Genomic DNA, 72,089 nt, shown 5'->3' on the forward strand with positions numbered 1-72,089 from the left:
TTATTACCATTTGGGAAAAGTTTTTTCCTCTATTTTTCAAATTTAATACAATATAAATATACTGTATTGTGAAATGTTATTCTTGGCACCTGGAAAAGAGGTTACAAAAGAGGAAAGAATAAGAAAGTATAGGGTACAATTGGCACTTGGTTTACATTAAACTACAATTTTTCCAGTGTTCTAGAGAACATCAAAAGATGTCATAAGTGAAATTTAAAGGATACATTTAACATACTATAAACTACAAACAATTGATTACTTAATCAGTATTTTGTCTGATTAGTTACCACCATTGTAATATTCAGTGTATTACTGGTTCATTAAAAATCAACTGACTACAACATGAGAGGAAACTATATTAATGAATTATTCTAAACTAAACTAACCTGATGGTGAATTCACGTTTTGAGCTGTCTTTGTATTTTTTAATTGTGTCTCAGATAACCACCATAATGGGAGTCACTGATTTGTGGCAAATTTTGGAGCCTGTTAAGCAACACACCCCCTTGCATAGTCTTGGTGGAAAGACCATTGCAGTTGACCTGAGTCTCTGGGTATGTGAAGCACAGACCGTCAAAAAAATGATGGGAATAGTCGTGAAACCCCACCTCAGGTACAGTATAAGTTTTTAAATAGAATAGAAATGTATGGTTGGATAGTCAGCTCAGGGTTGGTTTTCTTTCCCCTTCATTTTTGTTTTTTACATTTTGAGATATTTATATTAACATGTACAAAATTGCTATTTTTATATTGGCTAACAAATGTGTATCGCTTACCCTTTGAACTGCAGACTTATAGCTGCCCACATAAAGTATCCATTAAGATGCTCTGTGACTAAAGGACAGAAATTGGAGGACCGTTCTCTCACTGGCTTAACTGTCCAGATACCTATTCATAAAAAATTCTGCCAGCAACCACCAGTATACATTTTATGTTTGTAAGCTTTTCTCAAACTCCAGAGGCACTTCCCCACTATATGCCAAATCACCTTTCATCTGTACTACTGAAGTCAGATTGTTCACTATTTTACCTCCCTCTATTCTTGTCCTCCTCTAAATCATTTTCATAAAATAATTAAAACAATCTTATATCAAGACAGAAAAATTAGTAATTTGGTAAAATTAGTAAAATTGGTTAAGACACTTGCCTTGGAAACAGCAGACCCCATTTCAGTCCCTGTCACCACTGAAGGTTCCCATTATTAGTTCTCCATGTGTTGCCCCCCCAACAACAAATAACTACAAATTAAAAATAATCCTAAAACGTCTTACTTTATAATAGTCATTGGTATTTTTAGCCACTCAGATAGTCTTCATTAATAAATTGTTATTTCCATATGACATCTTTGATACATGGTATTATGTCATAGGTTATGTTGACTTGCTATCAATATATAATTTATTTGAAATTTTATATTCAGGAATTTATTTTTTCGTATCTCATATTTAACACTTATGGATGTGAAACTGATGTTTGTTGTGGAAGGGGAACCCCCAAAATTGAAGGCTGATGTTATAAACAAGAGGAATCAGGCTCGTTATGGATCTTCAGGAAACCCATGGACTCAGAAAACAGGGAGATCGCACTTTAAATCAGTCTTAAAAGAGGTAAAACATTCAGTTCTGATTCACTCATTTTGATTTGAGTTAAAAATACTTTGCATTCTGATATAGGATCATTTAGCCATGTTTAATACTTAAGTTACTTTAAATTAAAGGACAATATGAATAGATAAGATGCTTTATTTGCTTCTATTTTCTAATGGCACACATACTAGTGCTTGGGCTACCTTGTCAGATTCTTGGGGATCATTCCTCAGTACTGCTCAGGCACCAAACTTAGGCCTCTCCTGCATGCTCAGATAGTTTCTTCTGAGCTATTTCCCTGGCATTATCTGAATATTTTGGAATGAGACTGATAAGTTCAAACTCTGCCTCTACCATCATTCAGAGATACTGCACAAGATTTATAGCTTATATTTGCCTGATTTTCTTGTTTGTGAAATGCAGATAATACTTTGCTAGAGGTGTGACCAAAATAAAAATCTTTATAGCAATTTTCATGTTACTTTTTATATTTTTAGCTATTCTGGAATTCCAAAATTATGTTATTAAATTATTCATTCATAATTATAATAGTTCATTATAGATTACATTCTTGGTTTCCCTATGACTTTGAAAATTTTTAATTAATAAATTTTGGGGGGCCACACCCAGCAGCACACAGGGGTTACTCCTGGTTCTGCACTCAGAAGTTACTCCTGGCTGGCTTGGGGGATCATATGGGACCAACTGGAAAAGGGGATATAACCTCTAAAAATCAAACCTAGGTCAGTTGCATGCAAGGCAAATGCCCTACCCGTGTGCTATCACGCTGGCCCCTAATTAATAATTGTTTTTAATTGAGTTATCTTGAGATACACAGTTAAAAGTTGTTGGTTAAGTTTTAATCATATAATGTATGACTGAAATTTTTTAGTATTTCCAAGTACTTATATATTACTTATACAATTTTATATTTTAATAATAAAATAAGATAATAGTTTATTTTCAAATAAATGTGCATATATTTTGAAAATTGCTATGATCATAAATAAGTAATTTTCACTTAACGTGTTATATAGTCCCTTGATACTACATTCTATTCAAAATCATGTATATTTTTTCTCTATTACATAGGAAATTATAGAATGCCTTTTCTTTTTTCTTTTTTTTTGTTTTTTTTTGGTTTTTGGGTCACACCCGGCGGTGCTCAGGGGTTACTCCTGGCTGTCTGCTCAGAAATAGCTCCTGGCAGGCACGGGGGACCATATGGGACACCGGGATTCGAACCAACCACCTTTGGTCCTGGATCAGCAGCTTGCAAGGCAAATGCCGCTGTGCTATCTCTCCGGGCCCAGAATGCCTTTTCTGTATAAAGCATTCTCTTGGGATTTGGGAAACAAGAGGTGGGTGGGGTATACCTGGCAGTTGTCAGAAATTCCTCTAACTTTGTGCTCTGACGGTCTCTTTTGGCAGTCCTTGAGGAGCCATAGGTGGTCCTGATCTTAGAACCCAAGTCTAATCTATGTACTCTTTCTCGTCCAGTGACTTGGAATTTTAAGATCAAAGGCATCCAAATTGGAAACCACAAAGATTTCAATGAAATAACACACGCTTTAAGCCTCGGTTTGATCCTGGGCACCCACATTGTTCCCTGTCTACTGCTAGAGTAACCTTTGAAAAAAGAACTGGAAATAATCTCTAACCACTATGAACTGTGTTTCCAAAGTGAAGCAAAAGAAAACACTACTGAAAGTGGGATAGATAGAATAAATTTAGAAATTAGTTTACAGCTTTTTACAATTACTTTTTGTCAGTATAGAGATGGAAAAAGCAATTTTAGTGACCCTTAAGAACCTTGAATAATAAGAAATTTGTACTGTTTAGTAGCAAAAATTAGCATATAGTAGGGAGGGGAGAATTCAAGTTTTATAGCACATGACTAGGCAATACCCTAAATTTTATCCCAGAAATCTCATGCCCCTACCCAACTTCAGTTTCTTAGCATTATTGAGTGTCACCCATATAAAAATATGCCTTCGTTTATATAATATTTATAAATATATAGTATAATATACACATTAAAAGGATAATCTTTTAATGATGAAATTAAACATTTAGTTACTCCATAGATACTGATATAGTAATTTGTCTCACTTATTTATTTTTTTCACATTTTAATTTTTTCTTTTAGGTTCTTTATGTATTAAAGATATTATTAAAATAACAAAATATGGGCCCGGAGAGATAGCACAGCGGCATTTGCCTTGCAAACAGCTGATCCAGGACCAAAGGTGGTTGGTTCAAATCCCGGTGTCCCATATGGTCCCCCGTGCCTGCCAGGAGCTATTTCTGAGCAGACAGCCAGGAGTAACCCCTGAGCACTGCCGGGTGTGGCCCAAAAACCAAAAAAAAAACAAAAAACAAAATAATTATTTTGGGTGGGTTTGGATCACACCCAGTTGTGCATAGGGGTTACTCCTGGCTCTGCATTCAGAAATCACACTTTGCAATCTCGGGGGACCATATAGGATGCCGAGAATCTAACTGAGGTTCATCATGGGTTGGCCACATGCAAGGCAAATGCCCTGCCACTGTGCTATTGCTCCAGCCCTCAATGCTATTTTTTTCTTTTATATCCCTGTTTTACAAATTTTGGCATTTGTATTTTGCTTTAAAAGGCTGGCCATTTGGTGGAAATAAAAAATGATCAGACTTGAACACAAAATCCAAAGTCAGTGACAACAGAAATGATACCCAGTCTACATCAAGCTGTACAAAGGAGGAACAATTGCACTACCATTACGGGGCGGGGGGTAAAGGAGGGGTAAGAGGGATGCATGTTGGAACAGGAGTGGAGGGAGGACAACACTGGTGGTTGGGAATGTCCCTCACTCATTACTACTTTGTGCCTTAAATATTACTGTGAAATATTTGTAATTCACTTTGCCCACAATAAAAGATAAAAATAAATTTAAAAAGACATTTTATGAATAATCCTGTTTTCTCAAGAATTCTATTTTTTGGGCCCGGAGAGAGAGCACAGCGGCGTTTGCCTTGCAAGCAGCCGATCCAGGACCAAAGGTGGTTGGTTCGAATCCCGGTGTCCCATATGGTCCCCCGTGCCTGCCAGGAGCTATTTCTGAGCAGGCAGCCAGGAGTAACCCCTGAGCACCGCCGGGTGCGACCCAAAAAAAAAAAAAAAAGAATTCTATTTTTTGTTAAAATATGATTTTTTAAAATTAATTTTCCAGGACCAAAGGGGATAATTTGAAAGGTGTTTGCATGTGTCCTTCATACCAGAGGTCATTGGCACTGCAAAAATCTCGAGCATGGCTAAGAAGAGACCCTCCCATCAGTGTGCAACTGGAGTAAATACTGAACTCTGAGTGTAGTCTAAAAGCTGAAGAAAATATTTAGGGTCAGAGATTAGTGCAGAGATTTAGCTGCATTGCTGACTCCAGTTTGATCTCTGACACCACATATGTGGATATGGTGTCATCACTAGATTTGACCCAGAACCCTAAGATATTATTCTCTTTTCTATCTTGACCCTGCCCTCTCCCCACTTTTAATATTTTATTACCTTGCTTAAAATATATAACTCTGAAGAAACATAATTACGATATGATTTCTATTGTCATATTTAAAACTTTAACAATGGATTATACCCAACAGTGGTCAGGGCTTGTCTAGGCTCTGCTCAAGGAGCAATCCTGGTTTCAGTGCTTAGTGAACCAGGTAAAGTTCTAATGATTGAATCTGGGTGGGCTGGGTACAAGGCAAGTGCCCTATCTCCTCTACTATTTTACTGGCCCTACAGTCATTCTTTAATGTTCAAGTTCCTAAATGTTTCTTAATATAATTTTATATAAAATACCTAGGGAACAACTGTTAATATTTGAAGTTAAGCAATTTTCAATATTGACATGAGATTGTTCTTCTAATTTTTGTACTTACCTTTTCTTTCAGTGTTGTCAAATGCTGGAATGCTTAGGAATTCCCTGGGTACAAGCAAATGGAGAAGCTGAGGCCATGTGCGCTTTTCTTAATTCCAGTGGCCATGTAGATGGCTGCCTCACCAACGATGGAGATGCTTTCCTTTACGGGGCCCAGACTGTCTATAGAAACTTCACTATAAATATCAAGGTATTTTTCCCTTTGTTTTTATCCCAACGTTTGCTTCACAGGCTATCTTATTTAATTAAATATTTACTGTTATAAAAAAATGTTGCCACACAGTTTATTCTCTTTAAAAGACATATTTCTCTTCTTAAAAACTTGATTGATCAGGGGTAGAATGATAGCCTGGCAGGCTCGGGAGACCATATGAGATGCCGGAATTTGAACCACTGACCTTCTGCATGCAAGGCAAAGTCTTTATCTTCATGCTATCTCTCCAGCCCCAAAGTTTATTATTTTGATGTGCAATTATTGCAACTCACTCACACCGAAGTACCCATTGACTCTTTACCAAATATCTTTGTTTCTTCTAGTCTGCCTCATTTTCCAGATACTCCTGCTTCCCCAAGGCATGCTTCCCGCCCATTCCTTGTTTTTTTTAATTTTATATTTATTAAAGCATCATTATTTGCAAAATTATTTATAATACAGTTGTTTCAAGCATACAATCCTTCCACAGGTGTGAACTTTCCTCCATCAATGCCCCAGTTTTCATTCTCCACCTCCCCTAGGCTGCCCTCCTTGCAGATACAAATTCATATTACTGCTGCGAGAAAACTTAGAGAAATGACAAATGCAGTTATCAGAAATGAATTACCGATAATAAAAGTTAATTTGTGATGATTGATTGCTATATGATATTAACCTATATAAATAAATTACATTTAATACAATATAATATAATGTTAAGTTTTCAACTCTTGTGTCTAAAATATATTACATTAACTTTTATTTTGTATGTATGTCTCATTATGTTAATAATTCTGTCTTCCCTGTCATTAATAAAACATTTAAAAACTTCACTAATATATTTTAGAGTTTACATGAAGTAAGTAAAGCCTACAACTGTAAATTTTAGTAAGACTGAAGAGAAATAAGAAATATGAAGGGGAAAACTGAATGGGCCTATTAAAAGTACAGTGTTTTATAAGTCATAGCACATTCAATATAATATAAATGATATATTAATTTATTATTGAAAATGTATAAAATTCCTTAGCACACTAAATAAATATACCTTCCTTAATCTAGTAAAGGGCAACCTAAAACACAATGAGTGAATACCATACTCAGCGCACCTGCAGAGAAGTTTGTCTTGTCTTTTTGTTTGTTTGTTTTGTTGTTTTTGTCTTGTCTTTTAAAGAAGCTTTAATTCTTTTATACTTCTTGTAAAACTGATTTCAAGGCTATGAATTTCCTAAGTTGTTTGAAACTTTTTTTTTTGGGGGGGGGGGCCACACCCATCGGTGCTCAGGGGTTACTCCTGGCTGTCTGCTCACAAATTGCTCCTGGCAGGCACGGGGGACCATATGGGACACCTGGATTCGAACCAACCACATTTGGTTCTGGATCAGCTGCTTGCAAATAAACAAACTTTTTTTTGGGGGGGTCACACCCGGCGGTGCTCAGGGATTACTCCTGGCTGTCTGCTCAGAAATAGCTCCTGGCAGGCACGGGGGACCATATGGGACACCAGGATTCGAACCAACCACCTTTGGTCTTGGATCGGCTGCTTGCAAGGCAAACGCCACTGTGCTATCTCTCCGGGCCCTGAATTTCCTAAGTTGTTACCTGTTCCTTCAAATCAGAAAGACAGTTTAGCAGAATAATGATGATAGGGTGTTTGTTTCATTGAATTTTTGTAATATATCCCTCCATTCCTCTGGCTCATAGATTCTCATTTGGTAGATAATCGTTTAAGATTTTCTTTATATGAAAATTTTTTTTACTGATCTTGCTGTTTTCAATATTTTTTCTTTATCTTTAGAAAAAAATTTTTTATTTTACAATAAATGTATCTTGAGTTTATTTAGCTGGGTCTATTTCCTCTGGGACCCTTTGTATCTCTTGATCTCAGTGCCTGTAAAACTCCAGTCTGATAATTGTTTCTTTAAATGCTCTTTTTCATTATGCTGTTTAATACATAAATGATTGCTTTTTTATCATTTTTATTGTGACCAAAGTGAATTTTGAATCTTTCACAGTAATATTTAAGGTACATAGTGACAATGAATCAGGGCCATTCCTACCACCAGTGTTGTCCTCCCAGCATAGAAGACATATCTCCTCCCTCTGCCCCTGGACTGCTAGTGTAACTGGTCCCCTCTGTGTATAGCTTGTTGTAGATCGGTATCGATTCTGTTAACATTGATTTGGGTTTGGTGTTTAAGTCTGATCATTTTTTTATTTCCATAAATGACTGCTTTTTTGTTTTGTTTTGGGGATCCTATCCAACAGTACAAAAGGCCTACTCATGTTGTATCCCAGGGATTACTTCTGGCAATGCCAGGGATTCAAGTCAAGTCTCCCACATAAAAAATTGTACTCCAGCCCTATGAGCCAACTCATAGCCTACCAATGGTGACTTTATATATGTATTTATTTTTATTTTGAGGCAACCCCAGCTGTGATCAGGATTTACTCCTGACTCTGTACTCAGGAATCACTTTTGATAGCTCAGGAGATCATAGGTGGTGCCGGGGACTGAAATTTCGTCAGCATGCAAGTCTTATCTGTTGTATTCTCTCCAGCACTATAAAATGGCCATTTTGGATCTTTGTGTGGGTTGGGGGGAGGATGAGAGGACCTCTTAACTGCTCAGATCCTACTTATATCTCTGTGCTTAAGGATCGCTTCTGGTAGTTCTCAGAGGACTATATGTGGCACTCATGATTTGAATCTAGGCCATCTAAGTGCCTTATTCTTTGTACTTGCTAGCCAGTCCTAAACTCAATCTCCACTTTCTTCTAGGATCCACATGTTGATTGTTATACAATATCATCCATCAAGAGTAAACTAGGTTTGGATAGAGATACTCTAGTTGGATTTGCAATACTGCTTGGATGTGATTATCTTCCGAAGGTAACCAAAATTGTTGTAGTTATATATTTATTGTATCTTATGAAATTTTGCATGTTGTATAATATAGCTACTACTATATGTTTATTTGATTAATGATCTAATTTTGTACCACAAAGATCAATATATTAAACCTGGTTCAATGGTTCAATTCCTGACACCATATGTCCCACCACTCCCTCACCCCCTTGGCTTTATTAGAGAAGCACTGTAACTTTACAGGGATCTGAGATGAGAATGCCTTACAAACATAGGTTTCACATGAGAAGCTCCAATTAGCCAATGGTAAACCCAGAGCATATAGAAAATGAGAGATAGGGTGTGTTATACCCAGCGGTGTTCAGTGATAATTCCTGGCTCTGCATTCAAGAATCCCTTGTGGTGATGATCAGAGGACGATATGGAACATGGGGGAATCAAACCTGGTCAGCCATGTACAAGGCAGATGCCCTACCTGCTGTCTGCCCCCCAAATGTTAGAATTTCTGCATAGCTAACAGCACAGCTGACCACAGTAGCCTGAAGACAAGTGAACAAAACTATAGAGTAGGATCAGAGAATTGCAATGGCAGCTCCAGCCCTTCTTTTATAGTTCTTGTTTGAAACTTGATTGAAGCTCTGGAGAGGAACAAAGCAGCAAGTGATTTCCATTTCTTAAGCAGGTGGCACATCCAGTTACCTGATAAAGCACACTTCTGTGCCGTTTTTTGGCATCAGCATAAAGGTCACAGGAGGAAGGTAGGTGTGCACTTGCACACAGTGGCCCAGTGGGAATCAGGCCTCCTTGAACTAGGAAGTGGGAGCACTTTCTAACACAAGTGCATGTTTGCTGATGACCACCCACAAACCAGGCGCAATATGCATATGCTTATAACCTCAGCAATGGTCAGATTATTCTTGGCTTATCAGTTGCCCAGAACTGAGAAAGAGCCCAGGTTCTTGTTCTACATGGACACATTCCTGATTAATTAATTAATAGGGCAACAAGACGTGAAAAGGGAGCTGAGATCATGCTTCAAGGGAAACACACTCTTTGGACAGTCAGCTGACAGAATTGCAGATAAATCACAGGCTTGTGAATAGAACTATAACAGCCATGGGATATAGTGAGCTTCTAAAGGACTTCTTAAGAGAGGGACTCAGGCACTTTGGGGCAACTCTGATCTAAAGACTAGATTCTGATCTAATTCATACCCTGATTTCACTGGCTACAACTAGGCAGCTCATTTAGAGCTGGTGAAGGAGCATCATTGGCTGTTAGAAATCAACAGTCATAAGCCAGCCTGATCTTGTGAACTGGATTACCAGATCACTGCTGATGACAGCTCATCGTTAGTTCTCATGCATCACTGGAATAAGCAACAACAACAAAAATGACAACAATTCAACCACACCAGTGCATCATGACAAAAGTCCAAGAAAATTCTCAATCACTTCATATCTTGCTAAGCTGCCAGAAGAAGGCTTTAGAAAAGCAAACCTTTCACGGTTAAATGTGAAAGACTCACTCAGAGATTCAGACTGAAGAGATTCTGATAGGAAAAAATAAAACAGTGCTTTCAAGTAGAAATGAAGGTACTAAAGATATAGTAGCAAGAATGAATGAAGCTGAAATTGAATCATTGATCTTGAAGACAAAGTATACAACTCTACCATAAAGATATAATAGAAAAGAAATTGATTTTTTGGTTGTTTTTTTAATGAGATTTGGAATTGGACAGCCAGTAGGGCATTTGCCTTGCACATAGCCAACCTTAGGTTTGCCCTAAACAACCTATAAGGTCCCATAACATTTGGCACAAAAGCAAAAACATAAAATGAAGAGATATTTTTGATATCAGGAGAAATAACCTTGGAATGATAGAATTTCCAAAAGAAGAGGAAAGAGGGATAAAAGGGGCCAAATAGCTGGTTCTAATCTAAATAATAGATTAGAAAGAACACCCCCAGTTTGAAGAGAGTCTGGTACACTGGCCCAGTAAACTGATAAGGACAGTGCCGTGCCTCATAGCATGGTTTGTTTTGTTTATGAAAACTTTTAGTTTATATCAGAAGATAAACAGTTTGTTATATTGTAACAAATAGGTGAAAGATGAATTATGAATCATAAAGATAAGCAATTTTCCTAAATATGTTTAGAAATATAAAATGACTTGTAGTTTTTTCCATGTAGCCACATCGTTCTGTTCCTAATGATCCTCTCTTTATCTTCACAGAATCTCTTATACTTAATGTCTCTGTGTATGTGTGTGCATGTGCGCATGAGTGCAAGCAACACCAGACAGTGCTCAAATCTTACTCCTGGCTCAGCATTCAGGGATCACTCCTAGAAGGCATGGAGTGGTGGGGATCAAACTCAGGTTGATTGTGTGCAAGGCATGCACTCTACCCATTATGTTATTTCTTCAGTCCCCCATATTCTTCCTATGTTTTCTATATTTCCTATGCTCCAGAAAATTAAAAAATCTGACATGGTTTTGTTTCACATGAGTATAGGATCGATGAAATTAACAGGACAAAAATTATTAACTAATTTATAATTTGTTACTGGCAGCCAACTAGATCAATTTTTTGTTTCATTTTTGTTTGAGGCCATATCTACCAGTGCAGGGGGAAAGGTGCTTTTTCTATATGCAGATGACCCCAATTCGGTCCCCAGGCCCCTGAAAGTCACTAGGACTCACACACAATACAGACCCAACAAGAGCTCCTGAGCATTGCCCAAGCACTTCCAAATCAATTTTTTTTTACTAGTAAGAAAAGAAAGCAATAGGAAAAAAACTCTATGTATAACAGAATGTAATTATATTTTACTTATTCTTAAGTAGAAGGTCTCCATTTTCCATATATAGTTATATCATAATTGAAGTCCAAAAATAGCCCATTGTTTAATTTAAGGGAAATTGCCGTTTTGAAGTTACAGAAATACAGGTTTACGTGTATTACTTTATACATTTGCCCTGACTTTTTTGCATCTTTGTTACCAGAAACACTGTTATTTGTGTTGTTCTATTTAAATATTTTAAGGCTATTGCTAACTTGATATACCTTCAAAGAAATTAAGATTTTGTGCAATGCTTATAAACAAAAGGAATAAAAATCAACCAACGAATACAGGCTGTAGAGATATGGGCTTCTGATGTGCTCAGTTATGCTGTGTGCTAGCTTTTTAATCATTTTCTTTTCTGTTCAGTATATCTTGCACTTCCTAGTTCTACATTGATTATTTATTTCTTAAAGGGCAGGGATATGAGCCACTGCCTGTGGTGGTGTGATGGGTAATAGAGTACTTCTATGCTTGAAGAGCTGCTCCTGTGCTCTTTCTTTGAGTGAAATAATATAATCCTGAATGATCTTTTAATCATTAACAAATGAATAATTTAATTTATTTATTCCCTAGTGATTAACATCGGAATTTCTATTCTTATTTTTGGAAAGGGAGTCCCTGGAGTTGGAAAAGAACAAGCATTAAAACTTACACGCAATTTGAAAGGGCAAAGTTTGCTTCAGAGGTAACTACAGTTTACTTTTGCTTGTGACATAACATTTCTATTCTTGTTTAATTTAATAGTGAATTTTACTCAAATATTATGCCTTTAAAAAGGAGGGCTTTTACTTTATACTAGTGTAAATAACATATTTAGGCTGAAGTTTTACAAAGAAAGTATATGCCCCAAGCTAAACTGTGTTGTTTCCATATAATTAGTGCATCACAAACACAAACAATAAAATGTCAGATGAGTTTATTTGTAATTATGGGCATTTACCATAGGCTTTTAGATTATTTACCAAGTAAAGATAAACATAAATTTATAAAATAAATTAACACTATATTTTTATAGATAAAATGCAAATATTTAATAGATAATACTTGCTAAAAATTTTATTTTGTTATCCTTTATTCTATGGACACATGCTTAGTAATGCATTGATTCTAAAGGACAATATACCATTTAAGAATTTAAGACAAGATAAAAAATATATAGATATTTACAAATACTTTTTCCCATTGTCAAAGTGTGAATTATATTTATTTGATGAAAGCAATTTTTTATAAAACCTAACTTAAATAATTATAAGGTATAGAGTAAATAAGAAGACTATAAAGTAGAAGATTGGAAGAAGAAATAATTTTCCTTCAATAGTTTGAGATGGTGACTATATAAAAGGAAACCGTGAGTGGTAGAATCCTCAAAAGGATTTTCAGGGGCTGGAGTGATATTTCAATGGGTAAGGTGGTCAACGTAGGTTCTATTTCCGGCATCTAATATGCTCCCCAGAACATTGCCAGATGTGGCCCTCTCTCCCTCACCCCACCACAACAAAAAAGAAAAAAACAGAATTTTTGAGTGGGAAAGAGATAATACAGGAGGTAAAGTGTTTGCCTTGCATGAGGTAGATCTACTCCGGTATGATTTCTGGCACTCATATGGTCCCTGATCATTCTGGATATAGTCTCTTCTGAGCCCCCAAAACAAGGATTTTTAATTACTATGTTCTTTCCTGTAATGCTTCTCTTTCAATTATAAAATTACTAGGTCTAAGAATTCAATAAATCTTTTATTACAGCTGGATATATAGTACAGGAAGTAAGGCACTTTTCCTATTTGGGGCAGTATTTTTAATGCTTGCCTAAACATAAAAATAATGAAATGGCATTTTTATTAATTATCTAACATAATTTTTATTACTGTATTTTCCGGCGTATAAGACGACCCCTTAATTTTGCAGTTCAAACAAAGGTTTAGGCCTATATTCACTGTATCAGACAGAATGTTCCTGTGCTGCAACTGTATGTACCACAGTGAGCCAATCACAACAAGCAAAGGTTCAAAGGTTATACTGTAATAGACTTCCTCTCTGACTCTGGCCAGGATTTTTACAGTGTAGATTCGGTACAGAACATTGTCTAATTTGCATGCATAAAAAGCCTGCTTGGATTGGCTGAGTTAGAGGGGCAGTCCAAGCAGCCTTGCAGTGATTGCTGCAGGATCGAGTTGGAAAGTTCATTTTGTGGCAATATTCAGACAATTTTCGTTTAGCGGCATATTGAAACATTTTTCGGATATATTCGGTGTATAAGACGACCCCCGATTTTCGGTTGACTTTTTTTTTGTTTCAAAAGTCGTCTTATACGCCGGAAAATATGGTAATTTAGATTGATTTCCCTGTGTTTATCCTTTGTTTTGTTTTTTAGGAGGGCCACACCTACAGATGCTCAGGAATTATTTCTGACTCTGTACTCAGAAATTACTCCTGGTGGTGCTCAGGAAGCTATATGGGATGCTTAGGGATTAAATCTGGGTTGGCCAAGTGCCAGGCAAGTATCTTGCTCTATTACTGCTCTGGCCCCAATATCATCCTGTGTTATTTTAATATTTTTAACTGCTATTTATTTAGCAGCAATTAATGTCTTTAGTAAATGAGTTAAAAATTCTGGCCGGAGCAATAGCACAGCTAGTAGGGTGTTTGCCTTTCATGCAAACAACCTGAGTTTGATTTCTGGCATTCCATATGGTCCCCAGTAGCAATTTCTGATTGAAGAGGCAGAAGTAACCCCTGAGCATCAGGTATGGCCCAACCCCCTCCAAAAAAAAAAATTTAGGAAGCTAAGTATTACATCAATACTAGATATTATACAATGAACTGAAGATTAATTTAGTATTTTATTAAACTAACTTCAAAAAGTAGAGGAACTTAATTCATAATAGTTGTGTTTTATGATGAATATTTAACTGTCACTTTGATGGTTTTATTACCAAGAACTTTATTAAAAAATGAAAACTAGAGAGACACATAGGGTTGAGCCCATGCTTTGCATATGGGAGGCCCAGGGTTAGTCCCTAGCCCGACATAGTCCCACCAAGCACCACTGGAGTTTAATAAGTACACTGAGTATTACCAGGTGTGGCTGAAAAAAACAAAATGAGAGCAAGAGAGAAAGGAAATTAACTTTTAGTAGAACTCTTTAGAAGTAACAGACACTTGTGTGTGAGAGAGACTTTGCATTTTATATATAATTTATTTCTAGTTCTTTTTACTTAGAATAATTTATTATATAGCTGATGTTTTGTTGTTTGCATAAAAGAGAAGAAAATAATCATTTCAAGTGATAAAGATTTTTATAAGTTTTTATCCAGAAGATTAATATTATTTTAGTTTTATATTTTATTCTTCATCCTTTGTAATACAGAAAGTATTTATTCACAAGAACTTGTTTATTGTGTATATAAAAAAGAGATAAAAGACATGGACATTATTCTCCCCACATATTGCTGCATAATATAAGGTAGTTTTTTCATTTTTAAAGATTAAATGAATACACACACAAGCACAGATACTTAATCTTTTTCTCTCATCCCCACACCCCAGTTATAATACTGCTGTCTTAGGGACACATTTTAAATTTGTAGCATATAAGTTGGGAATTTTCTGAAGCTGAGCCAGCAACCTTGTTTACACCAAAGAGAAAAATAAGTGGGCAGTTAGAAGGGAACAGAATTGCCTGACATTTGGGAACATGGCATTTTGGTGACCTTGTGCCATTTTTTCTTCTAAAAATTATTTTCTTTTAAGGTTTGATCAGTGGAATGAAAAATCTTGTGATTCTGATCCACAACCACTAATTACTAAAAAATTGCCTCATTGTTCTGTGTGTGCTCATCCAGGTAAGCTGATGCAGGAAATGTACAATTAACAATATTGGTATCTGCTGCTCATAATTTTATTCCTATCTTTATGGAACATTTTATTTATTTAGCTTTCTCAGTAAATTAGGGTTCCTCGGTTGTAAATGCTAATAGTATGAGAACATACATATAATTCTAAGTGTATATGATGTAATAATATGAATTTTCTTATATTGGAGCTGATTTGGAGGTTGGGGCCATACCTGGCAGGGCTTAGGAGTGTCATATGTAGAATCAGAGATTAGCCTGACATCAACCACATGTGAGACAAGTGCCTTAACCCCTATATCTCTCCAGCCTGAATATGAGATAAATTTAGTTCCAAACTATCATGATAAATTACTTAGATCTTAAAATTGTATTTTCAGATTTCTGGGGGGGTGTTGTTTTGTTTATTTGGAATTTGCACTCAGCAGTTCTCCCTGAAGTTCTAGGGAGTTAGAGGTGCTGAGAATGGGGATTGATCCTAGGATTGCTGCCTATAAAACACATTCTTTAGCCCTTTGAGCACTCTCCCTAGCCCAAAAACTAAGTTTTAATTTGTAAGCCCATTTTAGGAAAAATATATACTGATAAATCTTTATAAGAAAATGGAATTGAAACCATTTTCTTTTAACAGTGTTTTACATTTATATGTTTTATATATATAAATGATACTTGTCTTACAATGTGATTTAAATGACAGTAACAAATAAGCAATCTTAAAATTAATTTCTAGTACATATTCATTGTTATTGAAATAGTGTGGATCTTATTAAAATGGAGTGAATCTTCATCATCTTGGTCTTTAAAAAAGTCACTAATATGTCTGGATCAGAAACAATAGATCAGAAATCATATTGCCTGATCTTGGGTTAGTTTTTCATTTTTTGGTTTTGGGGTTTTTTTGGTGTGTGGGTATTTGGGGGGAGGGTATTTGTTTTTGTTTGTTTGGAGACCACACCTGGTGATATACCGGGGTTACTCCTGACTCTGCATTCAGGAATCTCTTCTGGCAGGTTCCAGGGATCTTATGGGATGTCTGGAATCCAACCTGAGTTGGTTGCGTGCAAGTCAAATATCTTACCCACTGTATTATTTCTCTGGCCCTCTTTTATTCATCTTTTTAAAAACATTCTTGGACCAGAGCAATAGTTCAGCCAATAGGACATCAGCTTTGCATATGACCAATCCAGCTTCAATTCCTTTTACCTTGTATGATCCCCTGAGCCCCTCCAGTAATGATCCTTGCACTCAGAAGTAAACCTGAGCATCACTGGGCAGTGCTCAGGAGTTAGTCCTGAAAGGCTCCTGGATCGAACCCAGGTCAAACATGTTAGGCAAATGTCCTACCTATCACTCTAGTCCCTGCTCTTCATACTCTTTTTTTTTTTTTTTTGGTTTTTGGGTCACACCCGGCAGCGCTCAGGAGTTACTCCTGGTTCTACGCTCAGAAATTGCTCCTAGTAGGCTCAGGGGACCATATGGGATGTCGGGATTCAAACCACCATCCTTCTGCATGCAAGGCAAATGCTTTGCCTCCATGTTATCTCTCCGGCCTGTTCTTTATATTCTTAAACCAGTGTTGAATAGTAAGCTTTCCTTTTAAGACCCACATCCAGGCTATAATCATAATTTGTTCATATTCCATGCCTATTTTAAAAATTGCAGTATTCACTGTCACTATATGCCCAAAGAACATTCTGTGAAGAATTTGTAATTCACAATGATCTCAATAAAAAAATTGAAAAATAGTAATAATAAAATAATTATTTTATTTGCAAAAAATAGCACCAATTACTACCAGAAATAATTAGCAGATATAATCTTCTAATATTTTTATTAATGAAACCATTTCATGAATTATTTTATTAAATAATTTTATTCATATTACATCTTATATTTATATCCACTATCACATAAGCCAGTTTGTTCATATTGATTATTATAAAAGTATAATTCGAGTTGTAAATAGTTTTACATAGAAGAGTCAATATAAAGCCCAAAATACTGGGGCCAGAGAGATAGCACAGCGGTAAGGCGTTTGCCTTGCAAGCGAAAGGCTGCTAGTTCGAATCCCGGCATCCCATATGGTCCCCCGAGCCTGCAGGGGGCGATTTCTGAGCATAGAGCCAGGAATAACCCCTGAGCATTGCTGGGTGTGACGGAAAAAAAAAAATGGGGGCAGGCGAGGTGGCGCTAGAGGCAAGGTGTCTGCCTTGCAAGCGCTAGCCAAGGAAAGGACCACGGTTCGATCCCCCGGCGTCCCATATGGTACCCCCAAGCCAGGGGCAATTTCTGAGTGAGCAGCCAGAAGTAACCCCTGAGCATCTAACGGGTGTGGCCTGAAATACCAAAAAAAAAAAAAAAAGCCCAAAATACTACAGTCATATGATACTAAGAACTGAAGGTTTACTTTGCTCTATCAATTACTATAGTAGTTATTATTGTATTCAACTTTAAAAAATACTCAAACCAGTCAGTCTCAATAGTACAAGAAGTCAGGTACATTCCTTGTATGTAGTTTACCCCAGTTTGATCTCTGGCACTGCATTAATTTCCCCCAAACACCAACAGGAGAGAGTACACATCCAGAAGTAAGACCCATTCACTACCAGAACACAAATAAATAAAGAATAAAAATACTGAAAACATACTTCTTTGTGTCTTCATAAAGGCTCACCTAAGGATCATGAACGTAATGGATGCAAATTTTGCGAGAGTGACCGATATTGTGAACCACATGATTATGATTACTGCTGTCCCTGTGAATGGCACCGTTCAGAACATGACAGGCAGCTACAGGCATTAGAGACTGGTATTAAGAAGTAAGATGTTGTTGGGGGGAGTAAGATGTTTTAAGCTGTCCATTTTTTCTTAACATTTTGGCATAACCTATTTATATACCTGTGACTGAACTGTTTTCACATAACTTTTCCCCCATGTTTATATTAGCATGTTTATATTATATTTTCTTGATTCTATTTTAAAAATATTGATGATCTCAAAAGATTATATTTAAGATCTCAAAAGATGATATATAAAAGTTTAATTTTTTTAATTTTTTATTTTTTTGGTTTTTGGGCCACACTCGTCAGTGCTCAGGGGTTACTCCTGGCTATCTGCTCAGAAATAGCTCCTGGCAGGCATGGGGAACCAAATGGGATGCCGGGATTCTAACCAACCACCTTAGATCCTGGATCGGCTGCTTGCAAGGCAAATGCCGCTGTGCTATCTCTCCGGCCCCAAAAGTTTAATATTTATAGAAAACTGAGCTTAAATACTATGATATGATCGAAGAGCAATTTTTATTAAATCATCTGGTATTTCAGATTCTGTCTAAATTTGCCTACTTGCATTGATAACTTATGTAATTTATTTGCAGGAAAGCATGCAGTTGTGAGGGTTTCCCATTCCATGAGGTAATAATTAGTACTTTAAATATGTGTTTATTTCAGTAGCGCTTTGTAATTGTTTGAAGTCTCAATTCCAATTTTTTTTCTAGGTTATTCAAGAATTCCTTTTCAGCAAGGATCAGTTGGTAAAGGAAATTAAGTACACAAGACCTAATTTATTATTGTTTCAGGTATTTGAAAAATGACTTATTTTTCAGTATGAAGTTAGATACTTAAAAGATAAAGATTGTCATTTTTTTTTTTTTTTTTGGTTTTTGGGCCACACCCGGTAACGCTCAGGGGTTACTCCTGGCTATGCGCTCAGAAGTCGCTCCTGGCTTGGGGGACCATATGGGACGCCGGGGGATCGAACCGCGGTCCGTCTCCTAGGCTAGCGCAGGTAAGGCAGGCACCTTACCTCCAGCGCCACCGCCCGGCCCCTAGATTGTCATTTTTATTATTTAGTAGAAATTTAAGATAACTGTTGGCTACCCATGTAATTTTAGCTTTTGTTTTTATTTATTTATTTTTTAGCATTAGTTTTTATTCTTTATTGCTTTGCCACACAGAGACCATACATTTCAGACTATAAGATGAAACATAATTTTGATATTCTTTAGAGGACACATGCCACATATATGGATATATACAGGGTTGTATTAGAAAAGAAAGGCTTACATACTATAAAAATAAAATTCTTAAGTGTATTTGTTCAGCTCAAAAATAAAGATATATTGGGGCCAGAGCTATGACACAGCGGTAGGGTGTTTGCCTTGCACGCTGCTGACCCAAAATGAACTGTGGTTCGAATCCCCGGCATCCCATATGGTCCTCCAAGCCAGGAGCGATTTCTCAGTGTATAGTCAGGAGTAACCCCTGAGCGTCACTGGGTGTGGCCCAAAAAAGATATATTGGGGTAGGAGAACACTGGTCTAGGTGCAAGGCACACTTAAAGCAAGTTTTACTTTTGGTTGTATTTTCTTCGTATATTATAAACATTTATTTAACTTGTTGCAGTTTGAAATAAAAAATTTCCAAATTGTATGTTCAACAGTAATCATTAAAATGTTTGCAGCATAAAAAGAAAAGAAAAGAAAGGATATAACCAAAGAATGTCAGAATCAATTAAGTCGTTATAAAAGGCTATGTAGTTTTCAATGGCATTAGGATTGTAATCAGTGACAAATTTAAATATTGGTACCCTGTCATTGCTATGTAACCCTTCATGTTTTTCACTAATAAAATAGAAATAATATTCTTATGAAGTCATTCTGAGGTTTAAATGTGATTATTTATATTAACTTTACATCAGTAAAATGAATAGTGAAATTATTGCCTATGTATTGAACATTTAAAATTTGATATTACATAAAGCATATTATACATGACTTCGTTTAATCTTCATATTATATGAGTTAGGCTATATATTTTTGAGAAGAAAAATCTGAGTTTAAAAAAGGTTATATAATTTTCTCACCATCTGGGAAATATACTGCTAGTCAAACTGAGCCTTATGTAATATTGTCTCCTGAGGGAACATTTTGTTCTCTGGAACTTCTCATGGATGCTACTTCAACTAATGAGGCTTCTGAAGAAAAAAATATTACTTTGTCTCTAAGAGATTAAAAAAGTATTTTTATTGTTTATACAGAGATTTACGCTTGAAAAAATGGAGTGGCCCAATTCCTATGCATGTGAAAAGTTGTTAGTACTTTTAACCCACTATGACATGATTGAAAGAAAACTTGGAAGAAAGAACTCAAATCAACTACAGCCAATTCGGTAATATAAAAAAGTATAAAGAAGTTTCTTATTTCCATTTGATCATGTTCTCTTATGGTCTTAAAATACTGTTTTTCACAGTAGAATATATACTTTGTTTTATAAAAACAAAGTCAATTGGAGTATTAAAAACTTATTTATAGCTTATGATTATGATAGCATAGTAAATTCATAGTAAATGTTTTAGCATACTTTTCTGCTTCAAACATTAGTCTTTATAACTAAAATAAATAGGCCAAAATGGAACGAAATTGAAGGATCTGTAGCTGAGAACTAGTCAGTTGCAGTGAAGCTCCTGTATGTTGCAGTGTACTATTCTTGTAACTTTTAGTAGAGAGTTTGGTGAGGGAGTAAGAAGGTGTTAGAAAGATATTCAGGAACTCCAGGTTCAATCTCTAACACTATGGATCCCTAGGATTATGGAGGGAATGGGGAGAGTTTGCAAGGGCCAAAAAGATGGTTACAGTTGGTAAAGCATTTGCTTTACATATTTTATATTTACATATAAATGTAAAGCAAATGCCTTACACAACTGTACCCATCTTTTTTGGTCCTTTTATATATAAAACATATAAATGTAGCTAATGAGGTTTAATTTCTGGCACCATCTATGGTCCCCCAAGCACTACTATGAGTAAACCCTGAGTGCAGTGAGGTGTGGCCCAACTCCCTTTCTTCCATACCCCCCAAAATTTTTTGGAAAGAAGTTACCAAGAAAAGAGCAATAAAAATAACCAACTGATAGCGCCAGGGCCAAAGCAAATAACAAAGTGGGTCAGGTGCATGCTTTTTTCTCAGTCAACCTGGATTCAATCTCCAGCATTCCATATCGTCCCCCAAGCCTGCCAGGAGTAACTTCTGAGCACAGAGCCAGGAGTAATCCCTAAGTGCCACCAGGTAACAATTGGAAAATATTGATATCTTCATAGTGTTATAAATTCATACATGATCATTCAAACTCTGATATTAAATAGTAAAGTAAAACTATCAAGTCAAAAGAAGAAAATGAAGCAAAAGAAAAATTTTAGCAACTTGAAGATTAACGAATTAGTCTAACTATCATTAATCATAGCTAAATTAGACTAATCTATTAAAATTTCACTCACATTGCAATGAGTAAAAAAGTCAATATTTTGCTAATGGCACTTGCAGAATAAAACAAAGTCTGAAAGTGAAGAAATTAAATGATTTGATGATAAATATTTACCAAAGCAATGTAGCAAAAGTAAAGAAACTTTAAACAATAAAGTTTAAAACAAAAATATGTAGGAGCTTGAGAGTACAATAGTTAAATCACTTTCTTGCATGCAGTTGTCTTGTCCCCAGTTTAGTTCCTGCCACCACATATGGTTTGTGAGAAGTGCCATGAGTGATACCTGAAACAGATCTAGGAATTAGTTCTGATAACTGCCAGATGGAGCCCTTAAAACATTAAATAATTAGGGGCCAGAGAGATAGCATGGAGGTAAGGTATTTGCCTTTCATACAGAAGGTCATCAGTTTGAGTCCTGGCGTCCCATATGGTCCCCCAAGCCTGCCAGGAGCGATTTCTGAGCATGAAGCCAGGAGTAACCCCCCCCCAAAATATAAATCATTAAATAAATAGCTAAACAAAACTATGAAAAGAAAAATACTAAATGAAGGCACTTCTGTGAATATAAGAAGCTGACAACTTAAAAAAAAAAAGCTGACAACTATAATTTCTGTGTAACTAACAAAAAATTTTCTCTTAAATAAACTGTGCAGTGATTTCGTATTTTTATACTATTGTAAAAATAGAATTGAAGTCAATGGAAATTTAATTCTTTTTTTCTTTTTGTTTGATTTTGTTTGGGGTTGTTTGGTTTGGAATACTCCTGGCACTGCACTCAGAGGTTATTCTTGCAGTACTCAAGGGACCATATGGGATGCCGGGAATTGAATTTAGGTCAGCAACATGTACAGCATATGCCCTACCTGCTATGCTTACCCTTTGGTCCAGAAATTTAATTCTTTCGTCTGAAAATTAAGATTTTTTCCAAATAACTCGTCTGTTGGATTTCATTCACTAAATTTGTTTTTCAGGATAATTAAAACCCGAATTAGAAATGGAATCCATTGCTTCGAAGTAGAATGGGAGAAGCCTGGTATGTGTGTATGTATGTATGTAAACTAAATATATCATTTTAAACAAAATGTATAATATTTAACCATATTTAGCAAATATTCTATGGGCATACAAAAGCGTATGTGTTTATATATAAAATAAGAAAAACTTTCTTTGGTGGAGCCAACACACTGAGGTGCTCAGGGCTTACTTTTGGTCTATGTCCAGGGATCACTCCTGACAGATTCAGGGACCATATGAGATGCCAGAGATTGAATCTGGGTTGGTTCCATTCAAGGCAAATATAGTATCTCTATTATTGTAATATTTCTCTGGCTTCTAAAATCTTTTGCACTTTTACAAACAATAGTACAGCAGGTAAGGCCTTACTTGCCTTGCACATGATCTACCTGGGTTCAATCCTGGCATCCCATAGGGTCCACTAGAGTCCCCTAAATACCTCTGGGAATGATTCCTGAGTGTATAGTTCAGTAACTCCTGAAGACTACCAGATGTGACCCTCCCCCCCCCCAAAAAAAAGAGAAATCTTTTATATGCACTGAGGATTAATTTCTTAGTTTAACTGTATCTTGGGCTTTGACTTAGTACAAATAAAAAACTTTAATTTTATTTTAATGTCTTAAATAGCTATTATATAATTAATATTAAAGAAAAGAATATGGAAATAGTTTGATTTCTTTTTCTCAAGAATGTTTCTTTTTTTTTTTATAATTTTTTTTTTATTTAAACACCTTGATTACATACATGATTGTGTTTGGGTTTCAGTCATAAAAGGAACACCACCCATCACCAGTGCAACATTCCCATCACCCAAGTCCCAAATCTCCTCCTCCCCACCCAACCCCCGCCTGTACCCTAAACAGGCTCTACATTTCCCTCATACATTCTCAATATTAGGACAGTTCAAAATGTAGTTATTTCTCTAACTAAACTCATCACTCTTTGTGGTGAGCTTCCTGAGGTGAGCTGGAACTTCCAGCTCTTTTCTCTTTTGTGTCTGAAAATTATTATTACCAGGGTGTCTTTCATTTTTCTTAAAACCCATAGATGAGTGAGACCATTCTGCGTTTTTCTCTCTCTCTCTGACTTATTTCACTCAGCATAATAGATTCCATGTACATCCATGTATAGGAAAATTTCATGACTTCATCTCTCCTGACAGCTGCATAATATTCCATTGTGTATATGTACCACAGTTTCTTTAGCCATTTGTCTGTTGAAGGGCATCTTGGTTGTTTCCAGAGTCTTGCTATGGTAAATAGAGCTGCAATGAATATAGGTGTAAGGAAGGGGTTTTTGTATTGTATTTTTGTGTTCCTAGGGTATATTCCTAGGAGTGGTATAGCTGGATCGTATGGGAGCTCGATTTCCAGTTTTTGGAGGAATCTCCATATCGCTTTCCATAAAGGTTGAACTAGACAGCATTCCCACCAGCAGTGGATAAGAGTTCCTTTCTCTCCACATCCCCGCCAACACTGTTTATTCTCATTCTTTGTGATGTGTGCCATTCTCTGGGGTGTGAGGTGGTATCTCATCGTTGTTTTGATTTGCATCTCCCTGATGATTAGTGATGTGGAACATTTTTTCATGTGTCTTTTGGCCATGTGTATTTCTTCTTTGTCAAAGTGTCTGTTCATTTCTTCTCCCCATTTTTTGATGGGGTTAGATGTTTTTTTCTTGTAAAGTTCTGTCAGTGCCTTGTATATTTTGGAGATTAGCCCTTTATCTGATGGGTATTGGGTGAATAGTTTCTCCCACTCAGTGGGTGGCTCTTGTATCCTGGGCACTATTTCCTTTGAGGTGCAGAAGCTTTTCAGCTTAATATATTCCCATCTGTTAATCTCTGCTTTCACTTGCTTGGAGAGTGCAGTTTCCTCCTTGAAGATGCCTGTAATGTCCTGGAGTGTTTTGCCTATGTGCTGTTCTATATATCTTATGGTTTTGGGGCTGATATCGAGGTCTTTAATCCATTTGGATTTTACCTTTGTACATGATGTTAGCTGGGGGTCTAAGTTTAATTTTTTGCAAGTGGCTATCCAATTGTGCCAACACCACTTGTTGAAGAGGCTTTCCCTGCTCCATTTAGGATTTCCTGCTCCTTTATCAAAAATTAGATGGTTGTATCTCTGGGGAACATTTTCTGAGTATTCAAGCCTATTCCACTGATCTGAGGACCTATCCTTATTCCAATACCATGCTGTTTTGATAACTGTTGCTTTGTAGTACAGTTTAAAGTTGGGAAAAGTAATTCCTCCCATATTCTTTTTCCCAATGATTGCTTTAGCTATTCGAGGGTGTTTATTGTTCCAAATGAATTTCAAAAGTGTCTGATCCACTTCTTTGAAGAATGTCATGGGTATCTTTAGAGGGATGGCATTAAATCTGTATAATGCCTTGGGGAGTATTGACATTTTGATGATGTTAATCCTGCCAATCCATGAGCAGGGTATGCATTTCCATTTCCGTGTGTCCTCTCTTATTTCTTGGAGCAGAGTTTTATAGTTTTCTTTGTATAGGTCCTTCACATATTTAGTCAAGTTGATTCCAAGATATTTGAGTTTGTGTGGCACTATTGTGAATGGGGTTGTTTTCTTAATGTCCATTTCATCCTTATTACTATTGGTATATAGAAAGGCCATTGATTTTTGTGTGTTAATTTTGTAGCCTGCCACCTTGCTATATGAGTCTATTGTTTCTAGAAGCTTTTTGATAGAGTCTTTAGGGTTTTCTAAATAGAGTATCATGTCATCTGCAAACAGTGAGAGCTTGACTTCTTCCTTTCCTATCTGGATTCCCTTGATATCCTTTTCTTGCCTAATCGCTATAGCAAGTACATCCAATGCTATATTGAATAGGAGTGGTGAGAGAGGACAGCCTTGTCTTGTGCCAGAATTTAGAGGGAAGGCTTTCAGTTTTTCTCCATTGAGGATAATATTTGCCACTGGCTTGTGGTAGATGGCCTTCACTATATTGAGAAAGGTTCCCTCCATTCCCATCTTGCTGAGAGTTTTGATCAAGAATGGGTGTTGGACCTTATCAAATGCTTTCTCTGCATCTATTGATATGATCATGTGGTTTTTATTTTTCTTGTTATTGATGTTGTGTATTATGTTGATAGATTTACGGATGTTAAACCAGCCTTGCATTCCTGGGATGAAACCTACTTGATCGTAGTGGATGATCTTCTTAACGAGGCATTGAATCCTATTTGCCAGGATTTTGTTGAGGATCTTTGCATCTGCATTCATCAGTGATATTGGTCTGTAATTTTCTTTTTTGGTAGCGTCTCTGTCTGGTTTAGGTATCAAGGTGATGTTGGCTTCATAAAAGCTATTTGGAAGTGTTTCTGTTTGTTCAATTTCATGAAAGAGTCTTGCCAAGATTGGCAGTAGTTCCTCTTGGAAAGTTTGATAGAATTCATTAGTGAATCCATCTGGACCTGGGCTTTTGTTTTTCGGCAGACATTTGATTACTGTTTTAATTTCATCAATGGTGATGGGGGTGTTTAGATATGCTACATCCTCTTCCTTCAACCGTGGAAGATTATAAGAGTCCAAGAATTTATCCATTTCTTCCAGGTTCTCATTTTTAGTGGCGTAGAGTTTTTCAAAGTAGTTTCTGATTACCCTTTGAATCTCTGTCATATCAGTAGTGATCTCTCCTTTTTCATTCCTGATACGAGTTATCAAGTTTCTCTCTCTCTTTCTTTGTTAGGTTTGCCAGTGGTCTATCAATCTTGTTTATTTTTTCAAAGAACCAACTCTGCTTTCGTTGATCTTTCGGATTGTTTTTTGAGTTTCCACTTCGTTGATTTCTGCTCTCAGCTTTGTTATTTCCTTCTGTCTTCCTATTCTTGGGTCCTTTTGTTGAGCATTTTCTAGTTCTATTAGCTGTGTCATTAAGCTACTCAGGTAAGCTCCTTCTTCCTTCCTGATGTGTGCTTGCAAAGCTATAAATTTTCCTCTCAGTACTGCTTTTGCTGTGTCCCATAAGTTCTGAGAGTTTGTGTCTTTATTGTCATTTGTTTCCAGGAACCTTTTTATTTCCTCCTTGATTTCATCTCGGACCCACTGGTTATTGAGCATGAGGCTGTTTAACTTCCAGGTGTTAAAGTGTTTCTTCTGAGTCCCTTTGGAGTTCACAAATAATTTCAGAGCCTTGTGGTCAGCGAAGGTAGTCTGCAAAATTTCTATCCTCTTGATCTTATGGAGGTATGTTTTATGTGCCAGCATGTAGTCTATCCTGGAGAATGTCCCATGTACATTGGAGAAGAATGTGTATCCAGGTTTCTGGGGATGGAGTGTCCTATATATATCCACTAGGCCTCTTTCTTCCATTTCTCTCCTCAGGTCTAGTATATTCTTGTTGGGTTTCAGTCTGGTTGACCTGTCCAGTGTTGACAAAGCCGTGTTAAGGTCCCCCACAATTATTGTGTTGTTGTTGATATTATTTTTCAGATTTGTCAACAGTTGTATTAAATATTTTGCTGGCCCCTCATTCGGTGCATATATGTTTAGGAGAGTGAATTCTTCCTGCTCTACGTACCCCTTGATTAATATAAAATGTCCGTCTTTGTCCCTTACAACCTTCCTGAGTATAAAGTTTGCATTATCTGATATTAGTATGGCCACTCCAGCTTTTTTATGGGTGTTGTTTGCTTGGATAACTTTTCTCCAGCCTTTTATTTTGAGTCTATGTTTGTTCTGACTATTCAGGTGTTTCTTGTAGGCAGCAGAAGGTTGGATTGAGTTTTTTGATCCATTTAGCCACTCTGTGTCTCTTAACTGGTGCATTTAGTCCATTGACATTGAGAGAAAGAATTGTCCTGGGATTTAACGCCATCTTTATTTCAAAATTTGGTGTGTCTTTTGGGTAGTCTTGTCTTAGATTAGGTCTTTCAGTTTTTCTCTTAAGACTGGTTTTGTGTCTGTGAAGTTTCTGAGCTGTTTTTTGTCTGTGAAACCATGTATTCTTCCATCAAACCGGAAAGTGAGTTTTGCTGGGTATAGTATTCTGGGTGAAGCATTCATTTCATTCAGTCTTGTCACAATATCCCACCACTGCTTTCTGGCATTGAGTGTTTCTGGTGACAGGTCTGCTGTAAATCTCAGGGAAGCGTGCTTGAACATGATTTCCCCTTTTGATCTTGCTGTTTTCAGAATTCTGTCTCTATCTGTGGGATTTGTCATTGTGACTAGGATGTGTCTTGGGGTGGTTTTTCTGGGGTCTCTTTTGGTTGGTACTCTTCGGGCATGCAGGATTTGATCACATATATTCTTTAGCTCTGGAAGTTTCTCTTTAATGATGTTCTTGACTATTGATTCTTCCTGGAAATTTTCTTCCTGGGTCTCTGGGACTCCAATGATTCTTAAGTTGTTTCTGTTGATCTTATCATAGACTTCTATTTTCGTCTGTTCCCATTCTTTGACTAATTTTTCCATTGTCTGCTCATTTGCTTTAAGTTTTTTGTCCAATCTCTCCTGCTGTATGGAATTGTTATGTATCTCATCTTCCACAGCACCAAGTCTATTCTCAGCTTCTGATACCCTGTCCCAGAGCTTATCCATTTTGTCATTCACTTCGTTTACTGACTTTTTCAGTCCTGTTAGTTGGCATGTTATTTCAGTTTGGAGTTTTGTCATTTCTGCCTTCATATTTTCTTGGTTCTTATTAGTGTTTTGTTCAACTCGATCCATGGTTTCTTGGAGTCTGTTGAGCACCTTCCATATTGCTAGTCTAAAGTCCTTATCTGAGAGGTTGATTAGTTGTTCAGTCATTATCTGGTCCTCAGAATTGTCATCTTCATTCTCTATGTCTGATACTGGCCTGCGTTGTTTCCCCATTGTCACACTTGTATTGTGGGTTTTTCTACGTGTTGTGGTGGTATTCATTGTCTATATGATGTAGGCAGCACACTCCTCTGGCTCCTTCCTTTCTGGATGGGCTGACTTGCCTCTAAGAGAGGGGAGTTCTCTGTGGATGAAGCCTCACACTGGGTCAAATCTTAGGCCCGAGCATGCAACAGAGAAGACAGTCCAGAGAGAAATGTTTGCTTCTGTTATATAGCACCGTTCTTAGTGTGATTTTTCCTTCTTGTTGCAATGGAATTCTTTCCTTAGAAAGAGTGCACGGCCGCGTAGCGAAGCGGAGCGGCCGTGCTCCTTTGAGCCTCTTTTTGCCCCACTCGCAAGAGTTTCACGCAAGAGGACAGTAGACAGACATAGACAGGTCACACTCACAGTCTTTCACAGTTGAGCCCCACTGGGCCAGTGTACTTTCGCGGATTTTCCCCGCCTGGTGTCACACACAGGGAGCCAGCTCTTGCAAAGCTTAGCCGGTTTTTATGCTCTGAAGTCCCTCCCTGAAAATGGCGTCTGGGCGAGCGAGGTTTCTGGAGGCTCTTTTTGCCCCACTCGCAAGAGTTTCACGCAAGAGGACAGTAGACAGACATAGACAGGTCACACTCACAGTCTTTCACAGTTGAGCCCCACTGGGCCAGTGTACTTTCGCGGATTTTCCCCGCCTGGTGTCACACACAGGGAGCCAGCTCTTGCAAAGCTTAGCCAGTTTTTATGCTCTGAAGTCCCTCACTGAATATGGCGTCTGGGCGAGCGAGGTTTCTGGAGGCTCTTTTTGCCCCACTCGCAAGAGTTTCACGCAAGAGGACAGTAGACAGACATAGACAGGTCACACTCACAGTCTTTCACAGTTGAGCCCCACTGGGCCAGTGTACTTTCGCGGATTTTCCCCGCCTGGTGTCACAGACAGGGAGCCAGCTCTTGCAAAGCTTAGCCGGTTTTTATGCTCTGCTCAAGAATGTTTCTTAAAAAAGTGATCTGATTATTATTTAATTGGTTTTTTAAATAATCTGGATCACTAATTTTGCTAGACAGAATGTCAATGATCTGTGCAGTACCTCCAAAACCAAATGCAAAAAATTCACCTGTCATTTATAAGCTAAAATAATCCTAAATTTATTTGTTTCATTTTGAAATAAGATTGAGTTTATATTTAACGAGTCTGGATTTATATTTGTTCCTTAAAAAATTAACACAGTTAATTTTAAAGAACAAAAATACAAAGAACCAAGCTGGAGAGTTAGTAGTGACTGAGGGAAATAGACTTCTGCCCTCATCTTAAATGCAATAAGAATGGAAGACAAGCAGGAGTTGCCAGGGACAGCTGAGTCCAGGCTACTGAGTTCAGGCTGTAACCATGGTTTGCATTCATGATGTCCTTGAAATGGTCTCTCATTGTAACTGGAATGTACTCCAAATGTGCTCATATCCTTGAGATAGTCTTGACCTTACTTTATAAAGGACATGCTTAAGAATTGCTGCCTCTGTACTCATCCACCAGCTGCCTGCAAATACCCCATCCCCCCTCACAGATACTGTATAAAATGAAACTTATAATCTTATTCCTAGGGCTGAGCACAAGCTTAACTAGGTCTGCCGTGATTAAAAGCCACCTTTCAGTTCTCAGAGAATGTAGCTTGATTTTTCTCTAGCCTATGTCAGTGCTGATATCTGCAACAATAGGTCCTTTGCAGACATGAGTCCCTGTTTCAATTCATGGTATCAACAAGATCTCCACATCTTCAGCACAAACCCCAAGGATCAGGGCTAGGAGTAGTCCCTCAGTACCAGCAAAATGTATGTGTGGGAGGGGTGGGGGGAGACAGAGGAAAAAGACGGTGTCTTTTCAAGAAAGGAAGCACAGAATGCAGTTTGGCAGTGCTTCATTAGATAGCCCGCTTTTATTTTTGTGGGGACTAAGTAAGGCTAGGTTGACAAAAGAACTCTTTAAATAAATTCATCTGTTTTGCATGGTTTCAGTTTTATACTCATCAACTGACATTTTTATGGTTAATTGAAATTTCCAATAGTTTTGCCCTCAAAAAAATAAATATAAGAATCTAAGTCTGTATTTGTGTATCTTATTATAAAGTGCATATATAATCATTTATGTTTATCAGCTATATATGAGTCCACTAAGACCAGATCAAGCAACCTCTGAAATGACTTTCTCGAAGATAGTAATATTTTGATGCCCTTTCAAGTTTGCCCTTTCAGAAGGCCCCCACTGACACAGCTAATGCCAAAGTTTAAAAAGACTGTTTATCGCAGTTTATTTCTGGATTTCTGGACATTTAGTAGTCTAACCTAACTTAATGTCAACTAAGTTTTCTTCCTTAAGCTGCTTCTACCATCTCTGAAACAAGAAATTTAGAGATAGTACAGCGAGTAGGGGGCACATGCCCTGTATGCAGCTGTCCTGGGTTCTAACCCTGGAACCCCATATGGCCCCCCAAGCCCCTTCAGGAGTGATTCCTAGCACAGCTATGTGTGTCACAAAACCAAAAAATTTTCAAGCTGTTCTTTTTAGGTAGAATGAAATCAGTTCTGTAGCTATTGTCAACAGACTATCTAGATATGTTGCAATGCAAGATGGCTATATTCATATGCGCATTGCCTTAGTTTATATACTAATCCTCCAGAATATTTTTTCAATTTATAAGTAATTCAGCCAAGTTTAATCTTCAAGTGTGCCACCAACGCCTATTTTTAATCTTTTAGAACATTATGCTATGGAAGATGAACATGGAGATGTGGTTCTACAAACAATAGAAGAAGAATCATATATTGAAGCAGCTTATCCTGAGATTGCTGCTGTTTACCGGAAACAGAAGTTAGAAATTAAAGGGAAGAAACAAAAAAGTAAGTATTTTGTTTGATTGCTTTGTATGTCACACAGAAGTGTTCTAGAAGAACTCCCTATTCTGTTTGAATCAATCTGTCCACTTTGGCTTAAAGGATACTTGATTTTGTCTGAAAACCTTTAAAAGTTGGGGGCTGGAAGAATAGCATGGAGGTACGGCATTTGCCTTGCATGCAGGATGGTGGTTTGAATCCCAGCATCCTATATGGTTCCCCGAGCCTGCCATGAGCAATTTCTTAGCTTAGAGCCAGGAGTAATCCCTGTGCGCTGCTGGGTGTGACCCAAAAACCAAAAAAAAAAAAAAAAAAAAAAAAAAAGCCTTTAAAAGTGAAAAATCCAAGATTAAGTCATTCTGCTCTATAACTGCTAACTTAACTGAGATAAATAGATAAATCATATCATTCCTTTGGGTGTGGTGAAGCATACCTGGCTGTGCTCAGGTCTTACTCTTGGCTCTGCATTCAGGAATCACTCTTGACGGACTCTGGGGACCATAGAGGATACCAGAGATTAAACCCAGGTCAGGTGCTTGCAAAGGAATCATTACCTGCTGTGCCATGACTCTGGCCCCCATATTAATTATTTATTAAGCAACTGAAATTTATAATGTATTAATTTGTTTCCAAAGAAAAAGTATTTTACTTTGTTTTTCCTTATACTGCATCCAATTTCCAGAAACCCACTGAGATCAGAGAAAAGCCAAATTGTTCATAAGATTTCCAGTCTGAACTCCTTAGTTTATTTGCTTATTCAATTAATAAAACCGAATAGTTATTATTTGTATGCTTCTTTTTTTGTTTCAGGCACGAAAGTTAAGCCTAAGAAAATCAATTTGTTAGAATTAGATGAGATGAATTTCCAATCACACATGACTTCAAAACCCACATGTGAAATCATTTCTAAGCAGAATTGCAAACTCAACTGGGAAATTTCCCCTGATTCTACATCATCTCTGGAATCAGTACCAGCATCATTGAATAATTTAATTTTATCTGAAAATACTTCCTGTTTAAATACACAAGAACAGTTAAAGTCTTCTCTAAAACCTTTGTCTATGCAGCAAATTATAACGGTTGATGAACCTCTAATTTCAGAACCTAATCAGTCTAATACCTTATCACAAGATGCATCACTGTTTACTGATCTACATCTGAGCACCATTGACTGGGAAGGCACTTCTTTCAGTAATTCTCCAGCTCGTCCCCAAAACACTTTATCTCCTGGTTTAAAATCAAAATTTGAAACTCCCATTCCTGCTACCTTTAAAAATATCCAAGAGCAATTGTCATGTCACTCAGAATGGGATACTACCAAGAGTAGTGAAATATTGCATTGGAAACTTCAAAAGACAAATCCCGAAGATCATCTTCTTTCTAGCATTACTGATTTACATCTCCAGGATTTGCAGAATTTGCCTTTAAAAGAACGAATGCATATAAAATTAACACATTCTCAGGATTATGTGCACCCAAATATTGGCCTGAAAATTTTGTCCCCACCTAACATAAAAGAAATTACTTTGCTAGTAACCATTCTGATTGCCCATCAGATATGTCAAAGGCTCCTCTAAGAATTGACTTGCAGAACGAATCTAAAAACTCTAAATTCCTAAAAGGAGATCACTTACTTCAAGGGCACTGTAATGTAAATACTTCTAGGCCTTACTCAGTCAGTAACCAAAAAGTGAAGATCTCCAGTATTGGAGTTGAGCCTCTATATACTTCATTGGATCACAGTGAAAAAAGAGATTGGCAAACCATTGAGAGAACTATACAAAGAAGAGTGTTTTGCCTCGACAGATATTCTTCTGATGAAGAAAGTTTTTCCTGTGTTTGGGGAAGCTAAGCACACCACTCGAAAATCAAAGCAGAGGTCTGAGGAGCAGAACTAAATCAGTGCAAGGAAAGTGATGCCAACAATTTGAGTAACTATGAGATAGACATTAAAGGAACGGAACATTTTATCCAGCATATAAAACAGCTGGAAATGAAGATTGTTCCCCGGATACAGCAAAAAGTTTCTCTGAGTTCCCTACAGTATCATAAGGGAAAAAATGACCCTGGTAATTGTTTGGGATAGTCCTCTTCCTTTGTCTGAGAGATTAAAGCTTAGATTCCAAAACACTTAAAGTGAAATCAGAAATATTTAAGTATTAGTTTATGTATTATTACATAATCAAGTGTGATCAGCAGAAGAAAATTGTCAAGTTGAAGTTTGACTTTTAAAAAATTAATGTTCTAGGGCCCAGAGAAATAGGCACAGCGGTGTTTGCCTTGCAAGCAGCCGATCCAGGACCAAGGGTGGTTGGTTCGAATCCCAGCATACCATATGGTCCCCCCGTGCCTGCCAGGAGCTATTTCTGAGCAGACAGCCGAGGAGTAACCCCTGACCAGTGCCGGGTATGGGCCCAAAAACCAAAAAAAAAAAAAAAAAAAAAATTAATGTTCTATTATACTTTATAAATTGCTTTTACTGTCTTACTCAAACCTAATAAATGTTATCCAAAATTTCAAATAATATGTATCCTTAACATATAATAATTTTGTCTTTTAAAAATTTTAGTAGCCTTACATTTCAAATTCATGTTCTTCTTTGAACATATATATGTCTCACTTGTTTGTTTCTGTTTCTTTCTTTGCTTATTTTCACTCTGGAGAAGACTGTTTTCTCTTTAAATCATTTCCTCACTTTATCTCTTCTCACATCTTTCTAAGCAAGTTTATTTTCAATTAAAACTATCTTGCTTCACAACACCCACACACACATTCTCTTTCTTAGTTTTTCTTTCAATGTAGCTTAAAATGCTAGAGCAGTAGTTGACAGAATAAATGATTCACCTATTTTTCTTAATGATTTCTTTTATAAACCTCTATATTTTAATCTCATAATGTGGTAAGAATTATGATTGAAATGGTTAAACTGAGGAAAGCTGTTCTTTATGCTTGTCCAGAAGTTCACAGATATGCCGAAGTTGAAAAATATTTAGAAAGTAGAATGTATAATCAGAATTAAAAACTTATGTAAGATCACATATTTAATAATAGTATAAAAGACAAATTTTCTGCCTCATTATTGATTTACTTTTCGGTTTTCTTTTTCTTCTATTACCTTTGGGTTTTTTTATTTTTTGGTTTTGGGCCATACCTGGTGATGCTCAAGGGTTACTCCTGGCTATGCATTCAGAAATCGATCCTGGCTTGGGGGACCATATGGGATGCCGAGGATCAAATCAAGGTCCGCCCTGGATCAGCCGTGTGCAAGGCAAATGCCCTACATCTGCACTATTGCTCAAGTCCCTTAGTTTTGATTTTTTTTACCTTTTCAAAAATAATATGTACTATGACATCCAGTGTTGGTTTTTATTTAATTTTAGGCACAAAAAAAGTTACAAAAGTGTTACTCTTGTAGGAACCAATTGGAAATGTCTATAATGTATAGAAATAAAAGGTAGACTTGTAGTTGCCAAGGTTTGTGGACAGCAAGAAGAGGTTGAAGAGGAAGGGAAATGACTTAATTGGATAGGTTTTGTGAAGAATGTATAATAATGAAAGTGTTCTAAAGTTGACTGTAATGATAGCAAAACAGTATACTAGCACCTCTAAATTGTGAGATTTAAACAGGTAAATTTTATAGTTACCGAATAAAGTCACAAAAAGCTGTATTTTTAATCCTACTTTTTTTTTTTTTTTTTTTTTTTGGTTTTAGGGCCATACTCGGCAGTGCTCAGGGATTACTCCTGGCTATCTGCTCAGAAATAGCTCCTGGCAGGCACGGGAGACCATATGGGGCGCCGGGATTCGAACCAACCATCTTAGGTCCTGGATCGGCTGCTTGCAAGTCAAACGCCGCTGTGCTATCTCTCTGGCCCAATCCTACATATTTTTATCTGTCCAAACATATCCTAAAATGTTTGTTGTAGTCAGGGGCCGGCGAGGTGGCACTAGAGATAAGGTGTCTGCCTTGCAAGCGCTAGCCAAGGAAGGACCACGGTTCGATCCCCCGGCATCCCATATGGTCCCCCCAAGCCAGGGGGGAATTTCTGAGCACTTAGCCAGGAGTAACCCCTGAGCATCAAACAGGTGTGGCCCTAAAAACCAAAAAAAAATGTATTCATCTAACCTCACTTCTAGGTATGTATTGCCATCTATATTTTAGAGATTTGAAAAACAAAAGAGAGGGAAGTAATTTCTCCTTGATTATAAATGAAGTAAACCAGTAAACTGGTCTGGTATTTATTTCATGATGCCATTTGTAAACTTAAACTCAAGTTTGAATAATTTTAACTTTTTGTGCTTTGTTCTAAAGTTGTATTTTAAAACTCTAAAATAAATATATTTATAAATATCTTATTTTATCTTTTATTTTATGTAAATGTAGTTTATATAAATTTATATATAAGTATAATTTTTATTTTATTTCATATATAACGTTCTGAAACAAGCTTTTTGATTTAGACAAGTCATGTCTGCAGAACACTGTATATGAGACTGCATAGAAAAGTGTCAGTGATATGGGTGCTATTGCCTGGTACTGAATTTAGGGTCTTAATTCTTCAGTCCCTCTGTCTCCTTTGCTTATTTTTTTAAATATATATTTTATTGGGGCCGGAGAGATAGCATGGAGGTAAGGCGTTTGCCTCTCATGCAAAAGGTCATCGGTTCGAATCCCGGCATCCCATATGGTCCCCCGTGCTCGCCAGGAGCGACTTCTGAGCATGGAGCCAGGAGTAACTCCTGAGCACTGCCGGGTGAGACCCAAAAACCAAAAAAAAAAAAAATATATATATATATTTTATTTAAACACCTTGATTACATACATGATTGTGTTTGGGGTTCAGTCATGTAAAGAACACCACCCATCACCAGTGCAATGTTCCCATCACCAGTGTCCCAAATCTCCCTCCTCCCCACCCGACCCCCACCTGTACTCTAGACAGGCTTTCCATTTCCCTCATACATTCTCATTATTAGGACAATTCAAAATGTAGTTATTTCTCTAACTAAACTCATCACTCTTTGTGGTGAGCTTTCTGAGGTGAGCTGGAACTTCCAGCTCCTTTCACTTTTGTGTCTGAAAATTATTATTGCAAGAATGTCTTTCATTTTTCTTAAAACCCATAGATGAGTGAGACCATTCTCTCTGACTTATTTCACTCAGCATAATAGATTCCGTGTACATCCATGTATAGGAAAATTTCATGAATTCATCTCTCCTGACAGCTGCATAATATTCCATTGTGTATATGTACCACAGTTTCTTTAGCCATTCTCCTTTGCTTATTTTTAAGATGTCATTGTGTTAAGCGTACTGGCTAATAGAAGTCTTTATCTTTTGATCTGACATGGATGAATGGGAGAAGGTCATGCTAAGCTAAAATACGTCAGAGGAAGGACAAATACCAGCTTTTATGGCTCATACAGTATTCATATAAATTAAAACGGGGGTCAGAGTGATAGAATAGTAGGTAGGGCACTTGCCTTGCATTTGGAGTACGACACTTGCCTTATATATGGCTAACCCAAGTTCAAACCTCATGAATCCATATGGTACCCCGAGCATAGCCAGGAGTGATTCCTGAGTACATAGCCAAGAGTAACACCTGAGCACTGCCAGCTGTAACCCAAGGAAAATAAAATAAAGCAAGGGAACGATATCTAATTAAAACTGATTAACCTGACCACAGGACAGGTCGCTACTGATGTTGAGTGGGATTAAAAGGAGAGGGTCCAATCGCACTTTGATGGTGGACATGATGTTTTAACATACCCCTAAAATAGTCTTTCTTTGTAACTAATAAATTTTCAATTGAATCATTGTAAGGTACAAAGTTAAAAAGTTGTTCATGATTAAGTTTTAGTCATACAATGTTTCAACACCCATCCCTTCACCAGTGTACATTTCCCAGTACCAATATCCCCAATTTCCCTCCCCCCACCTTTACCTTTATGGTAGACATTTTTCTTCTCTCTCTTCCTTTTATCCTTTTAGGCACTGGGTTTGCAGTATCCTAAAACAGTCTTTAAGTCTGTTTTATTCTCAATCATTTTTTGGCCATGGCCCCCTTCTGACCTTGTTTCCTTCCTATGGCTCTCCTCTATCATTTGGCCTCTAGTCTCATGGCATGACCCTCTATTTTTTCTACTCCCTTGAACTATCCTAGGGGTGTGTCATAAGGCCAAGGATTGAGAAACTACTGTAAATCACTCATTACCTCAATAAAAATCAAAATGTTTAAATGAAGTGGTGATAGTGGGAAAAAATTAAATTCACTAAAAATGAAAGAAATACATGGTTTTTAATGATGGCTCACTTTCTGAAAATGAAGGGAGGAAATCAACTATGTGTCCCTATGGTACTTGTAGCACTTAGGGAAGAATAGCTTAAATAATATTCCTGAAAGCAGCTTCCTTTCATCTGCAGATTAAGTGGCACCCAGGAAAAGCTTTTATCAGGCTTATCAGGCTCTGCTAACAACTTTCATTATCCTCTGACCAGGACCTGCAAATTGACATACTGCAGAATCAGACCCAGTAACCGTTAAAAAAAAAAAAAAAAAAAAAAAGTACTACTTGTAGAATTGTCAAAATCGATCATTCGTTCAAACTCAAGGCAGATAAATTCAATAGATTGCCTTTTGGATGATAAGGAAGAGGGTTGTGAGTAAAATAGATGAACCTTGTGGGCCAAATGAATAATATTTAATATATTTATGGAAGAATTAGGTTTTTACAAACACCAATCCAGATCCTTAACAGGCAATACGCATTTAAGCTTTCTCAGCATTATTCTATGCCAAGAACCAAAAAGGAAAGTATTGACCTACTAAGTGTCAAAAATCGGTTGTGTATTTAGAATATTTTTGATCAGAGATCTACTGGAAAAATTCTATTGTGCTTGCTTCATCATAATTTCACTTTCTTCCCCTGTTATGTCTTTCAGTTGTGAGTGAACTCTGAAAGGGCTGTCCTTTGAATCGAATCATGAAAATAAGTCACCTTTTTAACATACTTGTGAAAGTAGACTGCAACTCCTTATCTTTGGGTTTTATTTTAAAGCAATATGTTGCAGTAACTATGCCAATGTGCTTATTGCCAAAAATTATTTACTTTTCTGTTAACTGAGAAAGCTGATTACAAATGCCAACTGCCAAAGGCTTATGTTATCCAAACAGACATCTCTTCTCCACTCCTGTGAAGGCCCCATGACTTCACAGCTGGGATAGTTCTATGGTGGTGTAAAATGACTCAGTACAACCAGGTCTACATCCTGTGACACAGACCAAAGGACACTTTCTTTAACCTGAAAGGCAGTACTGCTAGCCCTTGTTCTCAGAGACCAACTACCATGGGCAGCATTCCAGTTCTCCCGTTATCTCTTCTCATAAGAGGCAATGAGTCTTCTTCCTTTCTTTACTCTCAAATATTTTTTGTAAGATAAAAGGCCTTTTGAGATATGTGTTTTGATGTGTAAATTGAGCACTGCTGATTTTGACCTGCTAAAAATGCAGTATGAATCACAAATATGTTTCTTGACCATCTTTGAGAAGATAGTTATCTCTAGTTTATACATGATTAAAAAAAATGAGAAACAAAGCATAGTAGACATTCAAGTTTATTATTCAAAGTCAGTCTCAGAAGAGAAAGTGACAGTGAATATTTTCTATTATATTCACTCACTATTAATTCCTCAAACGTATCACATATATACTGACAAAAACTCTGAAAGGTTTTATCTTCTAGTTACTTATCTATGATGTCAAAAGTTGCAAATAAACTTATCCCAAGTCAAGATATAACACATAGCAGAACCAGTATGTGAAATCACAGCTAGTCTACCCAAAAGCCTAACAAGAATTAAGGGTTTTGTATGCTCCACATTAATCTTAGTTTGTGAAATTTTCAGAGAAACCTCCCCCCCAGCAGAGATAGGCAATGAACTCATGTGATTTTCAGAAAACTGGCCACTAAGTCTGAATTATTCAGAACCCCAGAAAGAAAACCTGCAGTATGAACATTCCAGTTTATAGAAATATCCATGACAATTACTTTAATTTTCAGAACTAAATTATAAATATATAATTGATTTAAAATTTAGAGAGGTATAATGGAGTGAAGTCTGATCTTTTATAGCTATGTAGGTGTCACCCTTAAACCCTCTCAGCACCATCAGAGTGACCCAGGTAATTTCCAATATCGTATCTTCGGACCCTAGCATTGAACGGTTGGCCCTGTTTACCTACTAGGGAATGATCTCTAGATCCATGAGCACTACTTGGGTGACATGCCCCCAGAAATACAAAAGAAAGATTAAAGTCAAGGGGCCAGAGAAACAACAGGGGGTTGCCTTTTATGCAACTAATTCTGGTTTCACACACACACACACATACACACACACACACACACACACACACACACACACACACACCAACAATACATATGGTTCCCTGAGCACTACTAGGAGTAGCATCTGAGGACCAACAGATGTAAAAAAAAAAAAGAAAAAGAAAAAGAAAGAAATATTAAAGGCAACTTATGGAAATTCAGGGAATTCGACATGTGCAAAAAAGATTAAAGTTCAGGGGCAGGCTGGTAGCAAATCTCCCCATTTTGATAGTTTCATCCTTTTCTTTCAAATGTCTACCCACCCAAGTCAGAAATCTTTAAGATGAAAGACTGCAAGTTCTCAGTGGAGTATCAGTTAAGAGTGCCTCCTTTCTAGTGCTCCCTCCTAACTTGAATCACTTTTCTGCCATTGGGGAGACCCAATTATAATTAGCTAAGTAGATTTTTGCATTAATTTTAAAAACAACTCATGAAAGTAAAGCAGCATGTCTCAGTGCCATTAGTATTAAAGTACTGTTGCAAGAACTACTTAGTAAGATCAGCTGCTAATTGATCATTTTGTTTCAAAGCATTCATGCTCTTCACAGTTCACACAGTAGACAGATAAATGTGTGCAAAATCCAAAACACACCACCCTTGGGGGAGTCATGTGGTTTCCTATCAAGCTCAGTCTAAATTACAGAGTCCTTAATAGAATCTGTGAGATCCTCTGTGGCTGATCCCTGTCTTCCTCAGCCTGAATTTCTCCCACCCTAACCTCTTCTCCATTCACTTGGCTCTAGTAAGACCACCTTTCATTTCTTTCAACACCCAAATGCATTTTACATTCTGGTTCTTGACCTAGCTGTTTCTCTTGCCCCGATTTTTTTTTTCTTTTTGGCTTTTGGGCCACACCCGGCAGTGATCAGGGATTACTCCTGGCTATCTGCTCAGAAATAGCTCCTGGCAGGCACAGGGGACCATATGGGACGCCGGGGATTCGAACCTACCACCTTAGGTCCTGGGTCGGCTGCTTGCAAGGCAAACGCCGCTGTGCAATCTCTCCAGCCCCTTGCCCGGATTATTTATAGATCTTTGAACAGTAAATTTCTTTACTGTTTAGCTAATACTTGTGTGGCTATGCTAAATAGTGCCTCTGCCCCTTTCCCTTTGCCTCTGATCTGTGTTACTTCTTCACAGTTTTTTGATTTGCTTGTCTCTCCTATTACAAAAGTAAGGACATGAAAGAAGAAACTTTGCCTTGTTCTCTGTCACATCCCTAGAACTTTCAACTGAGCTTGGAGCACACACTAAATAAACTCATCCTTATTGAATGGAAGAATAGAGACCATGGGTGGAAGAAGTCAACCTTTAATCTGATTTTCTCTGAAGTCAGAGCCCCACTTTGGCCACTAACGTGGTACCATTTTTCATTGCATTTTTCAAGGGGATTCAGTTTGGGGCAAGGTATGCTGCAGACTATACAAAAACAATCTCTGAGCTGTCCTTTCAAGAAGTTTAGAACTAGACCACAAAAGTTGCATGAAACCAAACCAAGATACTCCATGAACTGCCTTTCTTCTCAAGCTCTTCCCAGAGAGGTGATAATGGAAAATTTGGTCCCAACAGGCCCACTAACCAGATATTTGCATTTTAAAGTTTGACAGATATTTATAGGTCTTTTGATCTCCTTTCTCTCCTCGTTACTACCCCACCCCCCCCCAGTCTTGCCTGTCTCCTCTTCCCCATCCCTCAATTCCCGAAATTGTGCCAGGTACAAACTTATTAAAATGGAACTTGCATCCAGTGGTTTTCCAATCTGAACCATGGTGTGGTGTGTCTGCAGTCTGTATCCTCCATATATGCTGTTTGTTCCACACAGCAACTTTACAGCAAAACTCTCCTCAACCCTAAACTGCATTACAAGTTTCATCTATTATTTGCCACTGTGCTTGTTGCTGGATGAGAGATGTGAGATTCAGAGAGGTTAAAGGATGTATTCTAATCACCCAAGAGCAGTGAGAGAGGCTGGAAACTCAGGATTGTTTTTATCTAGACCAGCTCTATCTATGGCCTTTTCCTTCACCAGTTAGACTCCCCCCAATCCCCCACTCCTGCAAGACTGGTTATTGCAGGTTATTGCAGGCAGCTTGGAAAAGATTTTCCAACATTCCAGTTTTTTAGTTGTCTTTTCTTTTTGGCTGGGGTTACACTGCAAATAGCCCAATAAACATCTCAATTTGATTTACTTGAGGCCAAACCTGCAGCTGTCTTTCCCTTTGCTTTTCTTTCTGACTCCAATGTGTCCTTCCCTTCTGATCCTCTTTCACACAGACTGCTATGGCTGGCAGCTGCACAGCTGGCTTTGGAACTATCATCTACAGCACCCAAGCCTGTGCCGGAAAGAACTCTTCCTCCCACCCCTCTCCACCCCCCTTCACACACCCAGAGCCTTTGGAAACAAGCTAACAAGCTCAGAATCTCAGACCATTACATTTTTGCAGCAGGGGAGGAATCCTAAAAACCATCTAGGAAACAGAGGCCCCTGAATGATAGGCATCGGCTTTATTCAAATTGTCAGTGTTAATGATGAAAGATGAAGGAAAGGACCTTCATGTATGAGGTGCTGCATTACATCTTCACTCTAACCCACACAAAGATAATCACTCATTATCTTCGTGTTCTAGAGATCAGAGAGCCCCAGCTCTGAGAAAAATCTAACTCAAGGCTCTACCATGTGTGGGGGATCAGGATCTGAACTTGGATGACTGATTGCAGAGTACAGATCCTTCTGTTTGGTGGGGGCAATGGGGTGTGATAAGACTACAAAGAATTCAGGCGATTGAAATTTGTCCCTGCTCTGTAGAGCAAACAGAATTAAAGACTTTGATCACTGGTAAACTTTTTGAGGTCAAGTTTGCTTTTAAGATCATCTGACATTGAAACCTGAGCAATAGCACAGTGGGTAGGGCACTTGCCTTGCACGCTGATAACCCAGGTTTTTAATTTGACGCTATATATGGTTTTCCAAGGTCATGAGATTAGAGTTAAGAGTAAACCTGAGCACCAAGAGCGGCCCCCTCAATCATCTGGCATTCATCAGTCATTTGAGTTTCATTTGGACTCATCATGCTTCCCCTGAAAAACTGTGATTACTCACCTACCTCCAGCCTCTCCCCTACTTTATGAGTTTGTTACAAATTAGAAAATTCTGCAAGTTTCTTTACTCCTGGAAGATAAATTCTCTGGTCTCCAAGCAGTAACGGGAGAGTCATCCAAGTGCCAAATTAGGAGAAAATCTACTGGTGCTGTGTCCTCCCCTTGAAGTTGAGGGATCAGGATCAAAATTCAAGCTACATCTTTCCCTCCTCCAGTCCCCACCCTGACTCTTATCCTAGGGGAGACTTCTCCTTCACTTTCCACCTCCTATTGCCCTATCAAGACTCTTGGATTGTGCTGAGCTAGGGTGGGGCTTTGAAGGTCAAGCTAAAAAGTGAAACATTCCACTTCCTCTCACCTGATAGATCTCATCCTCAAGGCAGAAAGTATAAAAAAGGGGGCTGGGGTGATAGTACAGTGGTAGGGCATTTGCCTTGCACAACCCAGGACGGACCTGGATTCAATCCTCAGCATCCCTTATGGTTTTCCCAAGCCTATCAAGAGCGATTTCTGAGTGCAGAGCCAAGAGTAACCACTTAGCGCCATTGGGTGTGGTCCCCCCAAAATAAAAAGAAAAGAAGATACAGGGAAGGTTTTTCTCTTAGGGAAACCATTACAAAAGCAGAAAGTTTCTTTTCTTAGCATCCAAGGAATGTCTGTGTGTGAATTGTGTTTGCTGTTCCAAAAGCTCTCCTCTGAATGATTCCCTGAAAGCCACCCAGCGAAGAACACAGTATTCAGAGTAACAGGACTAGGAGATGATATTAGTTCAGTGACTTCAAGGCCTGACCAACCTCAATTTGTCTTTTTCTCTCCTTTTGATATTTTGGTTGAGTTGGGGTAGCCCACATCTGACAGTGCTTAGGGGTAAATCCTGGCTTGGTGTTTGAGGGTCATTTTTTGAATATTCTTGTGGGCCATAGGGAACTATGTGGTATATGGGATACAACTTAGGCTTCTTGCAAAAAAAGCTTGTATTCCAGTAAATCTTTCTTTATGGTCCTTAACCACAGTTCTTCTAAAAGTACAATTCCAAACTGATTTCTACCAAGGCATTTCTCTTGACTACCCATCCATGCTAATCATGGATGCTTCAGAAATGAAATGCATCCACACAAACCCATCAGGAGGATGGCTTACCATTGAAGTGTATTTGAGCCACCTTTGACTTCTCTCCCTAAGGAAACTTCTGTATCTTACAATCAATCATTTTTTTGTGTGTGTGGTTTTTGGGTCACACCCGGCAGTGCTCAGGGGTTATTCCTGGCTCCAGGCTCAGAAATTGCTCCTGGCAGGCATGGGGGATCATATGGGACGCCGGGATTCGAACCGATGACCTCCTGAATGAAAGGCAAATGCCTTACCTCCATGCTATCTCTCTGGCCCCTACAATCAATCATTTTAAACATTTATTTAGTTAGTTAGATTTTGGGGGCCACACCAGGCTGTTCTCAAGGGTTACTTCTGGCTCAGTGCTCAGAAATCTCTCCTGGCAGGCTCGGGGGACCATGTAGAATGCTGGGAATCGAACAGTTCTGTCCCAGGTTAGCCACATGCAAGGTAAATGCCCTACTACTGTGCTATCACTCTAGACCCCCACCCAATCATTTTAGAGCAAACTATTAACCTACTACTGAAAGTTACTCTACTAAAGATTCCTACATGGCATCATTTGCTATCTTGCCGATGATTATATTGTCACTTTTTAAAACACTTTTTATTGCTATCAATTCATCTAATAATCATCAGTCTTTATTGAACTGTGAAAAACCTTTAAAACCATAAAATCCATAGACTGCTGTACCATAACGTATCAAAGAACACCTACAGTTATCATTGAGTGCTGTCTCAGACACTAGGAGTCCATTATTGACCTCTCTTGTAAATATAAAGCACTTTGATTCCTATCTCTATATACAATGGATTTTTGCTAATGATATAGTACTTAGCAAATGTGTGTGCATGTAAAATGAGTGAACTATTTTGGAAGTGGGAGGTTTGTAACAGCAAATTTGGCTCATGTTAGCCTATAATGGAGGCAGCAGCAAGCTAATAAGAATGCTACTGAGGGGTTGGCACAATAGTACAACAATTAGGGTATGAGTTTGGTCTCTGGTATCCTATATGATCACCCAAGCACCACCAGAAGTGATTCCTAAATGCAGAATCAAGAGTAAACCATGAACCTCACCAGATGTGGCCCCAAAACAAAACAAAAAGAATGGTTCTGAGTGACAAAGCACAGGTCAAAGGCAGTCATCCTGAGGCTTCACTTGGCCAGAAATGAGGGACAAAAGATGCAAACTAACATCAACAATGGTGTTAAACAAGGTATCCATCAATACCTTGGACATCATGTATGAGATCAGATCAACATAATGATTGAAAAGCTCCAGTTATGTTTTTCAATCTTATACCAGTGAACTAGCATCAACTCAAAAGACTGGCTGTTGATACCATTGTCAATTTAGGAAAAATAGCAAAAAATGGCAAAAAAATTTTTGGTAGACTATCACTGGTCTACTGTTGAAAACCACTACTCTAGACAAAACATCCTCAACTTCAATCTGCTCAAGATGTTATAAGTATTCTTAGTTCTAAAATCTAATTCTTAGGCCCCATGCTTTCTGGTCTTTGGATCACACAGAAAAATAACTATTAGTTCGAAAGGGAATGGGAGACAGAAGAAATAAATAAATTAAAAAAAAAACAGTGATGCTGTTTCGAGTAGATCCCTTCATTTTTCAAGGCTTGGTGAGAATCAATAGATCCATCTTTCTGTCTGTCTCCTCACTTACTACTCTTTTCCTTTTATTTTACTCTGCCTAAAAAGAATTTTGTTCACTATCTCTAGTTATCAAATATTACTGGCAGATTTTTTTTCCTGCAATCATTACTGTGTGCAATCATTTGCTGTGGTTCACAGCAAAAAAGCAGTAGCTCAGCAAGTACTTTAGCTGGTAATGAGCTGAATCCAGCTAGTCCTCCTTGTTCTGTTCTCACTTGAGTTACTTGGGCGCTATGACAGGTTGTCATGAACTTTGAAGAAACCCACTTCCCAGAAAGTTTCAGGAGATTTTTTTACACAGGTCCTGTAAGAAAAGCAGAAGATGGCAAGTCTGTCCCTCACACTGTGTTATGGGCACTGTTCAAACAAACAAATAAGTAAACAAAACACAATCAAGCAAAAATCAATTGCAGATGTAGTCATTCATGCTAAGCTTTAATACCTAACCTCCTGGGAGTTTCCACAATTCTCAAAATGGAGTCTTAAACCAGTATCATATTCCTGGCCAGCTCTGGAAAGCTTATCTGAGGCTTTTCCTTCCTTGAAGGATGGTGACTTTGCTGCCTTATTTATTTTTTTTTCTACTTCCTTTTGGACTATAAGAACTTTCCAATATGTACAAGTTTTGGAAATCATTCTATTATAAGTAAGATGCTATCTGGTTTCTGAATTATTTTAAAAAGCCAATTATACCCCTAACTTTATTTGGATGATCTTTATTTTATTTGGGGGGAGGGACCACCAAGGATCTCCTGATTCTGAATCATTGCTCCAAGAGTTCCTGATGGTATTCTGGAAACATTTCAGTGCCAGGGACCAAACCCAGGCCTCCTAAATAAAAAGCATCTGGAAGTTCTTTGAGCCATCCCATAGTCCCAGGTGAAATTTAGATTTCAGTTCCAATGAGGTCGTCAGTCCTCTTTGAGGTGAGAAGATGAGCACTTGTACCAGTATTTCCAAACATATATAATGTTATATATATAAATATATAATGTATATATAATATATAACTCATATATAAGTTATATATATAAATATATAATGTATAAATTTTGAAATATATGTATAATTATCTATAATTTTGTGTTCTATATACACATATATATTTATATATTTTTTATAATGTATTGAGAGGCCAGAGAAATACTATAGGATGCCTTAGTCAGTGCCCAGTTCTATATCTGGCCTGGCATGTGGCTTCTCTTATTGCCAGTGCAGCCCTGGAATTGGCAGTGTGGTCCTTGAAACCTCTGGCACCACAGAGCCCCAGAAGCACCACATCCTCAGGTTTTCACCATTGGACAGTCGGCCTGGTGCCCAAGTATCACTAGAAGTGGCCCAGGTCCTCTGAGCACACTTGAGAACCCCCCATCCAAAATCCATTGCAACTGTTTCTTCAAAGTTAATGACAACATAATCTAAAGAACTTTAAAGTAGAAAATTGAGTTTTAAGGAGTAGGAAACCGGGTACAGGAACCAAGTATATTATGGGCACAGTAAGCAGTGGATTGGTTAGGAGACAGTAGTCTGCTCCCCTTTGTTGTGAGTTTACAGAATGTCAGAGTCTTTTTGGGAGGAGTGCAGAGGAGATCATCTATGGGACGCTGTGCAACACTCACTCTAAGCAAAGCAGAACAGCAATGGGCTTGATGAGAAACAGAGGGGACCATAAAGAACCTTTAAAATATGGATATGCAGCAGGCTGGCACCTCTCACTCTAACCCGAAACTCCCTACATGCCGAACCTAGTGATGGGATGAGAGACCCATCTTGCAAGGAGAACCCAGCTGGAAGCTACAGGGTCAAGTCAGACACCTTTTAAGTAGTATTTAGAATAACTGCATGAAAAAATGAAATGGTCTAAATAGGAGTTGTCTAGGACACTCTTGGCCCCAGAGTATAGTGAAAAGAAGGAACAAAATTAAGTGGAGGAGAAAACACAATTATGAAGGATTGGGGACAGAGGCAAAGAGGTCTCGAATGCATTGGTAGTGTTAAGAAAGGACAGAACTAAATATTCAATCCAAAGACAACAACAATGGAATCAAGAGACCCAAACTTAACAATCACAATGGGTTACACTGGTAGACAAGAGGGCAGGAGGGGTGGTATGGGATGCAACTTTGGAAACATTGGTGGTGGGAGGTCAACATTGGTGGGGGGAGATTGGCCCTGAAGCATTGTATTTCTGAAACCCAACTATGAAGAATTTTGTAAATTACAATGGTTTCAATAAAATAAAAAATAAAATGGGGATAAGGGCTCCTCAGCAAGTAACCATCTTGTTATGATCAGAAAAAGAAGTTAAATCCGTAAAAATGCAATGGTAGGTTTTGGGCATTGACTTTTAGGGCGAGAGACATGCATGTCGGTGCCTAGGGGTTAAACTCCTAGCTCTGCACTCAGAACTCACTCCCTGGGAACCATATGGAATTCTGGGAATTGAATTGGGTTTGGCCACATGCAAGGCAAATGCTAGACCCTCTGTCCTATTGCTCCAGCCACTGCATAGTATTTTATATTGTGGGAAAGGGAGAAAAGGGGAGGGAGGATTTAGGAAAGGAAGTAGTGCATAAGAAGTCACAAGAAGGGAATTGAAAACAGATTTCCAAGCTCATTGTCTGCTGCAACACACATGAGTCTAAAGTAACTGCTTCTGCTAAATGCACTCTTCAGCAAGACCCATCCCAAAGCCTGGGAGTTGGAAAGCCACTCAGCTCTTCAGGCTCCTTTCCAAGGAATGAATAGAAAGAAGATTTTTTAACACTGTTATCTTCTATGTGCCTGCCCCTCTCCCTTGTACTCAATTACCCTGGTTTCCTTTGAGATATAATTAGGTGATAGCTTTAGAAACATTTTGAGCGGCAAGAAGGTGAGAACATCATGCTCTTAGGTACAGGCCTAGTTATTTTTGCCAGATTCTATTTCCTTGATTCTCTTTAAATCCTTCTCTTAACAACAGCTGTCTGGCTCCACAAGCCAGCAACAGCTGCAGTAAGGAACCCACCATGTGAGTCTGTAGATATCAGGGCCCAGTCTCGAAAGGCAGCTGTTCCTTAAAGCCTGAGTCTCCTCTCTTTTCAGGCCTAAGTAAACACAGAGCCATTCACTTCGCCTGCTACATTTTAACTTTCCATTTGGGAATAGCCCTGTGGCATAAATAGCCTTGTGTTCTGTTTCTTATTGATAGTTTTATCTTTAGAAGCATGGAAAACCCCTCTGACGTTCAGTTTTCTGATTTCTTCAATGATCTTGCCAGCTTCGGGAGACTGTTGCGAAGTTTCTGAGTTATAATTAATAGGAAAACATTCGACAAATTCCAAGACAATATTCCTGCATTATTTTATATGACAGTTCTGACTCCTGAGTTTACACAAGTGAAGAAAATGAAGAAAAAATAAGCACAATAACAATAAGCACAGTTTGAATTGATTCATGAATTGATTATATCCCTGACAATTTCTGCAGAAGAACTTTGGGTTTATAAGGATTAGAAGAGTCTTCAATGATTAAGGAAGAGAAAGGGATACCTGGGAATAGGGTTCATTTTGGGAGAGGAACAGAGATTCATCTTAGACTGGAACAGAGGGGTCCAGAGGTGCATAAAGTCAGATTGAGCCAGACCAGGAGTTTAGATCACAGGTGGAGATGTTTTTAGGAGAGGCTTTAGCAGCATAGCAAAGTCAAGGAGATTTAAGGATTGAAGGTCATCCAATTCTGTTCTGGGCCCTGTTTATCTCTATTGAACAATGCAGACAAGGAAGCAGCACTGAAGGTGCCCTTGGCCTTCTCCTCCCAGGCTCAGGAACTCTAGCACTCTTTGGACATTTCAGTCTGATTAAGTGCCTGGGAATCCCAATAGAAATAAGACATCCTATTTTCCAGGTGATTCCTGATGATTCTGGAAGTGTGGGATTGTTGTGTATTTGATTACTTTGTTATTTTTGTTTGTTTGTTTGTTTTTGGTTCTTGGTTCACACCCGGCAGCGCTCAGGGGTTACTCCTGGCTCTATGCTCAGAAATCACTCCTGGCAGGCCTCAGGGGACCATATGGGACGCCGGGATTTGAACCACCGTCCTTCTGCATGCAAGGCAAATGCCCTACCTCCATGCTATCTCTCCAGCCCTGTATTTGATTAATTTGATTATTGGATTACTACCACTAGGAGAGACCCCTGGCTTAATTTCTGCTGAAGACAGAATTTGAACACTCATTCTGCAATGAACTAAAAATTGTCATTCAAATGTTTTGTACCCTACACTACTGGGATAGAAAAGATGACCATTTTTTTCCAATTTCCTTCTCCTGACCTCCCACCACATCCCCATTCTCACTTGCTATTTCACACAAATCAAACATGGAGCACCAACAAGAACTCAGAAATTTAAAAAAAATAATCCTACTTATGAGTGTCTCAGTAACTTATTAAAAAAAAAAAACAATTCTTTTATTCTTTCCTTTGTCCCCACCTGCTTTGATTTAACTTATGGTAATGCCTGAGTCTTTTCTTCATTTTTTTGGGTCTACTCTGCCCCTTCCTAGTCACCATTATTTAAATTCTAATTTTTAAGACAATATTTTTTTTGTTTGTTTTTTGGGCCACACCCGGCGATGCTCAGGGGTTACTCCTGGCTATCTGCTCAGGAATAGCTCCTGGCAGGCATGGGGGACCATATGGGATGCCGGGATTTGAACCAACCACCTTTGGGACTGCTGCTTGCAAGGCAAATGCCACTGTGCTATCTTCTCCAGCCCTGACAATATTCTTTTTAGGATTTAGATAATGTTGACCACTATAAAGAGTCATAGTAGTTGCCAATCACTGATATTTTGATGCAGTGACTGATACTCTATCTAAAGCCCAGTGTCATAAAATATCTTTACATATATTAACCCTTCGCAACAATCCCTTATTACAGAGAAAGAAATTGAGACACAGAGAGATTAAGTTTTTAATTCATAATCACTTAGTAAAGAAAGTAAAGAAGTGGGGTTGAAGTGATAGTAGGTAGGATACTTGCCTTTCACTCAGTCAACACATGTGTGATCCTCAGCATCCCACATGATCCCTAAGTCCTGCCAGGAGTGTTCCTTGAGACAGAGCCAAGTGTCAACCCTGAATACCACCAGATGTGGCCCAAAAATCAAAGAAAAAAATTTAATTCAAAAAAGAAAGAGTAGTCAAAGTTTTAGCCTAGGAACATTATTTTCAGAGTTCATGCTCCTATTTTAGACATTTTTTGTGAGAAGAAAGATGATTTAAAAAAAATCATAATTCCTATCACCTAAAAAATACCACTCTGAACTTTATAATTTTTCCATAAAAATTTTAATTGCTGGCCGGAGAGGGGCGCTAGAGGTAAGGTGTTTGCCTTGCAATTGCTAGCCAAGGAAGGACCACGGTTCGATCCCCCTGCATCCCATATGGTCCCCCCAAGCCAGGGGCAATTTCTGAGTGCTTAGCCAAGAGTAACCCCTGAGCATCAAATGGGTGTGGCCCAAAAAACAAAAAAAAATTTAATTGCCTAAGAGTATTATTTTTACACATCTTGCTTACAGCCCAGCTTATATTTCTATATTATATTTATAACATTGATGTATCTTATATACATGTATCCATATCATGTATAATATTATTATATGTTTTATAATATAGATATATGTTATAGATGTTATGTATGAGTAGAGTATAGATGTATATTAATTATGTATGATATAATGGATAATCATGTATAAATTATACTTTTATATTAGATGCAGATGTGTATTTGATTTTTATTAACTATGCAACGTGCTATATCTAGTTAATACTTTTTATTAGCTTCATAGCATATACAGAACAGCCAGAATATATGTAATCAATCCTCGTTAAAAACTGATGTGTTTAAAATCTTTTATTATTATAATAGTATGACGAATATTTTTGCTGATAACTATTTGACAGCATAAATTTTAAATTCCATGCAATAAGATTACCCTGTGACAGAGACGTTTTTCATATCTAAAAACATTTTAGGACTAACATAATTTTGAAATCTCACAGGTTTATCCCCCCCCCCCCCACCAACCCTGTGTGGGAGGAAACCTTTCCTCACCCCTCTTGCCAACTTTGCCCATTTGGGAGGTGCCAAAAAAAAAAAAGCCTAGTCTTGTTGCTTCCATTTACATGTCTTTGATTACGGGTGAAGTGAACGGTTTCTTTTACGTTTATGAGTGGCTGTATTCCTTTTGAGCTGTTTATTTACGCCCTCACTCATTTCCCCCCAAGACAAGCTCCTGTTTTTCTTACCTGTCTGAATTCTTCATATCAATAACCTTTTGACTCTCATATTCGTGAGAAATAGTTGCCCAAATGTGTTCTCTGCCTTGTCTCCACCTTCGAGGTGTCGATTAACTTGCAAAAGTGGAAATCTGAATTTAAAATAGCCAAAAGTAGAGACCTGGGTTTCAGAAAATAATCCAGTTTCATATGCAATTAGCCAACTCAAAGCCTTTTATAGTCTTCATTTTAATACCCATAGTTTTAACATCTTAATTACTGGCCTCAAGGGAGTTTAAGAAGTAACTTGGCACTTTTCTCCTCTTTAGGCCAATGTTAAAATAAAAGAAAAAGAAAAGAAATAAACTTTTTTTTTAAAGGTAGTCTTTAAAGAATAGCTTTAGAGTAAATAGTTTTTCACCATTTTTGACATGGGTATTAAAATAGCACCCCAAATACCAGTGGTAATAAAGAATCCAACTTAAAAGAGGAGTAGGTGTAAATTTAACACATAAGATTTGGGGGGGAATCTTGCTAGCCAGTTGCTGAAGAATCTAGAATCTGTTGTGAAGCTCTTTAAACTGCTGCCTTGCTCTAGTCTGGGGTGAGGGGTGAGTGTACAGGTAACGCTATTGAGGGGGCTAAATGTTGACATGAGATTTTTGTACCAAGATGCTCTGTTCCTATTTTCCTTGCAGTAAGAATGCTCAACACATCCTCCTGTTGCTCTTAGGGGAATTAGTTTCCAGTTCTGCAATTTATTGCCTGCTTCCTCCCTCTGAAGTGTCTCCGCCCTACAACTACCCTCTGTACCTCTCTCTCCCCACTGTCCATTTTGTGCAGATGTGATGAATAGATTTGGGGGGGTGGATTCAAATGAACATCTTTAGCCATCTTTTCAGAGGAGAATCCTGTTCAGAAACAATAATCGGTACTTGTGGGGAATGCGTTATGTCTCAGAGAAAGCCAATTGCTCTTCCTCTACATCCTGCAAAGCAATTTTCACAGCTGGGCTCTGGAGAGAGGATCTTGAGTTGTCTTGGTCAGAGTTCTTGCAGAGAAAAGAGTTCTTATACTTTGTGGGGAAAGAGTGATTTTCCCACCCTCTAATGCTGCTAGGTAAAAGAAATGAGATAAACATAGCATCTGGTTGGGGGAACTTCTTTAGAAATGACTGAGCAGTCCTTTAGGGTTTCTGCTTTTTGTTTTCAAGGATTTCTAAATTTAGCAGATTTGTTTCTGTCTCTTGTCTCTTCTCAGAAGAAAGTCAGATTTCATTTCCTTTTTGGGGGGGGGCAGGTATGCTATTTTGTAGTAGTTAAATTCTCAGTCTGTGGAAATCTCACATTGTGTAATGATTTCCAATGTATTTTGAAGAGGATTAAAATCCAAATGTAACTCACTCCCTCTCCAGTGAGCCACCAATTGCAGCCAGGAGAGCCAGAACTCTTGTTTCTCGAGTTTGCATTGAGAATTATGACACTGATATGTTCCACAGAACCACAAGGATTTGTTTGACAGTTAGAAACTTAACAACACAGGAGCTCAATTTCTTACCAAGAAGGAAATGGCCTCTTTTATTTTTCTTTACTAGCTCAAGGACACAGGAAGATAGCACATTGCACTTAGGTGTTTTAAAACACACACACACACACACATTATATAAGAATTAAGCATCTGTTGTTATTATTTGGATGTTTTCTTTTCAACACACACACACACACACACACACACACACACACACACACACACACACACACACACACACACACCCATAGGAATTATCTGACTGTGCTGACTTAGTTGGCTTCCAAGATTGTGTAATGGGGTGAAAGGTCTGGGTTTTTAAATTGGTCCTAACTATGTTCAGACTGTGAATTCTAAAGCCTAATTTTCCCTTGTCTACCAGGAAGGCCGGAAGTGATGGGGCCAGGAGTGTTCCTTCTGGTGGCAGATGCAAAAATTGAGAGATAATATAGAGCCCACTACAGACAGGAATATAGTTATTGCAAGGAAGGTACTCTCGTCTGATAGACAGGAAGCTGTGAAGGCCTGGCATTGCGGCAGCTGGCACTGGGGGTGTCAAGCTCAGAAGTGTTGGGAGAAGCTGTGGCCTTGAAAGCAGAAACTGTGTCCTTTGATCTCAGGGGAGAATCTTGCCTTCTGAGCTTTGTTCCCTCTCTTGTAAAAGGAGCACGGAGTCTACCTCACTGGCTGAGAGTGAGTTCATATGCAACAATGCATGCAAGGCTTTCCTCTTTCAAAGTATCCTAACACATTTTCTTAACTTCTCATTGTTAGAGATTATAGTGTAGACTTACGTTGCAAGTCTACACACACAACAGACTTATGCTAAAGGGAGTACTAGAAAGTCATAAGCTAATACAGGTACTTTCTGCTCTGTAATTCTAAATTATAAAACAACTGCTAACCTTACAACATACATGAAGGGACCTTTCCAAACTTACCATTTGCCCTGTCCTTTAGGATTTAGACTCATTCCCAAGGGCAAGAGTGAGTGCTCAGTAGACTGAGCACATACTTTGCACACAGGAAGCCAATGTTCAATTTCTTGCACAGCACTACAATCCTCACCCAAACCTGTAGCCCAGCATAGAACAGAAAATAACCCTGGGGCCATGTATGTGGCCTTAAAATAGAACAACAAACAAAAATAAGTATATAAAATATAAAACAAGAAATAAAATCACTCCATAGATCCTGGAATCTAACCAGCTACTCTCAATCACAGCTCCTCCATTTATTAATTTAATGCTTTAAGAGATCTTTTTGATTTCTCTAAGCCTCCATTTTGTTATGTAAAAGGGAAATGAAAACAAGTATTTTATCTGTGATATTTTGTTAAATTTAATATTTTTTGCCTATTAGGGGATCTTTTTAGTTTATCTAAGCCCCCATTTATTCTTATATAAAAGGAAATAAAATAGGGGCCTGCGAGGTGGCGCTAGAGGTAAGGTGTCTGCCTTGCAAGCACTAGCCAAGGTAAGATTGCGACCGTGGTTCGATCCCCCAGAGTTCCATATGGTCCCCCCAAGCCAGGGGCAACTTCTAAGCGCTTAGCCAGGAGTAACCCCTGAGCATCAAATGGGTGTGGCTCGAAAAACCAAAAAACAAAAACAAAAGGAAATAAAGTATTTTCAATGCAATATTTTGTTAGATATAAGTTAAATAAACCATGTAAGGTATCTGATATGAAATGAGTTTATTATTCTTATCACTAGTACAATTATAAGTATGGACAAGTTACTAAGTTTCTCTGAACCACACACATACACATTACCTTTAGATATAAGATATTTTATTAGATATAAGTTGAATAAACCATATAAGGTATCTGATATTAAATAAGTTTATTACTTTTATTACTAGTACAGTTATGAGTATGAACAAGATACTGAGTTCTTCTGCACTGCACACACACATTCACACACTTTTCCTTTATATATAAGAATTGGTTTGTCTACTAACTGCAATGAAGAGAAGTGACAAAGGCTTTGCAGGCATTTACTTTGGCCCTCTTAGGCAGAAATATGAGCCATCAGGACCCAAATGGAGTCACCAAACAGACTTAATCCCTACTTGAGTTTCTTCCAGTAATGAAATCTTGAACCAACTTGCAATTCCCTGGTCAGCACTCTGAGCTAATTGACCAGTTAGACACTTGCAATCCCCAAAGTGACCTTGCCCAAACCACTTGTTCTACCTCTTTCTTCCTGGAAATTTTTTTCTTCTTGTATAGCTCTTTGGAACTCCTTTTTATCTCCAAGACAAAAAGAATCTTTGACTAAAACTCTGAATAGAACTATAACAGTCTTTAAAATGTACTGGGTTGAATTTTGTTTTATAACAAATGAATCTAAACAGAGAATCTAAACAAGCTATCTATATATTTTTTAACCTCCACAGGGCCTATTACAGCAGGTCCTCTACTAAGGTCATTTCTTTGAGTGCAATTTTGTTTCTAATGCCAATTGAAAAATAAAATCAACAGCAAGACATTTCCAATCCCAGAGCTAGAGAGGACAGCCTGACCCATATTCATAAGACACCTGGACTTTATCTTGATGCAAAATTAAACGAGATTTACTCAAGTACATGATTTCATCACATGTCATTTTGATTCCAAGTTCTAATTTCCAAGACATAACAAGGGCCTGGAGAAAAGTACAGTGACTTCGAGTGCCTGCCTTGTAAGCGTATAATCACAAGTCCCAGGTGTCCCACATATGCTGAATGCAATCCTGACAACTTTGCCATTGATGCCTAAGAGCAGTTCTGTCTGCAGTTTCAGGCATTGCAGCTAGCTTCTCACTTTGATGCAGCCAGATGTGCAGAGGCACCACAAAAGGGCTTCAATTCCCCTGGAGCAGTGCAAGTGAAAACGGTGCAAGTTCTACCTCCGAGAAGAGTAGCTACTAGCCCTTGACACCTGTGTGAATGCCTCAGTGACCCTCACCGTGCATCCAAACCCTACCTTTGTGCTTCAGTTAAGAATGTTTGTTTATGGGGCAGGAGTGGTTGCACAGCTGTAGGGCATTTGCCTTCTACGTGGCTGACCTAGGATGGTCCACGATTTGATCACTCGGCATCCCAGGCCAGGAGCAATTTCTGAGCGCATAGCCAGGAGTAATCCCTAAGCATCACTGGGTGTGGCCCAAAAAAGGGCTGTGTGCTTAGAGAGCATGTGTTCGAGCTGCACCCGAAGGAGTGCAAACCTCAGTGAGCACTGAAACCTAGAATGCTGGTTCCACCATATGATGTAAGGTGAGCACTATAACCAATGTTTGCAACTCCCAGTCATCATAACAATAATGTCGCAGCAATGGAGGGACAAAGGAAAGATGAGGGTTTAATAAATAAATTAAAAAAAATCTGTCCAGGGCACTAAGACTTCCTTATACTGGACCAGTATTGGGTCCTTTTTCTCACTGGCTACAACACTGAATAGAATCTAATAAGCTCCAGATATTTACTGAGTTGCAATTCAAAATCCAGTTCTGCCTTCAATAACACTACAGGCAGTGTGCTTAGGGCTGCCTGTCATTAGATGTGGGGCTTGGGGCAATTGATTTAATTTTCAGTGCCACAAGTGCCTATGTGTAGTGTAAGATTGGTGATGATAATAGCATTTGTCTTTCAGGATTTTTGTGGGAATAAATGTGAGATCATCTACACTGAATCCTAGAATCCTCTCCACTGCAGCCCTTGACCTATAGGCACTGTCCATTCAAGCATGTTTTAGCCTGCAGCCTGAGTGATAGCTCTGTACTCTACTGACCAAATCTTATCTAAAATATCATGGTGATCAGAAGCTCCTTACCATCAAGATAAAGTCCGGGTGCCTTATGAATATGAGTCAAGCTGTCCTCTCTGGCTCTGGGTACAAGGACTGGCTATGGTTTTCTTTACATCATAAGATTAAAAAAGTCAATAAGAGTCAATAAGAGGAGGGAGATCTGGGAAATTGGTGGTGGGAATGCTGCACTGGTGAAGGGGGGTGTTCTTTACATGACTAATCATACAACTATAATCATGCTTGTAATCACGGTGTTTAAATAAAGATAATTATAAAAAAAAGAGGTTTCTTTAAAGGGCTGGAGATATAGTATATCAAGTAAGAAAATTGTCTGGCACGAGGCTGACCCAGGTTCAATTCCTGCATCCCATATAGTCCTTCAAGTCCTGCCAAGAGTAGGTCTTATTAAAGGCTCCCTCAAAATAAAAGACAAAACAAAAAACAGGAAAGAATATTCCTTAAAAAGTAAGATTTTAGAAAGGTTGTCTTTCAGAAGAATTTCCACCTCTTTTGTTTCCTCCTCATTAGTATGTATTTCTAAAACTGGACCCACATGTTATTTGCCTCTGGTGGTTTCCACTTGACATTCTGACTTCCTGTCCATCCACTAATGTTTCGAGAGCTCATGAAAGAGTGAAGATTGCAAAGGAAAAAATCAAGAGAGCTGAGGTAGACAGAGGAAGGTTCACTGTAATGATGTTTTAGTGAGTACTTTACAAAGACAGCACCATTCTGGGAGACAATTTAGTCAAGAGGAAGACATGGCCTTCCTGGTCATCCATAGGCAATATAGGGAACAGCCTGGCTTTTCTAGATTCTTATTGGTTGCGTCTCTCTGCAAATCCAGGTTCCCTCATTTTTAGAGTACCTCTATAAGCTCTACTTTATAGAGCTGCTAGAAAAAAATGAAGTTGTACAAATGAATCTGAAAGGGATGAGTTTGGTTGTCAGCATTGGCAGTAATTTAGTAGAATAATTTTCATTTAATTAGAATTCAGGATCTAATGGTTAGTTGACTGACCAGATTCTTATCTCTTGAAGGATTTTCTGGAGTGTCACAAGAGGCTGAAATCCAGTTATGGGCAAATGGGTCACAGCCTCAGGTAGTACCAAGGTTTCAAAAATCACAATTGAAATATAACTGCCACTGTGAAGTTTTTCAAAGGTCTGACTAGAGCACCATTTTCTACAACACAGGTATTAAAGGAGATATATTTTATGCTGATGTGTTTTGTGTTACATAGAAGGGCATATTTTGCATCTTCATCTGAAGATTTTATAGATGGAAAGAGTTATTTCTGTGAACCTTGAAAATGTCATAACATATGATTATTTCCTGTTACACTTCCTCCAAGTCCAATCTTAGTTGAAGAATAATTTTTAGTAACTTTGTGTGTAGAAGAATCCATGAGAAAATCGAGGATTATGATGTCCGCATGAGTCACTCAATGTTCCTTGTAAAATATGTTTGAGAATTAGGACCAGGATTTAACTGCCCAAGGCCACACTTCCAAACTTCCAGGAAAGCTTCAAGTTCTCTTTGACAGAGGTTACCAAGAACGGTTAGTAGAGAGAAATATTCATTTTATCATTTTCATTGTTTAGAATTGCTACTACTGTGATTGTAAATGCAAACCAATATTTAATAAAGTCAGCTTTGTCTTTTGATTCTAAATTATATGTAGACAATAGACACTTTTCTTATTTGCATGTCCTACTACTGGCCAGGCTATTCCATGGTAATAGAAACCACACCTAGAAGCCCGGAGAGATAGCACAGTGGCGTTTGCCTTGCAAGCAGCCGATCCAGGACCTAAGGTGGTTGGTTTGAATCCCGGTGTCCCATATGGTCCCCCGTGCCTGCCAGGATCTATTTCTGAGCAGACAGCTAGGAGTAACCCCTGAGCACTGCCGGGTGTGGCCCAAAAACCAAAAAAAAAAAAAAAGAAACCACACCTAGCAGGAAAGTAGCTCAACAAGCTGGAAAACTTCAACCAGAAAATTGCCCTGGTTCTATCTCCTGCACTGCAAGTACCCCCAAAACTGAGGTTTCTCCCCCAGCACTGAGCCAAGAGTAGCTCCTGAGCACTTTTAGGTGAGGCCCTCAAATCCAAAACACAAAGGAAATTTCATCAAAACTGATTTCATGAGCAGTCATTTTCATTTGAATTGGGAATCTTGATTTTTAATTTGGGGGGGGGGGTTTGAGTCACCTGATGATGCTCAGGGATTACTCCTGGCTGTACACTCAGAGATTTCTCCTGGCTTGGGGGACCATATAGGACTCTGGGGGATCGAACTGCGGTCCATCCTAGGTCAGCACGTGCAAGGCAAATGTCTTACTGCTTGCACCACCTCTCTGGCCCCGGGTATTGTGATTTTTAAACAGACTCTAAGGAACATGAAAATGATGTTTTTGTATTAGTATTAGTACTTGCAGCTACTGCTCTTGGGGCTATAACATTATTATAGCAACATCACTTATGATAGTTGAAGCTTTTAATGTGGAGACCTTGTATGTTCTCGATGATATTGAGCTTCCGCCACTGTTCCGAGGAGGTGCACTAGCTAGTTCACAGGTCTAGAAAGAATGAAAACCACTGGTTTACCACCTTGGTTTAACTGCTGGTCCTTGACTGGTATGCTAAACAGAATGAATGAATGAATATTGCTGTTTATGAATTAAACATTTGTTAGAAGCTAAGAAAAGATATTCATGAACAAGTCCAAGGTCATATTTATGTGGAAACCAAAGCGAAGTGAATCAGCCTTCAGTGGTTGCACTTTCACCACCATAACCACTTCCCATCTGCCATCTGGTGCCTGAAGAACAAGTACATGATATTGTAAAAGGGACCCAACCCAGAAGACTACCCGGGTCACAATTTGGGTAGATCTCACAAAGTTGGCCTTTTGCAGAGGGGAAAAGGACTAGATTGCCCATCCTCAGTGTTTTCTAATTTGTACAATGAAATCTTATGCTCTGGCTCATCTGCAACCACTAGTGGTTTGAAGTTCAGACATCAAAGCAATCTGTTGCCTTCTCCTTCCTGTTGTCTCGTTGAGAGTCCTGTGTCAATTTCCTGGAAGTGGCTTTGCTTAAAGAAAGCTGGCTGGGTCCTTCAAGTGCAGTTTATAACCATCTCTGGTCAGTGTGAAATGCCTCTTTGTCTATGTCACTTTCATGACTGTCAGTGAGATGACCTGCATTTCCTAAGATGCTCATTATTATAATGTTGGATGCCAGACCTTTCATCTGAATAGCAAATGTTGGTTTCACCTCAACAGGTGAAGACCCATAGAATTGGTTACTATGAAAGCTTGGGATTTGAGAAAAATCTGTTTCCCTCTGTTGATAGAAAAATGGGATCAAGAAATTTTGTAAGGCCTCTGACGTAAGTCTCAGGTATAAGAACTACTTTTCAATTTGTTACCATCACAGTTATCTATCTCTGACAGTTGTCTTTTTCAGTGAATTAAATTTGAATTCACGTTGAAACATGACAATAATTCAATAATTCAATAATGTGTGAACTATAGTCTAAAGGCTAGGAAAACTTATTACCGAATCAGTATTAATTTCAAAGGAATAGAAATGACAAAGCAATGGTCTGGAGAGATAGTACAGTGGGTAGGATCCTTGTTTTGTACATAGCAGGGTGCATTAATACTCTGCAGTCTAGGATGGTCTTTAAGAGCAGAGACTCACCAGCAGTGGTCCCTGAATGCCAGACCTTGGAGTCAGTCTGCCCTGTATGCCTTGAATATGTGGGCTGTGACTCAAAAGTAAATTTTAAAAAATTGAAATGACAAACATGGGAATCATGCAAGTGTAGCTTTTCTATTTGCTTCTTTTTTATTTGGTGTGATGTTAAAAAAAAAAGTCATTATTATCTGTAGAACACAGATAAAATGTTGGTTTTTCGCTTTGGATGGTGACCTAGTAGGACTTAAAAAAAAAAAACAGTTCAAAAAGTAACATATTATTGACTTTCAGAGGTAGAAGGTGGATCCTGCCACGCCCCTCATTTTAAAGATGCTTTTGTGAATGAAGGACAGACAGTATCATTTCCTTCCTTCTTTCCTCTCTCCAACTCTTTTTTCTTTTATTTCCCTTTATCTTTTTCTATCTTCTTTTTCTTTCTTTCTTTCTTTCTTTCTTTCTTTCTTTCTTTCTTTCTTTCTTTCTTTCTTTCTTTCTTTCTTTCTTTCTTCTTTCTTTCTTTCTTTCTTTCTTTCTTTCTTTCTTCTTTCTTTCTTTCTTTCTTTCTTTCTTTCTTTTTCTTTCTTTCTTTCTTTCTTTCTTCTTTCTTTCTTTCTCTTTCTCTCTCTTTCTCTCTCTTCTTTTCTTTCTTTCTTTCTTTCTTTCTTTCTTTCTTTCTTTCTTTCTTTCTTTCTTTCTTTCTTTCTTTCTTTCTCTCTCTTTCTCTCTCTCTTTCTCTCTCTCTCTCTTTCTTTCTTTCTTTCTTTCTTTCTTTCTTTCTTTCTTTCTTTCTTTCTTTCTTTCTTTCTTTCTTTCTTTCTTTCTTTCTTTCTTTTTCTTTCTTTCTTTCTTTCTTTCTCTCTCTTTCTCTCTCTCTTTCTCTCTCTCTTTCTCTCTCTCTCTTTCTCTCTTTCTTTCTTTCTCTTTCTTTGATTGTGTTTCTTTATTTCTTTATTTCTTTCTTTCTTTCTTTGTTTCTTTCTTTCTTTCTTTTCTTTCTTTCTTTCTTCTTTCTTTCTTTCTTTCTTTCTTTCTTTCTTTCTTTCTTTTCTTTCTTTCTTTCTTTCTTTCTTTCTTTCTCTTGTTTACAGAGTGTATTATTTTCTCTGGGGAAGTATATCCTGAGTCATATTTTCACTACACAATAACAGGTTTTACTAGGTCCTAGTTAGTTATGTCCACTTTTATGTTGCCTTGTTCTCTCAAGAGATTACAACAACAACAACAACAAAACAAACAAACAAACAAACAAAAACAAAGAAAATAAAACAAAATAACCAAAAACTTGCAGCTGGTATGTACCCAAACATAGGCCTTCAGATGTTAATGGCTTGCAGATTTGTGTATCTCTATATTTCTCAGATTGAGTATAGAAATATTCAAGGAAACAGTAGTTATGCAAATCTGATTTGGGTTTATTTATTTGCTTCTTTATTTATCTATTTATTTTGGGAAGAATTTTGTTGCACCCAATGGAGCTCAGGGCTTATTTCTAGCTCTGTGCTCAGTTGATCCTCAGGAATCAACATGTGCCAGAGATTAAAACAGGGTTGGCTCCTGTACTATATCTCTTTTACTTCTTTCTAGTTTATTTTGCTTTATTTTAATACACACACACACACACACACACACACACACATCACAGAGTGTCTCCATAGATGGACATGAAGTCCAGGCAGTATCCTCATTTGAAAAACATGTTTCTATAGCTGTAAATATAGGGTAAGAGAAATCTGGACTAAAGGATTCATGAATCTGTGAAGTCATTTTGATAGTTATTAAGGTTTCAAACTACATGTATTACTACATGTGGGCAATGTACCTGGACAGAATGTCTTATTTAGGATCTGTATTTATAAAAATATAAGAATTTGGTGAGCAAGTTTAAAAATAAGCTATTAAAAATAACAAAAATAGGGCCCGGAGAGATAGCACAGCAGCGTTTGCCTTGCAAGCAGCCGATCCAGGACCAAAGGTGGTTGGTTCGAATCCCGGTGTCCCATATGGTCCCCCGTGCCTGCCAGGAGCTATTTCTGAGCAGACAGCCAGGAGTAACCCCTGAGCACTGCCGGGTGTGGCCCAAAAACCAAACCAAAACAAAACAAAACAAAAACAAAAACAAAAAAAAGCTATTAAAAAAGAGTTAAGCTTGCTACAGGATAAACTATCAGTTTTTCTGTCTTCCAAGAAGAGCATTAGATAGGGAGACTCTGAGATATATGGTGGAGGGAAGCGTCTCTGGTGGAGATATGAAGGATTAACCCTGAAACCTACCATTAGCAGGATTGGCTATTTTTGTGCCTAAAATAAAATAAAAATTTCCAAAAAGAAGCTATATTGAGTAACATTTAACAATATTAAATTATTTTTTAAATTAAAATGAATTTAATAATATTTCTGAGAGCAGAAATATTATTGCATGTATGATGTTCACATTCCAGGCTCTGAAGCCCTACAGTGTCATGGTGCCTCCTTTACCTTCACCTGGCATCAGCTGGACATTCCCATCTCTTAAGACAAATTCAAGTCACATGTCATAACCAAGTGAAATAGAGAAACAGTTTTGCATAAGGTGGTTTGGGATCCCCAAAAGGACTTCGGCTGATACCATGCTGGGGGCTCATTTCCTGCGTAATGCTCTGGGTCAGGCTCAGAAGCAGTGCCTAGTGCTCATTCTCCAGTGCACCTATATGTGAGGTGATTTTCGCTAGTCACTTCCAGTGCTGGGATCAAACCTGAATTCCCCCAAACAAATATTTCCAGCACTTAAGGCAGGAGCTCCTGACTTTAACTGAATTTGTTTTGGTCATATATTTTTATTTAGAGACTGTAATTAATGAGGCCTTTAACAATAGTTTCAGGTATACTATGTTCTCACTCAGAACCCACTACTAAAATCACTGTCCTTCGCGGTCGCTTTGGCAGCACATATACTAAAATTGGAATGATACAGAGAAGATTAGTATTGCCCCTGCACAAGGATTACACGCAATTCGTGAAGCGTTCCATATTTAAAAAAAAAATCACTGTCCTTCTGTCAATGACCCAGATCTCTCTTCCCCTCCATTCCAGACTCATTTCAAAATTTTAATTCTTATAGTTCGGGGCACATATTTACAATAGTGTTTGATCTTACAGTTCTTTTTTTGAAGAACAATATTGCCTCCACTCAACACCCCCCACTTATCTAACTGCCTGATTAAATGCCCCCATATTACCACCAGTCTGCCACCTTCTTCTCACCCCCCACACCATGTCCCCATTTCTTGATATTCTCATTTCTGGAAGGGTCTGCCCAGACTGACACCTTTATTTATCATCATGCTTCTCTATGTATCACAGATAAATGATAACATCTGATCTTCTCCTTTACCCCCCCCCCCGACTAATATTGCTTAATCTGACATTGTCCCTCTTTTAGTATTTAGTTATTTTTCAGACAATTTATTATTTTAGACTGTAAGTTATAATACTGTCTTTAACTGAGTTTCCTAACTCCTAAGTGCCTCATTACTTTTATCTGTAAAATGGATTTAGAAAAATAAAGATTATTTTTAAGAAAATGTCCTTGAGTGGTTTTGGCAGAGTGCAAACATCTCCATAAGGACTGAAGAAAGAGAATGAAAAGAAGGGGGGGAAAAGAAATCACTCGTTAATTTATTGTGCTTCATGAATAGCATGAAGACATTTCTTTAAGGTACTTTGGAAAGTAATCAAATGAAGAGCATTCTTCCACAGTGACATGCTTGAGCTCTTTGTTTGCTGAGCTTAGCTGCTTAAAAATTAGAAATGTTCTGCCCAGACCACTGACATTTCTTTATAATGAAAGCAAGGAAACCTCAATACTCATGTTAAAAGCATCTAATATGACTCTGGCATGGAACTCCCTGTGATTCCGGTGGGATGGGTACAAGTCACATTCATGGAACAAATGGGGACTCTAAGATCCCTTTCCCAAAACACAGGGTCCTGCTCTTAAGACTATGTAGGAAGTGAAGCAACTAGCAGGACCATCCAACTTAACACATTCAGTGGCACTTGGAGCTATGGTGGGGAAAACAGGCTCTGAGAGTTAATTTCACACTTCCTCTATACATTTCAAAAAACAAGGTGTGAGTCTGCAACTGGATTTTTAAAAGACGTTTAGAACCCTAAATGTGGGTATTTTTGCAAACTTGAAGAAAACTTGAAGAAGTTTTAGGTTTCCTCGTGTCTATTTGCTATGGGAATTCCAATGTTCTCTGTTCGAGCAGAGGCTTGAAGCTTGAAAGGATGTTTCCTGCTCATTATGGCCCAGGGTTTACAAGAGCTATGCTAGCCCTGGTCATTTTGAAGGTAGGCTCACAGAGGCAGGGTTTGGGGAAGGGATCCCTAGAAAGCATGTCTGCCTGTACAAACCCACTGGATGCAAAAGAGAAAGGAAAAGACCCTTGGCATCCATCCAGCTTTACTCTCATCAGCCCAAAGTAATGGCTGAACCTGTGTGTGTTTGACATGCAGGGACCCCTGCTTCGAGGGTCCCCTGTGCTGGGCTCACGAAGCTTCTCTCTCAACACACCCCATCTGCTTTGAAATATCCAGGAGGTCTTGGAGGAGGGGGGTCAGAGGCCCTCTGGGGGCCCTCAACTCCTCATCACCAGGCCTCCAGCCACCACCTTCTGGCTGTCAAGCTCCCCAGGTTTGTTTTCTTTGGCTCCCTCATTAATGAGTTCCACAGGACAATGCTAAGTCTAGTTATGCAGCCTTAATTGGTTTAGTTACAACAAGATAATTCCTTTTTTCTTCTCTTGCAGGCCGTTCTGTTTAAAGACATTTTAGCTGGAGGATGCTAATTATCAATGAGGAGAAAGTGACACCTGAAGAGTTCATTTTCCATCTCGGTCCTGCTTTTCTCCTTTGAACTCCCTCTCTCGACCTGCTTTCCCACTTCATCACTTCTCCCGCACCCTCATAAAAGAGCCCAGGCCCGGAGGCACAACTTGCTTTCTCACTTGCCAGAAGACCTGGGGAATTCTCTCTGCAACTGTGTCGCCGGCATGGACTGTGTCACCGGCATGGACACCCTGGAAGAGACCTTCCTCGGCCTGGACGACTGCTCGGGCTCTGCGGACAGCCAGGGTCTGCTGTCCTCCTGGGACTGGAAAGCTGGGTCTGGACACTTTGAGCTAAACCAGACTTCCCCAGCGCAGAGCCTCTCTCCAGCTCCATCACTGGAGTCTTATTCTTCCTCCCCTTGTCCCCTGGTGACTGGCCCGTCCTGTGGGCTTGGAGGTGCCAGCACTGCAGGCAGCGATGGCTGTAGCAGCCATGGGCCTGGTGGCCTGGTGGAGATGGATTACAATCTCTTAGCTTTCCAGCCTGCCTATTTGCAAGGCACTGATGGAGCCAGGGCCCAGAAGGGTCCCAAAGTCAGGATGTCTGTCCAGCGGAGACAGAAGGCCAGTGAGAGGGAGAAGCTCCGCATGAGGACCTTAGCCGATGCCCTGCACACACTCCGGAATTACCTGCCACCTGTCTATAGCCAGAGGGGCCAGCCACTGACCAAGATCCAGACGCTGAAGTACACCATCAAGTACATCGGGGAACTCACAGACCTCCTCAACAGCGGGAGAGAGACACGACCCCAGAATGCTTAAATCAGAGGATCCCTACCCAGCCCAGCACCCTACGAAGGGCCGGATGAGTTAAGATCTGGACAATCGCTCAGGACAAAAGCACACAATGTTCCTGTACAGAGTAAGAGCGGGGACCCTGTTGACAATGTAGTACTAAGGGAATTTCCATCGGACTTGCACCAGTCTTCTGCTAAGGCTATAGGCCCATCAGGGACTCTTCCAGTTTCACCACAATTTTTAGGAGCAGTGCCTTTTGCAAAGAGACGTTACCTTGCCCTTCTTTGTCTGTTCAAGGTATTTTAAGAGTCCTGCATTTTGGTGCCTTCTTTCCAAGATGTAAAACTGATACAATTAATCTTTGGATGTTCTTCTCACTTGGAACTTTTTATCTTGTGTTGCTAACTAAAACTGTGTTTTGTATAGGATCCACTGTGATACCTCGGTTCAAATTTTTAGAAAGATTTGTGTCAACTGAAAACGAGAGGGCTCCTGTCTTCTTGTGTGTGTGTGTGTGTGTGTGTGTGTGTGTGTGTGTGTGTGTGTGTGTGTGTGGTGATGTGGGTATGTGTGAAATCTTGTCTTTACTTGAGCAGAAATGCCCAATCACTTAAATGCAGAAGGAACAAGTATCCTGGTCAATGTACAGTCAGAGATAGAGTTCTGTAGAAAGACATTTTAAGGCAACATTAAGACAGAAAAAACTAAAAGACAGCACTTTCTTTACAGACAAGAAATGGCCATTTTGGCTGGGGAATAGGAAGTGAGGGTATGTATGGAAAGGAGGAAAGAGAGGGGCAGTTCCCCTTCAAAGATGGGGTTGAAGCATTAGTGGAAAAGAGGGTGCCCCTGGTATGATTGTGATCTCTTGGAATATGGCCCACTCATTTCTTTATCTTAGGAGTTCTCAAGTGAAGAGATTTATTCAAGAATGGGAAATTCTTTTCATTCTATAGATAAGTAGAAAGGGTTGAGATTCAAACTACTCTATCTCCAGCCTCTCTAAAGACATTTATTTATTTGCACAGAAAATTGTCTCCGATCCAAGCTCCCAAATACTGTACCTCATCTTACTTCCCTGTCCTCTTGAATGGGGTGAGGGTTACCAGTAACATTAACTTGGCTAATTTGAGTGGCATGTGACCTTGAGAGAGAGGCTTTGAAATAAAGAGGTTCTCTAACACTAAATGACTGTTTTAAAACTAATTCTTTTTATCCTATGATTATTAGCTCTTTGCACTGTTTCTTAAAGTAAATAGTCTATTCATGTTTCCTGTCAGTTATTTTACTATTGGTGATATTTTTGTCTATCTAATGACAAATAACTAAAGTAACTATTTGATGTATAACTTTACTTTTCCCCTTTGATTGTACAAATACGAATAAAGATAGGCACGTGGATGTAGAAATACCTTAAATCTGAAAATTGCTTTTGCATTTTTTTTACTTAGTCATATGTAGTAGGCATCCCTGCAAGTTAACACAAATGAATCTGTGATGTAAGTGCATTATTTTCTTGCTTTTAGAGATAAATTGATGCAACAACTTGCTCAGAGTCACATGTGTGAAAAATGTGGTGGAAATCAAAGTATTAAAAAAATGTTCCATAGCATATGTGTTGTGCAATTAGGTTGAGAATTTTTTTGAATAATATGTATATTTCTAGTTTTTATTAATTAAACATGCTATGACAAATAACACAGCATCTAAGTTTATCTACTTGTATTTTAATTAACATAAAAAATTCCAGAAATGGAATTCCTGGATGATTGTGTATACATTTTTAAATCTAAATACTTTAAATTATTTTTTATAAAAGTGTCTACTTATTTAGACTTCCCTTACCATCATGCAACAAAGCTATGTGCCTCTCTTTGTTTCTGGAATTTAAACAGATCAAATATTGTTATGCCATTAGTATACACATTTTTATTTTTCTTTGTATCATTTCAGATGAAGTATTTTTCCCATTTTATGTGAATAAATTGTTAACTTTAGTTTCTCTTCAATAACTTACCAGTTTATGCATTTTGGCATTTATCTTTTGGGGTCCTTGTTCTCATTAATAGTATGGGAGTCTTCTTAGTATAATTTGCAGTGAAAGCATTGCCTTGCAATATATCATTTTGTTATAAACTTTGTTTATGGTGTCATATTTGTGATTTTTTACGATGGTAATCTTTGCTCTTTGAGGTTTGTTATTTTTATATAATCAAGTCTTTTTTTTTTTAAAGTGACTTATGTGAGTGACTTTTTAGTAATTTTTTTTCCAATTCCAAGATATCTGACTTTTTCAAATAGTTTTACATGTGTTTACAGATGGGTCTTTAGACATATTTACTTTAAACATACTTAAAAGTACTTATATACTTAATTACTTAAAATTAATTTGAGGGGTGTGGTTTGGGCCACATCTGGTGGTGCTCAAGGGTTATTCCTGGTCCTGCATTAAGTAATTACTCCTGGCAGGTTCAGGGGACCATATGGGCTGCTGGGGATTGAACTGAGGTCAGCTGTTTGCAAGGCAAACAACCTGCCTACTGTGCTATCACTTTTGCCTCTACAATCAATTTTTTTTTTTTAATTTCAGAAGCTCCCAGCAAGTTCTTAGGAGATCCAGAAACCCAAATGACATTTTCCGGTAATCTGGTCGTCTAGACTCTTGGATCCTGTCATGCCAGGATTATCTGGGTCACCCTGGCAATGCTGGGGGCCTCTACGGCTGTGCCCATGATGCTCAGGGAATTATGTGGTTCCTGGACTAGAATCAAACATGGGTCAGGGATGAGCCTGGTTTGTGCCCTAATTACTGTACTATCTTTGGGTTCCTGCAATATATTTTGTATAGAGTACATGGAAGGAATTTCATTTATTTTTATTTATTTATTTTTAATCGATTCTTTTACAAGTGAATAATCAGTACATGCTGGTCTCTGAGAGTGGCAGATAGCAGTGGCACACCTAACTGAAGTGGTATTCTGTGTATTCAAAGCTTAGGATTCTAGTAATGTTTTAGAGAAGAAGCTAGAAAAAATTGAACATTTCAAGGTTTTCTCCAAGGCATTCCTACTCTAAACATGTAGAGAGTCTCATTGGAGAGAGTGCCTGTATATATGCATATACAAACACATAGACACATATAGACACATATGAATGCATTTGTTGTATTTCATTTGGGGGATGAGATTAGAAAGCAGAAAACTGTGCGAGCTTTTAATGAGATTTTAGAGCAATTGTTAGTTTTAAAAACTGGACATCAAATACACTTGGACTTGAATTTTTCAGTCTCAGTATTAAGAATGGTTTACAAGTCTACAGCTTGAGTATTTGGGTTACCCTCAAAACCATAGCTGAGAAGGGCCAGGACCTCTTATCCTTTTAAATACTCCTGGAAAACTACAGACATATATAACACCTAGGTTCCCCTCAGTCATAAAGAGCTCAATGGAGGCAGAAAGGAGGCATCTGAAAAACTAGAATAAGGTGACAGCATTCTGGGTTTGAGGCCTCTGCTCTGTCTCTTGGCCACTGCAGAGCTCAGAATAGCTCAGCATTTCTCAGCCCTGATCTTTTTCAGAAGAGGCAGCTGTCCCCAGTCAAGTCCCAATGAAGCTGCTGCCCTTATGTGTGTGTGTGTGTTTGTGGGGGGGATAGGAGTAGCTCACTTGGAACAAGCATTTAGAGGCAGCTGACCTGGACAAATCTCAAAAATAGGATTATATTATTTCTGGTGCTTGGATATGGAGCCATGATGATTCATGCCTGTCTCCTGTGCTGTGGTCAGAATTTTCATGCATTTTAGGTCATGTAATCCTTCTAACCACCCTAGGAAATGGTGAATTATCAGTCTCATTTGGAGACTGAGGTTAAATAGATTTAGGACAGCTCAGCAGTGCAAGCTATGCAGTGCAAATGCCCAGTGATTAGCCAGCGCACAGAATTGACAATTAGATGGTGAACTCACTTCCAGCTCCAAGCTCTGTACTTTTTCATGAAATCCTGCTACCTGCCTTTTGGGGAGGCAGGTTGCTGAAGGGCAAAATTATTAATTAAAAAGTGTAGGTGATGCTTGAGGCCCTGGAATAATACTCTGCTAGGTGCTTGAGAACTACCCCGGCCACACTTGGATATATTCAAGTAACCATCAGTATGAGTGATTAAACCCAGGACTTCACTGAGGCAAAGTATGTGATCTACCCTTCAGTCTCATGCCTGGCCCCTGCCTGATTCTTTCCCAATTTCCCTCTTGAGGACACCATGTACACATAGCTAAGGATTAGGAGTTTGTTGGTCCAGTGGTCAACACTCTAGAGGCCTCATTCCAGAGGCTTCAGAACTTTTCCCCTGTTCCCTAACTCTGGCCTCCCATTTCTTTGACCATCGGAAGCATTTCAGGAGGAATCATTCCTCTTGTCTTCTAAATTATTTCCCTTTGAACTTCTGCTAGTACCTCTCCACCCCACCCCATCCCACCCCACTTCACCAATGTTTCTTCAGAAATTCTTTGCACTTCCTACTGACTGCCGCCTAGCGTCCTTCAGCTGCAGAGGAAATCTGACTTCTGTTCATTTGTGCTCTATTAAGTGGTCCATAATTCACACTGGGCTGAGGTTTCTTTGTTCTTGGAGTTTCTATCTCATGAGTTAATTGGTAGAGAGGCCTAGGCTGGAATAGGGGAAATCCTCTCTCAAGCAGCAAATTGATAGAATTAGCCTCACTTTGAGATTTTTTTTTCCACATAGCAAAAGAAGTCACAGACACTAATGAGTTTTGGGGACTTGCTTTGGAGGTTCCTTTCCAGCAGCTTGGTTTGTTATATACTTACAGGAACTTGTCATTTGATTCCTGGGCATTTTTTTGGCTGCCGAAAGGAGTCTAGATGGGCTGTGACCTCTGTAGGCTTAACCCACACTGACCTGCCAGCAACCAGAGCTTGGGACCTCATATCCTCTTGCATGAAACCTCAGAGGACCTTTCTACCTTGCCAATAAAATACTAAAGAGGAAAAAGTGACTTTTAGTATACCCAAAAGAATAGGGCCCTCATATTTTGGGGGCCTAGAAAAACACTTCTGAGAAGATTCTGGAAACAAGACAAGGACTTGTCTGTCTCTTGGTTTTAGAAACATTTGGCTCACCCTCTAATTGAAGTCTCCACATGAACTTTTGAATTTTTCTTTTTTAAGTAGGGATGATGGAGAGGTTTGAGGAAACCCAGGTGGGACCGAGTAGAAAGTGTCTTCCTGGGCTAGTCCAGCACAGGCAACAGCAGTTGGGAATTTGTCACTTGAGTTGTCATGTTCAGAGCCAAGTGCTCTATGTACAGCTTTTCCTTTAATCTGCACAGCTAACAACCCCAGGTAGCTATTCTTAGCCCATTCTGCATATAACGAAACAGGAGTAGAGAGACCAGTAATCTGACCCGAGTTCATACTGGTGAAGAGAACATAATTCCATCCTGTCTGCTGGGATTCTTCCTTAGACATTACAGTGCTCTAAGTGTCTGAGAAGTAGCAGAGAATAGAATAAACGATAGAAACACCTCTACATTCATGTTTTCCCACTAGAGTAGACTACAGTTATCTGAAGAATGGCTGCCTTTATATCTGCATCACCCAAATAATTATATAAAGTAGATGTAATTTTATTTTATCTTATTTTTTTGTCTTGAGGCCA

The 72,089-nt window shown here is 38.4% G+C and overlaps 2 protein-coding genes and 1 non-coding gene across 3 annotated transcripts; all 3 read left to right on the forward strand.

Annotated features, from left to right (window-relative positions):
• Positions 1-452: 452 nt before the first annotated feature.
• GEN1 (GEN1 Holliday junction 5' flap endonuclease) lies at positions 453-33,382 on the forward strand. The gene is given in 19 exon segments (XM_049784861.1): positions 453-613; positions 1,421-1,607; positions 5,514-5,690; positions 8,475-8,585; positions 12,020-12,093; positions 15,158-15,249; positions 17,927-18,077; positions 18,635-18,671; positions 18,755-18,835; positions 20,296-20,426; positions 22,491-22,552; positions 31,113-31,253; positions 32,058-32,765; positions 32,768-33,075; positions 33,077-33,140; positions 33,143-33,217; positions 33,220-33,272; positions 33,274-33,327; positions 33,329-33,382. Coding segments are annotated over 19 exon segments (2,721 nt in total).
• A 30,333-nt stretch (positions 33,383-63,715) lies between these two features.
• Positions 63,716-63,817, forward strand: LOC126025226 (U6 spliceosomal RNA). The gene has a single exon (XR_007501267.1). It is a non-coding gene; the product is annotated as a U6 spliceosomal RNA (small nuclear RNA).
• A 2,039-nt stretch (positions 63,818-65,856) lies between these two features.
• Positions 65,857-66,438, forward strand: MSGN1 (mesogenin 1). The gene has a single exon (XM_049784864.1). It carries the CDS (start codon positions 65,857-65,859, stop codon positions 66,436-66,438), a length of 582 nt encoding a protein of 193 aa, XP_049640821.1.
• The last annotated feature ends 5,651 nt before the right edge of the window (positions 66,439-72,089 follow it).

Source organism: Suncus etruscus, chromosome 12, assembly GCF_024139225.1.
Source record: "Suncus etruscus isolate mSunEtr1 chromosome 12, mSunEtr1.pri.cur, whole genome shotgun sequence".
NCBI classification, from domain to species: Eukaryota; Metazoa; Chordata; class Mammalia; order Eulipotyphla; family Soricidae; genus Suncus; species Suncus etruscus.

What these genes read in the sequence shown, in the direction of transcription:
- MSGN1 (XM_049784864.1), top strand. Translation starts at nt 65,857, where the DNA reads ATGGACACCCTGGAAGAGACCTTCCTCGGCCTGGACGACTGCTCGGGC.